The sequence below is a fragment of the Phaethon aethereus genome (assembly GCF_964289735.1).
Source record: "Phaethon aethereus genome assembly, chromosome: 5".
NCBI lineage: Eukaryota > Metazoa > Chordata > Aves > Phaethontiformes > Phaethontidae > Phaethon > Phaethon aethereus.
The window spans coordinates 29,023,706-29,095,794 of record NC_138579.1 but is presented as its reverse complement, the minus strand read 5'-3'; the positions used below and the strand labels follow the sequence as shown (position 1 = coordinate 29,095,794).

The 72,089-nt window shown below is 39.9% G+C and overlaps 1 protein-coding gene across 1 annotated transcript; it reads right to left on the bottom strand.

Moving 5' to 3' along the window:
- Window positions 1-32,292: 32,292 nt before the first annotated feature.
- MBIP (MAP3K12 binding inhibitory protein 1) lies at window positions 32,293-48,082 on the bottom strand (the record flags this gene model as incomplete). Its single annotated transcript, XM_081999827.1, has 9 exons — window positions 32,293-32,403; window positions 33,556-33,594; window positions 35,268-35,365; window positions 37,856-38,008; window positions 39,639-39,704; window positions 41,148-41,244; window positions 41,356-41,577; window positions 43,343-43,462; window positions 47,924-48,082. The coding sequence occupies 9 exons, from the start codon at window positions 48,080-48,082 to the stop codon at window positions 32,293-32,295; spliced, it is 1,065 nt and encodes a 354-aa protein (XP_081855953.1).
- Window positions 48,083-72,089: the final 24,007 nt, after the last annotated feature.

The window sequence follows — 72,089 nt, the reverse complement described above, 5'->3', positions numbered from 1 at the left end:
TGATACATGAACTGCACATTGTTATGGTAATGACTTTTTTTTTCTTCCCTTTGAAGTAGCAGTGTAAATACAAAGAATATCACATTGGTCTTGAAATTATATCTCCTTTGCCTCGACTCTATGTATTGTACGGTAACCAGAATTCTGTAAGAAAAAATTAAAACATATAGCTCGCTCAGTGTTCCTGCTACCTTAACAAAGGTAGCCAAAACATCTGTAAGCATTAACTTCAAAACAAGTGAAGGGAAATATAAATGATATTTATATCATGGCCATCAGCTGTGATGCCCAGGAAGCTGGTCTTCATGTTCAAGGATGGCCTTGGGGCAGGATCCAGATCTGCACAACTGCGCTCCGAAAGCATGATGGTGGTAAAAAACCAACATTGTTTCTTCATAGAGTCATCATAAAATATTACAGCTGACCAGATGGTGGAGCAATTACATTTCCATAGTTCTAAATGGCTATTTAGCTTATCCACTTGTGAACTGTTAATTAAAATTGGAAAAGATATCATTCGCGTTCAAAGGGAAGACATAACTGTATGGGACATGCTTAAACAAAGACTCAAAAATTTTATTAAACCGCAGATCCATTTCCTTCACCTTCCCACTCCCCCTAGGAAGAGACAAACAAACAAAAATTCTTTGACAATAGGGCTGTGGCGTAAACAGATGAAAGGCAGGAAACTCAGGGAGCTGCGCTGTCCTAAGAGCACGTGTGCGCAACACATCACGTTGTTTGCTGCAGACGAGCTGAACCCCTTCAGCTGCACTGGGTGAACGCACGCTGCGCCGAGGGTCACTCTCGCACACGGAGAGAGGGATGAGCCGCTGCGTGAACGTAACCCCCTCCCCGAGAACCAGTCAGCACTGACGCTAACAACGCCCTGTGCCATCAGGTCACGTTTGTGCGGGTATTCGTCTTAATTCAGTTGCAACGCAGATAGTTTGTGGGTTTGGCTTTATGCAGTAGTTAATCGATGTGCTATTACATTCTGCTGCAAACTAAGGATTCCTTTAGCCAAACAGATACACAGTTCAAAATACTTATCTATTAGGGTAATGATACATTCCTATATTGTTATAAAGTGAATTTTTGCATCATTGCCTTGATATGGGTACCCAAGAGCTAATTCATTAACAAACAAAGGAGTTTTAGTGCTGAAGTGAATAAGGCAGGGAAGGTTTTTAGGAAGAAGCAATATATTTTGTTGGTCAATCTAATTTAAATGGAAAAAGAACAGACAATACTTCTTTACAACTGAAACAGATGAGAGCAGAGAGGTGTTTAACGTAGCTTAAAGCATTTGCTTTAAACCGCTCTCTTTAGTTAATTCAAGTTATCTCTCCTGAGTGCCTCTACGTAGACCAACCTCAGGCTTCTGAAGACGGAGCTGCGACATGCTGGGAGCCCTCAGCTCCCACCCAGCCTCTGGACAAAGCTATTTGAGTCTCAGCCCTTCTGCGGTATCACCCCTTTGGAAGGGTAAGGCGCAGGTTCCCCACCGCTGCGGTGTGCCCTGGGGTAGCGGAGGGCAAGGAGGGTGTGCGTGCTCGCCGGCGTGGTCTGTGCTGTCCCCCGTCTCACTTTTCCCCTCACCTGGTGTATCACTATCCTGATTCTGCTGGAGGACTGCAACAGCCTCAAGCCTGTATGGGCTTCTCTCTCCCCATGGAGCAGGAAAGCACAGTCTGCTCCTATTGTCCATGAGGTTAATAATACCCAAAACAGCTCAAAGAAGAAAATATAAAGAAAAAAAATGAGGAAGTGAGACCTATATCTCATCCACCATACAATGACTTCACGCACCCACAGAGCTCTGTAATTAACATGACCGTGGTAACCTGGCTTCACTGGGAAAAAACAGACTTCAATAACTGAAGTGGAGTTTGATGTAATTTCAAAACAATTAGCATACTAAATGCTTTTATAGTTTACTGGGGGTGCTCAACAGACATTGCTGATCATTTCTGCCCGTTTGATTTGTCAGTAATTTTTAAGCCCTCCTCCTGTTAAATGCAAAATGCTTAAGAGAGCCATGGGAGAAGTGACCCGGACACGCGTACCAGAGTAGCCTGCACCATTGCTGTTTAGGAGGAAGCAGCCAAGTCTATAATTCACAATTTTTCTTTTTCAAAGGATTTTTGAAGTGTCTCTTGTTAGAGTACCCTACAGTGCCTTAAAATATATGGAATTATATGTTAGAAATAATGTTCCTCTCCATTATGAAAGACCTTTAATTTAAAACGCTCTCTCATAGAGACCACGTTTTAAGAATTGTCCCCGCTTTCTGATGGGAAGCTCACAGCTTTGTGCCTGCCCTTGCTCCCGACCCCCAGGCTCTGCTGCACCATCCCTCTCGCGGAGCAGCCCTCCGGTGCTTGGCCAAGGAGGAGATCGCAGCGAGGCTCTTCCCAGTCCACTGAGTAAGAGCACTGTTCTTTTAGAGGACAGGTACAATACTTGACTTTCTGGGCAATCTCCATGGCAGTAATTGGAGGTAAACAGAATGGCAAGCGATCAGCTAAGGCAACCTCGTTTTTTCCTTGCTGTGGGAATTTCTAAATGCAGAGCCAAAGCTAGAACTCCTTCTCGCAGCTCCTGGCTCCTCAGCTAGGAGCTCATTGAGCTTATTTCCTGGTGATTCCTTAGGCTTTGTCATTCCTGGACCCTGTATCCCTTCTTTTTAATGCTGTGGCTGTCCTATAAGAGTATCTCAGGTAGTTTAAAACTCTGCCCTAGATGGCACTACCAGCATGTAGTGAACCAGCACCTGAGTTCATATCCAAAGTCCTGGATAGTCTTGTACGACCTGCCTGCAAGCCTGTTTTTACCTCAGTGGCTTCACTCCCACACCAGTGAAAGCCAGCACATGACGTAAATATGAAGAACTGGATTTCTTAAAAGCATTAGAAGGCATGGGCTTTCAATGAAAAATAAGAGACAAAAGTAGAACTAGCTGCTGCCTCTTTTTTGAGCCATGTCCATAACACTCCATTAAAGGAAAGGAGAGCCTGAGCTCCAAGAGCAGAGCCAGCGGAGCCTTCACACCAGGGAAGGCCAAGCGGTTTCGTCTCTATTTTTAACACTTTCTTTAGAGTGAAAAGGAAGTGAGTTGGGTCTAGCTGTATTTTACAGAAAATGCATCTTTAAGCGGGAGCTATACAAAACATACTTGTACTCAAACCTCCCAAAGTTAAGAGAGCTATAATTAGTATCGGATGGAAATAGTAATGCAAATTGCAGGTGCTGTCTTCACTTTTCTTCATCCAGAGAATCCCAAGTTCCTTCACAGTGAGTTCCTGTAGGAAGATTTGGGTGGCCATTTCTTGTTCAGCAGTGTTTGCACTCATTCTGCATTTAGCGAAGCAGGGCATCCACATGACTGCATGTGCTTTGAAGAGAACAACTGAAACCACCGTACCGAGAGAGAGCCTATGGGTATGACCTTTAGCAATGTGTTAACAGTCCCGCTTGCAGACTGTTTGCAGGAATCAGTTTTCCTTTCCTTCACTTCAAAGTTGGATGCTGAATTATACAACTCTCCAATTCTTTTGACTGGTCTTTCTGTTCTCTGAAGATTGACTCATTTCCTGTATTTGAATAAGATAGTAAAAGTGGATATAAAATATTATTTTGCAATTGTAATCAGAATAGCTCTCAGTGCAGATATTAATAGTGAATTCTAAGACTCTGCCCGATAACAGCTGAGTTTATGGTTTCTTGGGCTAGATTCTGCTCCCATTTATTTCACTGTAAACCCAGAGTAACTCCCAGAAGTCAATGGACTTGCTCCAGATTTCTGCAAAGATAGCAGAGGTCTGCCTCTTGCTCTGTGTTTCTTCTGCGGTGGTGGGGGTAACGTCATCAATCTGGATATATGAATCAGGGCGCAGATGAATCAGTTCAGGCAAAATTAAAAGCAGCTCATTCTCTAAACTGAAACCTTTGCTTTTTTGGATTCATTTGCATAAAGAGATCCATTACGTCACTGCTCCTCTGACCCAGGTAGATCCTATTTAAACTCTATCATCTCTATCAGCTTTTACCTGTCGTTTTTTCACTGCAGTTCACACACTCCTATCCAAAACACTGAAGCATGAAAACTTGCAGAATTCAAAACAGAGGTACAGAAAAAACAGGCAGAAATGAGGTATCTTTTATCAGTCAGGCATGTGGCTCTGAGTACTTTTAAGGAGAGGCTGTTGAGCAAGAGCTCTTTTGGAATGCAGTTTGGCTGTTAATTCTCGATTTTGCCAGCTGCTATGCTGCTTCAGACTTTGCAGAAGTGTGTGCGTGTCCACGTGTGTGTGTTTGAAGCAGTGTGGGAGGATCTCGTGCTAAATCTCGTTCTGCTGGTTAGAGTTCAGAGGCTGAACTGCAGAGTGTAATTCTGAAATTCACCTCCCATTAATTCAGCTCAGAAGTGTTCCTTCAGCACATCTTCCCTAAGCATACGGAAGAAAAACATCAAAACCGATAACACGTTGGAACTTCATGATCATCCCACGCCAGTTGTTTCCTCTTTCGATGCAAACATGTATCGTGGCTTCTTTATTCAGCCTAAAGAAGGAAGAGAAAACACAAACCTGTCTTTGCTCAGACCAAGGCAAGTAGAGGAGAGTCTACTCTGCCTGCAGGCCAGGTCAACCACTGCAACGCACATTTTGAGTTACTCTCTGGTCTCAGAGAAGTTAGATGTTAAATACAGAGCTTCACATTTCTACATTACCCTTCAGTTCTGCGGTGTATCTTTTGTGGGCTACAGTGTGTGAAGTACATTGGTGCTCTGATTGTTTCCAACCTTATAGGAGAGCCAGGGGTGAAACAAACCACAGAAAAAAAACCTGCTCTCTTATGACTAGGTATATTAAAGCCAGCTCTTAAGTAACTTTTCTGAGCTCAGTATCTTATCCAGAAATGTCATCCCAGATGTACGTTAAGAGTACCGTTGGTCTTTTCTAAGGTTCCTAGAGATGCAAGAGCATTCTGCAAGCTTCTGGTGGGTTTCAGTTGTCCAAAGTAACTACAGAAGTCAGCTGCAGTTCAAGTTTCCAGTGTATTCCTGGACATTGCAAAACAGCAGATTTTGAAGCATGATTAACAGGCTGGTTGCTCAAGCTGGATTTTGAAGCAATGCTGTGAGAGGTCTGCACGTGTTAAACCTGGTTGTGTGCCCAGCTCCCATTCATATCAGTCCTGATTAAACCAACAGGACAGACCCAGTAATTTAGATACCAGTCACATGTCCAAGATTCTGCATATCCTACCCTCAGTGTCTGCATGCCCAATGGATTCAGGAATCTGCGCCTTCAGAGGGAACAAGTTTTAGGGAAAATGAGAAAATTTCCTTATCGTATGGGCCAAGATTTGCAAACATTACCTATGATTAAGTTTTGGAACAGACATGGATGTGGGATGGAGGAAATGGTGGGAAAGAGGTTCATGGGACTCTAGGGTTCACAAAAGCTCCCAACGAGGTGCCAGAGAGATAGGGCTGCCTGGGTATTCAAAGTAGAGCAATGCCATGCCACAGTCAACTGACACCTTCTAAGGGAAAGGAGAGGAAAGGCAGTCTGGTGTTGAGGTCCTCTTAGAGAGTCCGCAAAGGTCAGGGAAGTTCAAAGTTATCTCTTGACACACATCAGTCTGTGTGGATGACATACAATCTTCATGCCACCTCAGCTTCTCAGCTGGATGTCTGGCTCCTGGGCCTTCTAGATGATCCTGAGACCATTAGTGGCATGATCAATGCCAATGTGACTGTCTCAAATCCTTAGTCCAGTGCTAACCCCACTGCCTGCCTTTGCAGCCCTGACAGCCACCATTCATCTGGCTGAAGGCCCTGGTCCTCTTTGGGAGGAATTCTCCCTGGAACAATGAGTAGGCACGACGCACGCCAAATAAGAATGAACTACTTGATTACCTAAATGGGACTGTGAGAGGTAGGGCTGATGGACCTAGCTAAATGCCAGATCATTACTAAAGCTAGGTTTTAAAATTACACCATTTCAGTGTGTCATCTCTTGGCAGACTCTGCCTGTTCAGAGGACCCTTGCAAGGGATCTCACTGGGGGCTACTGGAGAGTGGAGAGATGTCAGCTCACGTGAGGAGGTCTACAGGCAGAAATATTTTATTAACGGAATGTTTGGCTCTTTTGGATGCTGTTGGGAGAGCAGGGAGGCTTTGCCAGTGCTCTTCTCACCTTGTGTGAGACAGGGCGACTGGAAATGGTCCAGCGCCTGCAGGAGGTTATAATCGTGGCAGAGAACAGTTAACGTGATGCTTTGCAACACAGCTCTAAGGGATGGGGAACCGTTCTTGTACAAAAAGAAAAGATTATTATCTGTTTCTTGGATGTTATATATGTATATCAAATAAAACTTAATTCGGGGGAATAATGTATGCTAAGATATGTTTGGGACAAACAACAAAATGCACCGATGGACGTAAGCTGACATGGAGTAAGTCAGGTGCAGCTACTTCTTAATGATATCTGTCTCCTTTGGTTTTGACTGTGAATGCAGTTATATTTCCAAATATGTACTTGCTGATGTTTTCATTTCTTCAGCACTGATGACATAAAAGATCTTTGCACTGGGTATGCTGTTTGCTGAGGAAAATTCCACTTGAACTCCAGAGCGATCTGAAGAATTCTGACAGAAAGTTTGAGGGGCAGGATTTTACTTTGCACTCTTTCTTGACTTAAGTCTGCTCCCTTTGAAGACAGCCGTAAAACTAACATTGATTTAAATGGAAGCATAAGTAAATCGATCCTGATTGCTTTTGGAAGCCCTGCCCTGAGAATTCTGAGTTCACAAAACTTCTGATTTTATTTCTACTGCTACTTTGTGCCTTACAGTTAAAAAGAAAGACCTGCCTACTTAGATTTTCATTAGTGTGAGTTAAACTCATTTATTATAATTTTTTTTAATGAGCAGTGTGGTTTCCCTTAGACTTATAAAGTCTGGAAAAAGTAATGCTTTCAAGAAATTGCACCTAGGAAAAATAAAGGAAACACTGCACCAGTGTTGAAACAATTTGTTTTAACATTTTGGAACATGTTTTGATAATTAATTTTTATGTGCATTTTAAGAAGCAATATGTAAATAGAAGCAATATTATTTTAAAATAAACATTTAAATGAAATGTTTAAATTATTTAAATAAATAATTTTTACCCAGCAAAATTTTTCTTCCTGAAACTTCATTTGCTGGCTAACTTAAAAAATATTTTTTATCTGTTTGAATTCCATTTTGGAATTTCCTCGAAAATAGAAAATGCAGTTCCTGACAGTTGTAATACGTGGGAGATGCTTCACTTAGCATTGCAGAGTAAACGGATTGTTATATTTGCAGAGCTGTACTCTTTCTAACAAGGTTTTTTATAACATGGTCGAATACAAGGTATTTTCATCTTCTAGAAGAAGAAATGTTACTCTTATTTTTAAGGAAGGGGCATGCATTTTGAAAAAAAGGTTGAAATAATTGGGGCTAAAAATTATTGAGCCCTTAGTGTGGGAGTTGGCAGCTAAGAAGTTTTTGGATGGGATCAATGGGGAAAAACTAAGTAGAAGCCACGGCCCTAATATTAAGCATTAGTGAGACTGCTGCTGGAAGAAGAGCTTGTGTTTTTCTATCTGCCCTTGAAAAGGACTCTGACAGAGTGAAATAGGCTCAGAAAAGAGTTACAAGAAAAAATCTGGGAAATCTGACTGCAGTAAGAAAGCCTGTCTGTAGTAAGAAAGTAAAGAAGTACAACCTTTTTCAGTTTATCTGTAAGACGATGAAGAGCGGGCTTTACCATGGTCTGTAATTTCTACAGAGAGATGATTTCTGATAGTCCAGGGCTCTTGAACTTTGCAGACCAAGACACAAGTAGGTAGAAAAAATTCAGACTAAAAATAAGGCAGTTTTATGGTGATGCTAATTAACTTTCAGAATAACTTGTCAAGCGATGGAGTGGATTTTCTGTCATTTGAAATCTCCAGATCAGAATTTTTTTTTTTTAACTATGTGTCTTCCAGCTCATCCCTGGGATATGGACAACACACAGGAATTACCAGCTGGAAACCTCTGTCCCGTGTCATGCAAGGGATTAGGATAGTCCCTTCTGGCTGTAAATCTGTGCATATACATTTTAGATAGAGCTGATAAAATACTAGAAAGAACAGGATAGAAAGGTGCAGAGGTTGACAGTAGAATTGTCTGGTTACTGCAGATATGCTTTAATACTCAATCTTTGATTCATTTCTTTCAGGCTCAATCTTGAAAGGCTCAGATCTTAAAAATTAAACTAAATAAGAAGAGAATGTAGCTGGAGGGATCTGCCATGGGATGGGTTTTGTATGTAAGGCACAGCCGGAGGGGCAGGGGGTGGGGAGGGAAGATGGAGAATTTGTGAGTTAAGAGCAGACAGCCAACCTGCTTATCTTTGCTGTTGTTTTTAAATCTATAGATTCCAAAGGGAGTGGATTATATTTATATAGACATATAGAATGAGGCTTTTGCTATGAACAGCTCCTAATGCAGGTGAAAACCATATATTGATTACTTAAAGAAAGTTAAAATAAAAGCAATTTTTTCCCCCGTTTCCACACATTGCAGCTTTTGGCCTATCCACTCACAGCTAAAAAAGCATTCTTTCCTGATAATCAAGCTTCAGCTGTCTGAATTTCAGGCCGAGCCTCTCATCTTGAGCTCTGCTGAAGAGCTTCTTTAATTAACCATTATACCACAGATGTTATTGATTTTTTTTTTTTTTCAAATCTGGTTGAAACATCATTGTGCTGGATCATCGCCAAGACGAAGGCCTGAATTTTTTGTGCACTGCTTTTACTCCTTCTGCATACCTTATTAGTCTCCATGTCTGTTAAGTGCAACCCTTAGTATTAACTCAGAAAATATAGCATTGATTTTTAGCCTTGCAGCCGTAAACTAAGGGCTCCTAATTTGGAATGTGGAAACCAGAGTTCTGCGAGAAGCTGTATTACTGTAACTTCCTACAAGTAAGATTTTTCACTCTCTTTACCTTTTTGCCAGACTTTTGGTGTGGTTTAAAGTTCTTGGAATAGTTTTGGTGCAAGAGGAACAGAGCAGCATGTCCAAAACATGTATGCTTACATGTGTGTAAATAAGCATATGTTTATATATATTTTAAAAATATATGAGTAAATACAAAATTTGACTCGCAAAGGTGCTGTTCACCACAGTTGCTAATGATTTCGGCCGCCTTGTGGCAGCTCAGTTTCTCTGCAAACCTGTTTTCTCACCTTTAGCTATGTAAGTGTAATTTGGGGAGATAAATTTTGCTGCCCAGGCTTCAATGTTTTGGCGGTGTTGTTTTAAATTTGACTGTATTTTTCTCTTTTAGCCTGTCATCGGAATACTCCGATGGGTCAGTTATTAGCATGGTGTAACATCTCTGGTAGAATTAATTCTTGAATTTAAGGACTCGGTTAAATCAAGTCTGCATTGTCAGGGGGGAGGTTTACGCTTTAGCCTGGGGGAGAAGCCGTGTCCAAGCCTTCAGTGAATCTCAGCCTTTCTAACAACAGCGCATTCCTTTCAAAATACGTCTTCCTCTGATGTTGAATTCAAGAACTAAAACAACGACAATAGGTTCTTAAATTCTGATAAGATTTCTCTGAGTTTAGCGATACGTTATTTAAACATAATTTGAAGCTTTTAAAATACTGTAATGGCACCTCTTGACCTTTCCGAAATCACATGGAGCAAGAGATGGTGAAAAATGTTTATTTACTCTGCATTAGAAGCTAAATCCCTGTTCCTTCTTAGAACCGGTAGTTCTTTTATGCTGGGGAACTCATGCATGGCACTTCCATTCTTCAAACAAGAGCTAGACAGTCCTACTTGAACTGCAGAAACAATGACCTGCAGTCTATCCTATGCCTGAGTGATAAACAACAATGCAGACCTCTTGACAAGCTCTGGCATCAAGCGTGGAGTCTTGCAGCTCAACATGTCTGCTGAACAGAAGTTAGAAAAAGAAAAGATCATCTTGTAAACAATTAATTAATGTTTGTCATGAATTATCATTTTTACTTCCTTCTCAAGAGGCTCAAAGGGAATAAAAAGGCATTTTTGCAGGTGGTGGCATTCAAAGTAAGGGCAATCAAATGTTTGAGAGCAGTGGCACAGCACTTTGAGTCTCTAAGGGTGAATGGTGCTAGGATTAGAGCACAGCAGGGGGTTGAGGGTTTCAGGTGTGAAGCTTAATGTTTGTGATCAGCAAAAAAAAGTCTTGAATTTATCTAAACTGCTCTTCTGCTAACAGTACTTCTAGCACATAAATGTTCTGAAAGTGACAAGTGTTCTCATTGCTCTTCTAATGCAAACATGATCTGCATTTGAAAGATGCATCCCTTTCGCCTAAATTAGAATGTGCATCACAAAGAGCGTAAGATGATGACCCAAAAACAGTTCTTTACTCTCTCTCTCTCTCACTCTCTCTCTCTCTCACACATACACACACACTTCAGTTCAAGATACAGCCACAAAAATGCAAACTTCCACTCCTTTTTACACAGCTACCAGAGCTGCCGCTCTGTCCATTATTCTGCCTGCACGGCAGGTTTGTAATTAGGATGCTTTACCACCGGTGCTTCAGTCTTATCTAGCATCATTCACACCGAGTTTCGTGTCTTTGCGGCACTGCGCACCAGTAGCTCTATTTTATTTCGGCCAAGCTGTTTTCAGGGATTTTATGCTGTGCCGTCCTAATGCATGCACACTCCTTACCTCCTCCCCCTGCTTGTATTGCTGAGCACCACAGAGAAGCTGGCATGATAGAGTCCTAACAATAAGTTTAAGCTATTCTAAGGAAATTAATGGGTTTAGGATTTGTGTAGAATGCTTGCTATCCCTGGGAAAGGAAAAAAAAAAAAGCTTGTAATAAATAAGACTAATAAGCAGATTGTATGAATTAATTTCCGCCTCTCCTGGGACCATCTATTTTGCCTTTTTGGAAAATAGTTTTCCTCTATTTACCATTAAATAAAATCTTAGTAAGCAGCAGGAAGAATCTGTCCCTAAGAGAAAAAGCATTGTGCCACACAGCTAAGAAAGGAAAGCAGCAGAGGAAAAAAAAAACCCTCAGATGTATGTACAAAAATAGGAAAACTTCCATGGATTCTCTGGTCTTGCTTTAAATGTTTTCATGATGCAATATGCTGCTACAATTTGGCATCCATAGGGAGCGTGCTGCATTCTAGAATTTGAGAACTATTGAGGCAGACAGCACAAGCTGCAGATAGTAATCATAAAGGTAACCATATATATATATTCCTACATCTTAATTGAACAGTCAGAAAAGGGAATGTTGTCTAATGATTTACTTCATGGGCCTGAGCTGGCCATGTAAGATTGAGTCAATAACTTCAGCTTTCAGTTCACAAGCTTGTTTATTTGTTAAATAAAATTTTTAGTTGGTATGGAAGCCAGTTATCTGGGAATTTTGACATTTGTCATTGTCATAAATGAATACATGAATTTCAAAAGATACTATGAGATAGGAAGAGTGGTAAAGTAAAATAACTTCATTTTTTCCAGGCTTTTTTACATAAATTGACATGAACTGATAATAATTGATTAGTATATATTTTCATCAGCTAACGACTGAAGTTCAAGGACTAGATTTCTATTCACCCTGAGGTCCTTTCACCTCTCTTTGGCAGAGTGTCAGGGACTCCAGGACGTAGCACTTTCTCATCAGAAAAATCTCTATTTGTCAAAACAAATTAGTTTTAATCCGCTCTGTGGAAATACCTGTTTCTAGGCAGTGGTGGCAGGAGAAAGCGTCTCAGCTCTAGTTCAGCCCAGGGGGATGCTCTGCGGGAGTAACCAATCTCTGGCTCAGAGCTCTGACTCCACTTGATTTAGGCAAGGGTCTGGATGGGGGCTTTCCTACTCCAGTGAGTCTCTAAACCCCTCTTTTGAGTGCCCATCAGCTGGGCTGCAGGAAGTCTCTTTCTGTCTCTCTGTTTTGCAGTCGCTCCTTTTTGGGTCATCCCTGAACCTCACTCGAGCAGGGGGGCTGTTCCCTGGGAGCCATCCGTGTATTCTCACCCTTCCTTGCTGATTCTTTCTTGTTTGCTTGCTTTTTGTAGAAATAACTAAATAAGAAAGAAAGGTCTTCCTGAATCCCAGTAAGTAATGGGGAAAGGTTTCCAGCTCAGGAAAAGTTTTCTGCCCAGCTTAGCGCAATTCCCACGCAAAGACAATTTTCAACAGAGAACCCACGACTTGTGCCCCCACTTTAAGGACCCTTTTACACCATCAAAGTGCCTCAAGGGGTCCCAGAAATGACAGGGAACTGGTCCAAAATGTTTCTGCCTGAATTGCTGTTGGTGGCCACTTGTTAAGGTGGAGGCAGGAAAAAAATAACATCAGAAAGTGCTGTGGGACTGCTTGTTTGTTTGCTTTTCCCCTCTCTCCCACTGCCCCTCCTCACCTGATTTCAGACGTTTCTGAAATAACTCACTCCCCCCACTCAGAGGGACCGATGTTTGGGGGGACTGAGCCGGGACCTTTCCTCTCCGTCGGTCAGGCCCAGTGTCAAAACATTCCTGACTCCCAGGAACTCGGCTCTGCCGAATCCTGAGGGTTGCCAGTGCCAGTCAGCTGCTGTTTGAACTAAGTCCTGACCGCAAAATCAAAAGTGGGTCCAAAGAAAGCTGTAAACAGTGTGCAATGAGCCATTTGAAGGCAGCTGATGCCTCATTTGGGGTGACATGTTGTGGCTGATGAGTGTGGATGATGTGGGGTTTTCGATAAGTGCCTCATCAGTATCCTCATCATGATCGTGTTGCTCAGCCACGGCGTGTGCCCTGACTTGATTGTAATTGCCTGAATCTGCTCCTGCTGCTCAGGAGCGCACAGTAATATGCAATAAAACAGCAAGAAGTGAATGTTAACCATCTGAGTTCTGACATGGCTGCTTGCAGTTCAAGTTTTCCATTAAGGAAAAAAAAAAAGTCTATATAGACACACAAATATGGATATATAATTGCATGTTTAGAATAATTATTGTTTGTATAGGTAATAAACTCGTTTTATAAATAATGCATGATGGTCATATACAGATACATAGATAGGTGTATCCATATACGTCTTTCTTCTGACACCTGTATATACCATATACAAACAAACATCACATGCTCATGGTGTGTAGGTAAATAGTAGAGGGATGATGAGCATCAGCACCATACTTTGATTTAAATTTTTAGGAACGTAAGCAGAACCTGTAGTTAAATCTATGCATAGTCTTCATAAATCTTAGTAACACGTGTGCATACAGATAAGTAATTGATTTTTAGATGCAGTTAAATCTCCTCATGTAAATGTGTGCGTGTGTGTACTTTTGCAGGTGCGTGGGGGGGGGTAAGGTACACAGGCATATGTGCTTCATACCACTAAATTAGTCTTTGGAGAGAACACAATTTATTTTCACGAGTTAGCCAGTTTGGATTAATTCCATAGCATCACTGGCTGGAAAAAAACCCAGACCCCAAACTTTCTGAACCCTGTGCCTTGTGAGTCTGATGATACAAAGTACTGAGAACTTCAGAGACTTTTTGTAAGGTGGGAGCTGTCGTTACCACGGTGGGGTCCCACTGCATGAGAGGGGTTCCTAGGCGTTGTGTTCATGCCCATCAGTGGCAACAGAAATGGCAGGTTTGCCAATGGCTTGTCAAAAAATATAATATAATCAGAATGTGGGCTATGCTCCTTTTCAATAAATGGCATGGATGGTGTTCCTGACTTTAAAACTATGTTCATCTTTGGTTATATGTCAGAGAGGTAATAAAACAAAGAGATGATGGTTGTATGATTGTACTCTGTGCCTCAGAGTCTAATACTACACCCTTGCATTCAACAGCTTTGGGGTTTCTGTATGCAGCTGGTTTTTTGGCATAGTTCGGGGGATATTTAAATAATAAAATTTACACAGGCAAACTCTGTTTGTATTCAGTTAATAATACTTGACGGAACGGACATGTGGGTTTTCTTCACCTCCACTGTATTATTTAAGCATTTCAGTAAAAGTGCACAAAAATGTTTCGGAAATGTTATTTGCAGCTGCTGTTGCTACTGTGCATCGTCCTGCGTGCTCTGTGCCAGCATATGGAGGCTGTAAGGTACGGGTCCTGCTACACCGAGACAGAAAGATCTATGTTAAAGTAAAGGTGGAGAAGAGAGAGATTGTTGTTTGCAGACCAAAATCACCATGGCATAAGATTTTTTAAACGCTTTAAAAATAATTCTCTTTCCCCAATTCAAGCGAATTTTGCACTGCCTTGGAAATGTCCTTAATATCTTCATTACAGAAAACAAATCTGCACAGATTAAACACTCTAAGTCTGACCATTTGAGAGGTAAGACAATCATTATAATTATAAATGCTTCTGTTGTCATGTGTGATCAAGTGGATTCACTGTTGTAGCTTAAATATATTAACTTTAACCCTTTCTAATTACGGATTTAGCACAATACTGACAGAGTCCCTCCTAGAATTCCGCATTCAGCCTGGGCCTCTCTTTATACTCAAAATATGTAGACAAATAGAGAAGAATTCCAAGGAGGATAGAAAACATGACTAAGAAGTTGGAAGGATTTGTTTATGAGGAAAGATTAGAAGAATGAAATGGGGAGCTTTAGTTAAATGGGATTAAAAGCAACTAATCTGCATAGCGTTTATAGTTTCAGCAGATGAAACTCATCATTCCTATTAAATTAACTATGCTTCGTTCTCCAAACTTGAATATCAGATATCTTATTACTGCTTTACTTATTAAAAAATAACTCTTTTTCAATATTAACGATTCTGATTTTTCATCATTTTAAGAAAAGAACCTGCATTTGTTCAGCAGAGCAAAGTGATAACAAAGGGATGGGGTATAGCTGGCTACAGGCATACGGAGTGTTCAGACACGGAATGGCATTTCTTGACTTGGTAAATATTGATTCTGACTATCAGCAGAGAGAATTTTTTTAAAGGGAACGATAGCTGGACAAAAGCCCAGATTTTCTCTCAGTAGCACCTACAGGTAGTAAACCAGTTTTTCAAAAGGGGGGTTAGGTTCTCCATTGCAAGAAACAGGCTACCAATTTGGATTAAGAATTGGGACAAAATTTAGCATTGAGAGCAACCTGACAGCCCTGAGTTACACAGTTTTACTCTCAAATTAAATCATTCTTGCACTTGGTATTTCACTTGGTATTTTTTCTTTTTTTTTTTTTTTAAATAAAGCACGCATTGCCTTCACATGCACACAAACACCTTTGGATGTGATTTATTATTATCATTAGAAACTATCTTGAGAAAAATGTCATTGTGAGTTTTGCAAGGGACTTTCTAGATATTCAGAAAAAAGCAGCGTGTGTCTTGAAAAGTTTTTATACTAATTTAAATTAACTCAAAGGTAACAGCTTTATGCAAGCGTAAACCAAAATTAATGCAGTGATAATTGGGCCCCACGTCTTGGACCTTTCTGAGATCTGAATAACAAATGACAGCACCTCAAGTACAAGGAAGATGCAGTCTGGTGTGAACTGGCCGATTTGTTAATTTTGCAGGATTAATGTATCTTCACAAGAAAAGTTTTCTTAAGAAATGGAGAAGAAATAATTCTTTCAGGTTGCAGTTTCTACTTAAAACCCATGACAAGATAAATGTCTCTTTTTATCCTTGAAGGTTCGTGTAGCATCAGGATTCCTTTGCATAAAAGAAATACTCCATAATAATAAGATATAAAGGAGAGTACAAACAAAAAAAAACAGGATGAGAACCTAAGACTCAGCACAAATCACTTATTAAAATGCTTTTTCTAGCCCTAGTGTTCATAAACAAATGCACTGGCCCAGATTTTTTGATCTGTATTATTTAAAAACCTTATGTAGTTCTGTCTGTGCCAGCTGGGATCACCCAATTCAGTACGTTCAGACACCACTTCTAATTCCACTGGTGCTCTGAGCCCATCCAGTATAGAAATGTTAATCATGATCAAATGATCAAAGAAATCCTGCCAGATCCAGGCTGGGCTGCAAATTCCTCCTTCCCTCCCCCCTGCAACCCTCCATTCTTGCCATACACACGCTATCACCCCCAATTTTGCTTTCCTCTGCCCAAGCAGTACTCCCAGGAGGGTGGAAGAAACTGTCCCATGGGCTAGATATGCTCACCAGTTTGCCATCCCTGAAACAAAAGAAATTTTCTGAGCTGTCGATGTTGCTCGAGCAGGAATAGCAATGACCGCATAAGGAGTTAATTGTCAGTAATAGGGAATTTAAGGCTGGGTAGGAAGAATGACATCAGATAAAAATACGATTGCCCAATAGTAATGTTAGAAGTCATTCACAGCTCCTGGCAAGTTGGAAAGGGTGTTTGGCTCATAAAGAACTTTTTATTTCTTTGACAAGCTGTAAATTCAGAATTAAACTCGGAATTAAATTCCTCGTTACTCAGAATTACACCTTTTGCACAGTAAGAAAGGGGCCCGTGCTGCACCGCAGGACACCCTTTGCACAGCTTTACCCCTCCTTTGGTGGGACAGCTCTGGCTAAAGCCAACGCGCGGGAGGATGACTTGTGACCCATCTCCTCTGGAGGAGTTTCAAGTTCTCCCTTCTTCCAGATCTTGCTTTCCTGTTCAGAGCATAAGCCTTCTGCACGCTGAACCCGACCCCTCGCCGCGATGCAAAGCATCTCTTAGAGCACCGGCGGGGCTGCGCGGGCCCTTTCCATCCCTCGTACATTTTCTGTACAGAGGCCCAAGCCTTGCGTCTACACAGGACATCCTCTGGCAACATCCAGCTCCTTCCCAGAGGGCTGCTGGCACGGTCCCCGGGCGGGGGGACTGTGAATTTTGCTCCTGCTGAACAACGGCGAGGGAAGGGATTCTTCTCGCTCCACCGCAGCAAGCGTTCTGCCTTCACCCTGAACGCGTGTCCCAAATAGTTCCGTGTTCTCAAGATAACTTCAGAGATAAGGGGTTGTTTAACTCTGGCAAATCGTGGCATTGGTTCTACACAACGTGTAACTGCCAAATATTTATGCGATTAACATCTGAATTCAAGCATACTTTAGTTGTACAGAGATGTGATTAGTCTCACCAGAATATGATTTTTTTAATGGACGTGGCTTCCACTTTCCAGCCAAGATTTAATAGCTGAGTCCTGCGGGGAAGTCTCCATTTACTGAACTTTTATAGCTTTAAAAATATCCTAGGGTACATTTCCTAGCATGCAGCATGGCACAACACAGAATTTAAATGAAATGCTGCGTTGAAAATGAACGAACGAAGTGCGTAGTATCAATCACTACCCCCGTGCTTTCCTCTTTTTTGGCCAAAAACATGTAAATGGCTGGTACCGACAACTAGCATGGTTCTGGTGTTTGGGAGCAGCATCCTTCCTCTTCATCCTGAGGACGTGGAACAGGGGCTAAGAGGCTCCGAGCACGCCTTGGGGGAGCTCCTCAGCCTTCTCCACTCCCCTGGAGACCTACCGGCATCTCCAGCACACAGGGGAGAGGCCCGGAGGCAGACAGGCTCCCACAGCCATTTTTTGAGCCTCCTCGATCCCAAGACACGTGGGGGGACAAGGGACAGTGGCAATGTCACAGGCCCTTCCCTTTCGCCCTGCCGTGTGCGTCTGCGGCTCCTGCCGAGGTCCAGCTCAGCGCGGGCAGCTCTCACCCCTACCAGGTGCCCAAGGGACCTGGGCTCCCGGTACACAAGCTCTGGTGAAAGCTCCTGGCTGCAGGAGCCAGCCATGGGGGCTTCCCCTTAACTTCTCCCCGTTTGTTTTTTAGCCAAATGTGCTTCTTCCCCATTTGCACCGTTGCCCTCAAGATCAGAAAGCGGCTCCCGAGCCACCCTGCAGAGGTCAGAGGCCAATCTGCACGTCAGTGTACTTCCAGGTGGAGAAACGTAAACGAAACAGCAGAATCGTCTCAAATTCCGAGCCCCATCACCTTCTGCGGTGTCTTCGCAAAGTGAACTACGAAAAATAAAGAAGTCGGTTGTTATTATGGGAAGAAAACCCAACCAAACCAGAACATAGGTAACATGTTTCGTCCCTAACGACGATGAGGACAGTCGGTGGGCAGCTGAATTGCCTTCCACGCATGACCGAGGGCTCGGGCTATGGTAGTTGGGTGTGCAATAACTGCAGAATCAGCATCTTGTTTTGAAAGGACTCCTGCAAATCCTGCAGGAACATTTCAGTACTAGATGGTGTTGCTATGGGCACCAGAAGGAAGCTTAATATAAGGGAAACTGTCTTAGGAATTCATGGGGGATGGGTGTAAACAGAATAAATACGTAGGAAGCGGAATGTCCCTGGCACTAAAAAGCAAATGGCATTTGGAGGGGGGGCCGGTTTAGAGTTCTGCTACTAACACTTTAGCATAGGTCTTTCCAGAGGGAAAATATAAGCTGGTACCTTTTTTTCAAGTTGCCTGAAGTGAAAGATAGGTAAATAGGCGGTCAAGTTCTGTAAGGTGCATCTGCATCCCATGTAGTGGAAGCATAGGGAAAACCGGATGCTCCGGGTAGATACAATTTCCCTGTTAAAAACAGGAAGGGAAAATGAGGTAAATAGAAGAACTGCAGTTCCCTCTAGTATTCAGGAAAAAGGATCCTGCTCTGCCTTTGAGTACAGTTCAAACTTTAGGCAAAAATCACATTGGCAGGGAACAGCCGGATGATTTAATTCATGGCTAGATTTCTCCCATCCTGGCTGACTCCCTGCCAGCGTAGACTACCTAAGTGGATGAAAAGAAAGAAAAAGTAACCAGTGCAGAATAACTGCAAGTATATCTCAAGACAGACAAAGAGAATGCAAAATTAAATTCTTGATGTGAAAAGGATGGGACAATGAGCCCCTCTCCCCAAGATACCTTCAGAGAAGATTCCATTTCAGCGCTTTCTTGCTTGCTTGCTTGCTTGCATTATTTTTCATTGATGCATCCCAAAGAAAGCCTGAAAGCCTTTTATTATTTCTTATTTTCTTCTTCTTTTTAGTATGTGGTATAAGTTCCTTTTTTTTAATATTATTTTCCTGCCAATGTTAAAGCAGTTCCCATTTTTCTAGTTTGTTTCTGACACCTAGCTGTGATCAACAATGCTTCCCACTGAATCACTTCTTTCATCTATTCAGCTTCTGTTATTTCCCTTATCTCCTCTCCCCCCTTCACCAGCTTACCTCTCATTAACCCTCAGGGTTCCAAACATATTGTATCTCTCCCAAAGATACATATTTTTATTCAGACACGAGTCATTTTTGCTCGCTAGCCTCAGTTTCCATAATTCCCTAATAGAATAGCTGTGTGTAGTACATACTCTTTACGGCACGGTGAACAAAAAACCCAGACATTAATTTATACTTGTGCATTGTATGCTGTTCCACTTCACCTTTTCCCCCCGCTCTGAACTGATAGTCACTCATTCTTCTCTAACATAGGAAATATCGTTCAATCCACATGTAAAAATCTGCTTGGCCAGCAATTTTGTTTGACCAACAAAAGTGTTATTTTCTAAGACTCACTTTAACCCATCGCGATACATTTAAAATCACGTTTCGACTTCTAAATATGGTGGTAGTGATACATTAAGCTACATTTCTGAGAGTATAAAATATACAGGGGGTTTCTAGGAAATAAGCTGCCTCTTATGTATGCCAATATATTTATGGCTCGTTTTCAGATGTACAACTGCCTTTACTTTTCTGAGGACGAAAAATATGCAGAACCTGAGAGATTGAACTCCTGAGTTTTAGCTATAACTTCTGTGATCGAAACTGGTGAAAGCAGCTGGAAATATACCCAGCTATTCATGTAGACGTCCCTTTCTGCTATCCCTCCATTTATCTATGTAACCCAGCTCCAACCCTGAAGTCATTTCCCAGCTAAAATTCACATAAAGTTTTTGGAAATGTGTGTTGTGTAGCCTGAAGTGAGAGCGTTAAGTTCAGATGCACGAAGAGAAGGCTCATTTGCTCATCCCGGTAAATAACATACCTGTGTCAATAAGCTTATGCGGGCATTTATATTTAAGAAAAATTAAGGTAATGCATGGGAGATTATGCAAATAACTTCAGAATTCACCATGGGTGTAAAAAGAAAACGTATTTTGGAAAACAAATTTGTTCCTTGCTACTTCAAGAGTTGTTAACATCGGCTCTAAGGAAAAGTTATTTAACACTCATGGGAAGATTCGCTTTGTTAATACATTAATGGGCACGTTCATTGGAATCAGTTGGAAATTTTCATCAATTATATTAAAGATACTAAACTGTGTGAATGGATTCATCTGTCTCAGCTTAAAAACTAACAGTTGGATGTTTTGATGTTTATAAAACACAAATTACTATTTCTTTTTTAATATGGGTAACATTTCTCCTGATTTTATTATGTAAATAATCATTATCACTTGACTGTATAAAGTATCTTTTAAAAAAAAAAAACACTTAGAAAAATGGTGGTTTTTAAATAAAATGTTTATCCCGGTCTATCTTAAACTTTCTCAAAATTCAGTAAGACTCTAGCACAATTCAACGCAGCCTTTTGAGCAAAAGCAAATTACACCCAAGAACATTCGTCGAGACATTAAAAATAATTGGCGTCACTAAAGATCTCAAGTTCATGCCAGGAGCAAAATAAATATTTAAGTTACATTTTGTGCAAGTAGTCCTTGCTAATTTAATCCTCAGAGATACTCGGTCCTTTATAACTTGATCTCTCCCTCATCTCGCGTTTGTTATTTCAAAAGGTTAGTTTTCTGTTACAGAGGAACTTATTGCTGCATCAAAGGTTTAATTGAGCTCCTTTTAAAGTGTCATGATTGTCGCTATAAAATCATGCATCCGCAGTAAGCGTGTTTATAGAGAACTTACAGCTTTAAATTTCACTTAGAAAAAAAGCCTTATACTTTCCTGCAGGTTCTGAATGCAGATTTACTATAAAATAAGTGAATAATAATACCAGGTTATTTTGGAAAGTGTCCTTTCATGCAATCACTGCATTTAGCACAATCCCAAAATGGCAGCCCAACAGGTGGCCCTTTCACGGCCTTCAGCCCAAACAATCGGGACAAAAAGGACACCAAGAACCGAATGTTCTTCGGGATTTAAAAAGCTGTTCACTTCCCTTTGTTCATTTTCAGATTTAGCCATGTTCATTATTGTCGAGCCACAAATGCAGGACATTCTTTTTTGACATTTTGCCATAAATAGACACTGACGAGGCTGACTAGCCAGCTAGCTGCTTTGTCACATGCAAGCGGAAACTACTTCTTCACAAAGCGAATGCATTCCTGGTGCCTCAATGGCCCCGGCAAGCACCGGTTGTGACACGCTGCAAATCTGGCGCAGTCTAGGTGAACAAAAGTCTGGGTGACAAAGGCTGAAGTTTCTCTTCCTATATTTTCCTCCGCAGTAAGTATTTAATTCTGGCCTAATGAATTTGCCTGGAAGACCGGGTGTCACGTTGACAGGCTCTTGAATGTCTGAAAATATACTCCTGCATTGTGGGCTCTCTTTGGAGGGAACCGTTAGTTAACCGGTAATGACGGACTTCGGGGGCGAAATCTAAGATGAAATACTTGTTTCTCGGTATTTTAAAAGTTGTGAAAGTTCCTCGTTACAGTGAGCTCAGTCTCAACATACCTAACAAAAGATGGGCCCAGTCCTACGAGTCTTTAATGATGCAAAGAGCCCTTGCAGCCGCCGTCACTGCGCTGCGAGGAATTGCTCACACAAGTCATGGGTGCAGAGGCACAGATCGAGCTGTTTTCCCTCACGTATATGAGTAAATGTGTAAAACACACGTTTTGTAGAAAAGGCAGAGCTATAGTGGTACCTAGCTGTTCAAGTATAGCAAGTGAATTTACCTTCAAAATTTTTAATTTACCGACTCAAATCCCCTTCTGCTACTGTATATTTTAAATGTAAACAGAGATTTTTCTTTTTTTCTTTTTTCTTTTTTCTTTTTTTTCTTTTTTTTCTTTTTTTTTTCTTTTTTTTTTGACAACTGAAGCCACATTCAAAGTTTCCAGGCTCTCCCACTGCTGTTACCTTGGGGATTTTCCAATGCCCACACGAGTCCAGGGCTTCCGATGCTCGCTGGGGTGTGGATGAGACCTGTGTTTGTAGGCAGTCCTGGTCTGCGGGATGAGGGTTTCAAACTAGACCCTTGCTAAGCTGTTAGATTGAAGTAAGAGCCTGTTAACCTTTTGCTTTCAGCATTCAGTTTTTGGTGGAAAACATGACTTGCTTCAAACTGTCTTAGCAAAAGATATGTTGCAGGTAGAAATGAAAGATTAATGCATTTTAATTTTAAAACATCTATGTTCACAAGTGCTTATAACAGTAAAAAAAATATTTGATCACTGCTGGTAACAATTCCAGGAAACGTGTGTCCCTGAAGTCCTGCTGCTGCCAAAGGCAAGAGCACGGTCTAGAAGAAAACAACCTTTAGGTACAGGCACAGTCTTGCCTATGTTAGTAAGGTAGCAGCCATGCCGAGCAGTGAATTTTTCCTCTTCAGTTCAAAAACTCAAAATCAGTGATGAGAAAAACTCGGTGTTGAATAGGTTCTTGAATGAACCTGATGTTCAGTGGTGTTTGCCACCCGGATGTTTGTTTCATGGTTTGCCTGAGCCCATTGTGTGTGGAGGAACCAGTTCATAAACGAACGAAAGGGCGAAAGCCAAGACCTGCTGTTGAGACCCTGAAGATACTTGGGCAAACTCCTTCACTGCAGGTCTCTCCTCCCAGGCTCCTGAACCCACTGGGGTGTTTTTCTCGCAAACCTTCATGGAGGGCTCTGAGTCCTCATGGTGTTCCTCCAAAGGAGGAGGCTCCTGCCTTTTTTTTTTTTTAGTAGCAAAAGTAAAATTGTTCAACTTTTTAATATATGCGTGTAAAATCCATAACTCTCAGAGATTTCAGGGGGAATCTGTTAGTAAAATGTTTAGGCAACCACCAGCCAAATTTATCATTGGGTCCTAAACAATGAATACGTGTTGTAAGAGGATTTTGGCTTAGTTCAACGACAGAATACACACAGGCCAGAAAAAGACAGCTTGTAAGAAAAAGAGTACAATGACACAAAAGTTGGACTTGATGCTTTTTCTAATCTTATCCTTATTTTTAGTTTTATTCTAGCCTTACTATCATTCCAAAATTCCCTAAGAACTGTTTTAAATCAAGATGTCTTTCATAAAGAAAAGTACTTATACAAAAGATCTGCATACATTTTTACAAGCGTAAGTCCAAATTTCACGTTAAAACTCTGGGAAGAAAACTAATTCTGTTTGTGTGGCAGTGTTGATTTAAGGGAAGAAAAGTAGGAGTCACAGGACACAGAGAAACTTCACTAGAATAAATCAAACGGCACTGAAAGTCAATTAATGCAGAGGTAGAAGCAGGGAAGCATCCAGCTTTACCTCTCTCCAGACAGCAATAAGTCTCTTGCAAATTTAGCTGTCAGAAATAATTGCTTTGTTTTCGACAAGAGGCATTACTTCCTCTTATACTGGAATTAAAATTGATTGAAATTGATTCATGACTTTTCAATATTTCCCGCACCCCTTCATCCCTTTCAATTTGAAAACGTTATTTCAGTGAAATAAACACAGATAGAAAGAGCATATATATATATATATAGTTTGGGGATTTGTTTTTTTTAATTTGAGACATCTAAGTATTAAGATGAGAGAATGTTATAACTGGTGTTTATTGACTGGGTAGTAATTTATTTTCCATTAAAGAAATGCTTTCAGAAATGATGTCTTCCTAAGGGAAGGAGGATTTTAACATTTTTTTTTACTGATTCTTCTGGGGGGGAAAAAAAGGAAAAAAAATAACTATAAATTCTTAAGCAGCCACAGAGAAAGGTTCAAATCAGAACACAAGTATTGCTGTGGTGCTTGGAAGGGTTTCCCGTTTGAAGTCTTGCTCCTGCTTTCGGACCAACCGGGATGAAGGGCAGCGAGCAGGCGGTGATGCCAAGCGCTGGGGCTGGCCCAGGAGTGGGGCCAAGGGGGACGAGGAACCCGGCAAAAGTGAGCTGGTGGTTCAAGGAGCTCATGATGACATTTCATGGCGAAACTGCCTGCAGCGTAGCTCTGCCTGAACTTCTTTGGCTTCAGCAGCTGTAAAAACTGTGTTCATTTGGATTTAGCTGCAGGCTAATTTCCCCCGTTTCCCCAAAGTCTCGCAGCAGCAGAATACAGTATAATTCAGGCATCTTTACTCTGTAGCATTATTAAAACAAGATCTTTTTAGAAAGTCTGCTTATTTTTGTCCCAGATATAATATATGATAGCACCATTTTAAGTGCAGGACTCAAATACACCCTGAACATTTCTTGATATATCATGACAGCAACCTTGTAAGACAGACAGTCCTCATGATCCCCCTTTACCTACAGAGAACTGAGGGATAAAGCATGGAAAGATCAAATGATTTGCCCGGAGCTCCACCAGTAATTTGTGGATGTGGCAGGCACTGGACCAGTCCCTGCTAAATCTCAACAGAGAACTGTAACCATGAGAACATCCTTTCCCTCAGAACATAGAAGTTTGTATTAAATCTAATTGAATTTTTTCTTTTTCAGTTTTTCTACTCCCTTGCATTTCACACCTTTGCTGACTTCTGGTCATCTGGAGAATGCCACATGAAGCCAGGGTGCCTTGCTTTAAAACAGAGCGCTGCATGTCACCCTTATATAAACACAGTGGCAGCAGTCCAAGGACTTCCCTTATCCCAGTGGGCTTTTTCACATGAAGATCAGCAAAAGCATGGCAGAAAAAGGGAGGATGAGGGCAATAATCTGAGCAAGGGAGAGCAGGTGGGAAAGGTAGCAGTGATTGCAGAGCTACATTTGTCAAGAATGGGAGTGACTAAAATAAATACAAAGCAGCTGGAGTCATAGGGAACGTGCTGGGATATGGTGCGGAGTGTTGGGTTGTGGAAGGATGGCAGAGTTTCCTCCTTGCCATGAAGGTATGCTATGTTCTAGGTGATTAGTATCTGGTAAACCTGTTTTTCTGATGGTTGCTGTAGTAAATCTATTCCCTGGGAAGGAGGCAAGCAGGCAAAATTCACTGTCATCACACAGCAGTCTCTGGGTGACTGACGAATTGAAAGGATATAACAAATATTTTGTAATTATTCAAATTTATGGAGTTATAAAAAAGACCATAACCTAAAAATCAGATTGCAAAGCCACTTCCTTCCTTAGCCAATCCTCCAAGAGCTGTGAACCCTGGTTATAAGCTGCAAAATTGATATTAACTGACAGAAATCAGGTTCCTGAAGCCTGTAGCCATTGCAGGCAGAATCACAGGGCTCTGCATCGCTAGGAGTCAGAAACACCTTTTGCGCTGAGATGTTCTGAGGGACTAATAGTCTGGTTTTCTTCTGCGTGGAAACAGCTCTCCTCTATGCAGCTAATGACCTGATACCCTTTAGACTGCTTGGTGTCTGGGTAACCTTCAGCAGCAGCCACAGCCTGTCAGAATCACGTAACCAGAATTGGTTCCTTCCTCTTCTGTCAAACTGCTTTTTTCTTTGTTTTCATCTCCTCTGTGCTAACAACCCTTCTGTGTAGCATCCTGCAAGGTCAATCTGTGACAGTCTCCTTTAGCCCATCTTGTATCACCCTAGTCTCTTCTCTACCTTCACAGCTATCTGTGCTGGGTAAGTGTCTTCTCTTCTGTAGTTCCACCACCTGGAACAACCTTATTTTGTCTCTTGTTGACTCTCTCTCTTGTTTCAAATTGTATTTGATATAGCTTTTCACCTTTGCTATACCTATTTTTCTCATTCTCCGCTGCTTGCTTGCCTTGTAATTGCATTAGATGCACTCAGTGAACCACTTTGGCACAGCTAAAAGACAAGTCCAGATACACAAATATTATTGTGCTATATTAAAGTGGAATTCACAGGCCAGAACAGTTTGTTGTTTGATATGTGTTACTACTGTAAAACCAAAGCAGAGATGAAACGCTCCCTGTAAGTGTGGGTTTTGAACTGATGCTTCCCTCAACCTGTGCTGGAGGGTGTATCAGTACTGTTCCTCCGTGGGAGAACTTTTAGCATACTATTTTTTAAATACTGCAGAACATCTCAATTTTGCAGTGTTTTTTCCCCCCTTTTGCTGTTTGGGACACGCAATAATGAAGAATTGTGAGTGCTCACTCTGATGGAGAATCTCTCTGATCCCCACAATGTAAGAAGTGGCAGATAAGCAGGTACAAGGCTTCTTGTTGCACCTGGTAACTGAAGTTACAGGCAGTAAAATCTGCTTAGTTGTGTCATCTGAACACGCTGCCTTCCCACAACACCTGTATTAAACAGAAGGCTCTTTCTGCTCTCCTCTCCCATTTCATGACGCTACTACCTAGTGACATCAAATTCTGAAAAATTAATGCATACATGAAGGCAACGATCCATACACATTCTTTCCTTCACAAGTTTTGTGCAAAGGCTGCAGTTCAGGATTTGAGCTGGTTTGATACTACATACCCTCTTGGCCAGAGAAGCACCTGGTTAGTAAAAGTCCCTGTGCTTTCTTGAGAGTTATTAGTGGTGGTGGTTGTGACCGATCACAAAATTAATTCCCTGCGTGGTGGTCAAGCCAAGCAGCTGGCACGCTTAAGCAAACATCTACAACATGTGTACAACAGTACTGAAATGAAGGTGTACCTCTCATTACTGTACTAACTCTGCATACGTCTTGCTTTCTTGCTATTATACATATAGGTCACATGCATGCACGTCCAATAGCCATCACAGAGGTGGGACTACTGCGTAATTAAGGGCACTTCAATCTGTGAATGGTTTGGATGATTCAGGGTCTGGAGTTGATAACAATTCTTCTGTCTAAAGACAACTACAGTGCAGCTTATTCAAACTACTCCCCATATACCCAGTAGATTCAGAAATGAAACGGAGCAGTTTCGTTTACAGTTTACAGCCCAGCGCTTGGCAAAGGCTTGCTCATGCTATGCGTTTTCAGAGCAAGAAAGGAGACATTTTGGTGGAAAACAACTCGCCAGCTTCTGTTTGTTTTGACAACTCAAAGGGAAGTGGGAGAGTCTCCACAAACGCAAAAATCTGTATGTATAAACTGCATAAATAATGTAGCATATGCATGTGCGGCTGTATGACATAATTCTAGTAAGTCTATATGTAGTCTATCCTAGAACAGGCTACAGAGGCATAGCTTTTATTCTCTCACAAGTGTTAGTTGGGGTATAATTCTAGTTTGAGCCAAATGAGTTTGTGACAATTGATTTAGCCTGGCTGTTGCTACAAAACTTCATAATAACAGAACTGGTAAAATAGGTCATAATTAAATAAGAACTCTTATTATATTTATGTATAAACAACTTATTTGTATTCATAGTGGATTGTCTCCACGAATCTATTCTTGTCTCAGAGCCAAATAGAAATTTAATGTCCTTGTTATGTTTAGGTGAACATCACACTCTTATATTGCCCTCTGTTTGGCCTTGAATAAAAATCAGAGCAACAATAATACAAATGGTATGAAAGTAGTCATGAACAGTAGCCCATCTGTACTGGACAGAATTCTACAAATCAAGTAGATGGTCATAAAAAGCTAAACAGATGTGGATGAATCAACTGTGGAAATAAAATGGATTGAACTCTTAGATTTATTGTTCATGTATAACCCTTTTTAATAACCAAGATGGGTAAATTACACTAATTAACCTTTAAGAATTTAGATTATTTCTAAATAATAGCTTCAAACAATGCCTATTCTTTTCATTGTTACTTCTAAGTGTTTTGACCATGACAAGGTAGTTTCATTAGAAGATCTACAGAGGTAGTTGTTTAAATGTGCTTTTTCTTTTTTCTTATTTCTCTATCGTTAGACTTTCTACAGCACACACTCTCCCCCATCAGGTAGCCCTTGGAGTCAGAATATATCCCAGGAAGCAATGACAAGAAAACTCATCTGCTGGAGACCACTTGAGTTGGGTCTCCCTGCTCTTGGGTGGGATAGATTACCCGCCAGGACAGCAAATCCTATTCCTAGCCATAAGAATGCATTACCTGGGCTAGAGCAATGCTGGCAGCAAAGGCAATGTGTAGCCCAACGCTTTTGGACAGGTTGCCTGGATCCTCAGCAACTGGCAGGGTTGCAGGCTGTTTTCAGCCACTTCCTGCCATGCTTTGAGATACAAGCAACTGTGCGACGATTATCCAGGTTCATGTTATGGCACAGCTGAAATCAGGGTAGGGAGATTCTTACAGCTACAGAAGCCTGAAGAACTCGGCAAGTCTTCAGCAGGAAGGGTTATGAGAAACACTTGCATTTATGGGGGAAGGGAAAAGCTATCTCTCAGTGAAACTTTCTGGAGACTTTTTTTCCTCTTCAAAGCCCCCTCCCCATGTCTTTATTCAGGGGAGGATGGTTCACTTTGTGTTACTGCAGAAAATGTTTTGGTTGTTGTCACTGGTGTAAATGATTTGTAATTTTATCAAGCAAAAATATGTTTTTATTCAGTATTTTGACTACTACTTCAAATAATGGATCTTTGGCATTCTGGGGTTAAAATTCTCAGTGGTGTTGTAAGGTATTAATTAAAACAAAAGAGATAACTTATGATGTATTTTTTTTTTAATAAAAAATCCAGCACTGATCACAATACCTTGGGTGGAATGGTGAATGGTTTGAGTTTCCTAAATTACTGATATTACCTGCTGATACGAGGGCTGTTCAAAAGGGCACTTCACTTTTGGGTTTATTTATTAAAATCCCGCACTCAACTGTAAGAAATTAGCCTCCTAGAGATGAATCGCTCCCTACTCAGGAGAGCTGGGAGCAAAGAAACCGATCATGCACACATCGCAGAACTGTACAGTAATACAAGCTCCAATGTTTTACCACATCTCTCGTGCAAGGTGCTAAACAGCAATGTGAAGCATTCCTGAGGGAGACAAATGTTCTTGGCTTGAAAGTGATGTTTTTAGACATCTTTCTCAGGCAATTAACGCCAAATTTACAGTCCTGTAGGATTTTTCTTATCTTGTAACTGGAAGCCCTTAATAACTGAGGTGAAGTGTGAAGCACAGGCTCTTGGACTCTGGCAAAATACTGAAAGATCTCTACATTAGCTCTCATAATTCCCTTTCATGTTTTAAGGACATGCTGTCACGTTACATTGGGTTAGGCAAAGTGTTTAACACAAAGCTGCCTCTTACAAAAGATTTTAGGTAACAGCACTGAGAACATGTAAGAGACATCAAAGACACGTGAGAGACATCAACGCTGGGAAATGGAGGCAGCCTTTCTGGATGCCAGGAGCAGCCTGAGAGGAAAACATTGTATGAGGGAAGGTATCTTGAGTGTTGTCTTGTACTGCTAGCTCTAGCTGGAAGCGGAGAAGGAAAAGATGATGTTTAACAAAGAAATAAAGTTCTGTTCTTAAGAACACTTCGGTAAGTCCTTTTGGAGGAAAGGGAAGGTAGGTGAGTCCATCAGTAAAAACATCTGGGTTGAGTGTTGAGACATGCCAAAAAGATTAAATGTATCCCCTGCTTTTGCTTCATTCATGGTTATCTTTTGGACTCCAGCTACTGCAGTCCCACCTACCAGCCTGTAGTGTTTCAGGCGCAGAGGAAAAAAAAAAAAACAGCTTAACTGGTAGTTCTGGAAAACGGGTAGTGTAAGAGGTCTATCCTGCTTCCCCTTTATTATGGGGGCGTGGTAGATTGGGGAGCACATCTTTCTGTACAAATAGTCATTATAGTAGAAGTTAGTTGTAGAAGGTAAAGCCCAAAGAGACAACAGGCAAGGAAGGATAAACTGGTAAGACCAGTAGTGTTGAATACCAGAACAATGTCCTGTTCCCCCAGGGATCCCGCTATGCATAAAAATCATATCGCAGAAACTTGGCAGTGGACTGAAATCTGCAACTGCTTTTTATGTGCAACTCACAGTGGAGAGTATCTTTCCAATGAATTTTTATAGGACATGCACATTGGCATTAAGTGTACAAGAAATTAACAACTTGAAACCAAAGAATGGCAAAGGTCTAATAACAAAGCAAGTTGAATTCCTTGACATTTTTCAAGTGTATCATCTGTAGCATTTATTTGATAAAGTATATAAGGCTAATAAATTACCATCCAGAGTACTTCTGCTGTTGTCTCCTTAGCTATTGCCTTGTTACAATGCATCTTCATTATGCTTTCAACCCTTAACTGCTATGTTGCTGCCATCTTGAGAAAGAGGAGGAGGAGAATCCCATGGCAAGAGATCTTTCAAGTAGCAGGCAATTCACTACAGAAAAAGCCACTTTGAAACTGCTAATGCAGTCTTTTTGTAACCAGTGTCCTTTGAGGAAATAGCAGTGTTTGCAATTTATTCCAGAAAAATGGGCCCAGATGAAGATTGATGGGGTTTTTTCTGTATATGCGTATATATATGTATGCACTTGTTTTAATGTAAACTAACAACAAATAATGTAATATTAGGGAAATCTTTCAGGCTTAGGTATGTGCCACAGGTTAATCTCTTCTAGGGCTTCACTCCAGAATTTTCCAGAGAAAAACTGCAGAGTGCAAATGCAGTGGACTTAGCATGTCCCACCAGTACTTCAGTTATGATGCACAGGAGTGGAGGCTACTGCCTTACAAAAGCTAAATCCCTGTGGTGATCCTTCCTGTCCCCAGTTGTAACAGCCACCTCCCACCACTCTTTCAAGTACTACTGCATGTAAGGGTGTGTTACTAGGCCCAATTATATCTACATTGTACTCTCTTGAGCTATGGCTCTTGGGACACAGTACAAAAAAATGTTTTGTAGACAGCAAGTAAAGCTTATACACTTGAGTGAAAAGTTGCAGCTTGACTAAAATACCCCTCATAATATGAGGCTGTTAGGATTTTCAACAATAGCACCACTTCATGTAACCAAAGTAGTCCCTGTATGATACTGGACTGATATGTAGCATACAATCTGAGTAACAGTCCTACACACAGGCAGGTCAGAGTCTTCAAACTGCAAAAGTACCTCTTTGTACCTGATGTTGTATTTGAGGCTCTCATGACTGCTTAGGTTAATCGCTTCCTGGGTGGACACTAACCATCTGAATGGGTAACTATCATACTGCCACCCTTCCTGGAGTTAGGACCAGACGTCAAGCAGCTTTGTCTCCCACCTCTGCTGGTTCACCTTCAAAGAAGCATTAGGTGCAGTTGCTACAGGTGTTAAATCTAGATAAGAACATGGAATCACCAAAAATGCCTACTATTTGTCAAAATGCAAGACCGCCCAGTCAGTACTGTTCATAACACCTGTAACAGGGACATCAATGGTACGACTGTGGTAATCAGAGCAGTCAACATAAAAGACTCCCTCTGTAACAGCTACTTTTCTTCTAGACTGGAATAAAGACAGAGACAGCAAAGAAACTAAAGAGCTGGTATAAATAGAAAATGGTTTATTTAAAACAAACAAACAAAATCACACTTCATTGCATGGCCAAAGGTCTGACTTCGATTTAAACTACACACCCTGAATCCATGCTTCAGAAGTCATGTAAGTATGCATATGGAAGGAAAGGAAGCTGGTGCCTACTGGCATGCTCCTCACAAAACCTCCCCCAGAGTGGTCTTTAGGATATGTCAAGTTTGTTAACAGGGTATGAAGTTTGAATTCCTACAGGCACTGAGAAAGTAAAAAAACAGGTTTCTCTACACATATAGGATTTCCATAAGCAACTTTCAAACAGAAATGCAATTTGCAGCTGTGAAAACAGTGACAAATATGGCAAAAATGCAGGTAAGCATGCATACTGCAAGTTTTTTTGCAATTCTTTTCTTTTTAAGACAGTTTACTTATGAGGAAGTATTTAATTTTATTTCACAAGTCTATGCAAACTACTTTTGAATACTCAATCATCAAGGATTACATGTGAAATGTAGCTTTTGTATGCGAGTTAAGACTTTCCACATACAAACAATGCTGCAGTCCTCCTTTACAACAGAAGGGAATGGATTATTAGAATGCTATTCCTAAAACATTCTTCATTTTAAAGTAACTATTTCATTAAATAAGATTGTTTTTAAATAAGTTCTTCTGAAAGCAAGCTTTCAAGATTATCCAAAAGGAGCTTATATGCATGCTTCGTTTTCATTGCTAAAGTCATGCCCGATGAACACTACTCAGGTCTATGGTTTAGGTACGTGTAAAGCGTGATGAGGATTCTGAAAAGATTTTTTTTTTTTATCGAAGAAGCACCTCAGCCTCCTTGGACTTGCTTTCTTTTGTTTTCCTCAGTAATGCCTGTTTTATAGCATTGATCTTTTCATCAAGTTCAGCCAATGAATAGTTCTGCTAAAAGAACAAAATAAAAACCACAATCATTTACATCTTGTAATTGCTAGAGAAGTGGCCTAGCACTTGATACTTGAGGTCACTGCGTATTGCACTAAATGATAGAAATACTTTTGCAGAATTGTCTGAATCTAGTCTATGGCTATTTAAACTTGAAAGAAAAAGAACATAAACTTAGAACAAACTGACAGTCCTAATCATGGATCAATATATCCATGCTGCTTCCATTAGATACTTGTTTAACCTGTTCATAAAAAAACAAAAATCCTTTGATAGTAAAACACCGGATGATACTATCTAGATCTTATAGAATCTGGCTTTACAACTGAAGGGCTTTTTTCCTATTGCCCAACATCAATCTCCCCTGTGCTCACTTAACCTGACAATTTTTTTTCTCTCTTCTTACACAAAGAACTGGTCATCATCCTTTTCATAAAAATATTTCACCCTATGGAGGATTTTTTTCTCACGTAAGCAAGCATACTTCCTCAAGCCTCAGATGGCCCACATCCCATTCTAAGCATTCTCCCCAGTCTGTCTGTCTCCAAGTGTGATGGCTAGCAGAAGACACTGTTCCAGCTACGGTCTCACTTGCACTGATGAGGAATTCTCTCCTGTGGCCTAAGGTACACTGGTAATGCATTCCCTTATGTGATGGTGGTGTAAAAATAGCAAGTCATACCAACTTTGATTGATATCTGCTATAATGTCAGTTCTTTCTGCAACACTTTTGCTGAGCGAGCCATTTCTACTTTTATTGTCTCTTCATATTAAAAAAAAAAAAAACAAAAAACCTACAACCCAACAAAAAACACCAAACCACAAAACAAACCCAGAAGCAATTATTAGGAGGTTGGTCAGAATTCACAAATTGCTTGTTACCCCTAGCTTAACATCATTACAGATTTATTTATTCTATCATCCTCCTAATTAGTGAAAACACTAGCTAACCTACCCTAGTACAGAACCTGAGAAGACTCATTTCATTGTGACACCCATTAACTTTCTTCCTCCTTCCCTCCCTTTCTTTGACAGCTATCAATATTGACGCATCTATTTCTGAGAACTTAGATATTTGCTCTGTAGAACTTCTGATTACTTTTCACTGAAAACATCCTAAACTTAAGGTAAACAAAAGTTAACGGCACTTACGTGGGGAGGTTGAACCTTTCTCCTCTTGCCAGAGCAGCTCTAAAGAAAAGACATAACCAAAACAGACTTAATGTTGCACTGACAGAGACCACAAATAATTTTCTAACAACACTGACAAGAGTCTTTAAAGTACAGAAAGCACAGTGACAGCCATTCCATAGATTAAAGAAATCTTTTTATAATTAAGTGTACTTTGGATCACGAGAAATACTACTGGAGAGCAGTCAGAAGCTGTTGAAACTTCTCCATGCTTAGCAGCCAACTATCAACTTAGCTGAAGCTTCCTTCAGACAAAACCAAGATCAGTATCGAGCTTTTGAAACTGTCAATATTTTTCTCCCTAAAATTTTCCTGTATCCACACCAATATTTATGCAAAACTTTGGACAAAAAAAATGCTAATTCATGCACAACACTACTATTGCCACCATCACAAATTTTAGATCCCCATTCTTGCAAGCATCCTAAAGCACCTTCCATGGAAATTTCAGCTTATGAAAGTATATGTTTTAACTTCTAGTTTCCAACAATTTGAAGAAATAGCTTCACAAATAAATGACTTTATCAGTCTCCAACACAAAAAAAAAAAGAGAAGAAACAAAAAATTGTAATATCAGTATTGATTTTTAAATGCTGACTCTTTGGCTGGTCTCAAGGGAGAAGATATAAATTAAAATATGATTAAAAGAGGCATTCTTACTGTTACATGGGGAAAGCAGGAAGAGCAAGATAACAGACAAGAAACTTCTACAGCCAAGCAAAGCCTGATGCAGTAACAACTATGCACTCTTTGTCCTAATCTCCTTTGGTAAATGAAGGATAAGGTTTACTATTCAGAAAGAGACAGAACTTTGCCTGAAAACTAGAAACAGAGAAATCTGAGTCATAGACTCACATGAAACAATTTTTTAAGGGTTTATTCTCTCATCTTACTAGAACAGTGATTTCACATAGCTGATGTTTAGTAATCAGATCATATACAGAAGCCCAAAGTATTTCAGCTGATTTAAGCTATCAATGATTTGTATCGAGATCAAAACTTTAGACAATTTTCTTATCAGGTTAGTGTTAGAAACACTTCAGGTTTTAAGGCAGGGGCAAGGGGAGAGAAATCATAGAATCTTTGGGTTGGAAGGGACCTTTAAAGGTCATCTAGTACAACCCCCCTGCAGTGAGCAGGGACATCTTCAACTAGATCAGGCTGCTCAGAGCCCCGTCCAACCTGACCTTGAATGTTTCCAGGGATGGGGCATCTACCACCTCTCTGGGCATCCTGTGCCAGGGTTTCACCACCCTCATTGTGAAAAATTTCTTCCTTGTATCTCGTTGAAATCTGCCGTCTTTTAGTTTAAAAGCATCACCCCTTGTCCGATCACAACAGGCCCTGCTAAAAGTCTGTCCCCATCTTTTTTATAGGCCCTTTAAGTACCTCCAACCTCTATAATACATTTCTTACAAATTAGTTAAGCTCGGGTGGCTGCAGTTTGCTCTCCCCACCCCCCCATACTATTTTCTTTCAAATGAGAAATTAGGTAGACATATGAACATATATAGATGGTCCACATGAAATGTAATCATTGTACCAAGCCAGAGCTGTCTATCAAAAGTGTATGCCCTCTAACTCTTCAGGTTTTTGCCTCTACGTCAAAGGTTTAAGCACAAAAGTCCCAAATGCATTTAGGTACACTAAAAGAAATTGAGGGAATTTCTTACTACAGATTGAAAATATTCAGGAGACAGTCCTTCCAGCTCAAGGATTTTATCTTCAAGCTTCTTAATTCTCTGATAAATGTCTCTTGGTACAGGACCACCTAAATACATCAGTACAAACAGAAAGAAATCAGGAAAAGCGCTTGAGTAACTTCTGCAAGTTTTACAGCTGAATTCTTGGAGTCCAGCTATCAACCAGTAGCTGAAACGAGTAGATGGGATAATAAAAAGGAAGGGTAATTAATATGATTCAGGGTAAAATATGATTGATAAGCCAGTGCAGTCAGTGAAGGCAACAGACAGCTTTATGCAGGTGGCTGAAATATGCCTGACAAGGTCGCTGGAACAACTAATGATCACTCTTACAAAACTCTGGTCACACACCATATGTCACCATTTCAAAACTGACAGCAGCATCAGGAGAGAGCTGATGGGATGGCAGACCACACATGAATTCAGCATTGATATCTAAGACTTTTCTGAAGGAAACCTATCTCCACTGAGCATCAGAGGTTAGAGGACAGGTATGAGTTGCACCTGAGAAAGAACAGTGTTTGCCTGGCCATAAATGGGAGAAGCAGGGGTGAGGAATGTGTGTGGGTGGAATGGAATAACAGAGCTCTGGAAAAAAAACCCAACCAACCAAAAAAAAACCAGCAACAAAACCCACAAACGCCACAAAAAACAACAGCAACAAAAATCCCCACCTCAACCCATTTGCTGTTTGCAGCTATACTACAGCAGCTTGGGCTTGCTTCCCCATGTAAGAAGAGAACTGATCAAAAGTAAGCATCAATGAGATGCTTAGAAAGTACCTTATTTATGCTACATAGTATTCTATAAACTGAAATCACTGTTTACCACAACTAATTACTGGCTGGCTATCCCAATTAAAATGATAGTCTGGTTCTGAACAGTGGTGACAACCAAGGCCTTGGCAAGCTTTTACTTCTTCTCTTGCCACCCATTTCCATTTATTTTTAGGTCTGTTAGGTAAGACAATTCTATTCCACAAACTACTGAAATAAGCACTAATTTTTTTTTTTTTTGCCATTCATCTGTTCCTCATTTCAGACAGACAATTTAGCAGGTAGCTTCCCTCCTTCAGTTCTGCTCTCTACTCATCACTCAGCAGCTACGAATGAAATCAGCTAACCTCTCACTCTTCTTAATATTGCTGTCTCTTAATGTAAAGGGAAAAGAGCAATACTAACATTAGAAGAAGCTGTTCTGAAAAACAGCAGGTGAGTCAAGAACAACTCTTTCAGTTACCAGAAACAAAAACTGGGAAGCAGGTAACTGAGGCAGGTTACCTGCTCAAATGAATCCTTTTTGCATAGCTGCTGGGGTAAGTGACAAATGATCCTGAGACCTTCCCCAGGAACGCTGATTTGGACAGGAGTTGAGCCGAAACTGCAGACTTTCATCCTGTTCCCCTATACTGTAGTTTAGCTGACCTGTTCCTTCAAACAAAATTGTGTCACCTATTACAGGCACAACCTGGATGCAAGGGCCCCTTCTCAGCTACCCCAGTCATTATCCTTGATATGCATAAACTCCAAAGCTACTACCTGTTGTAACCTTAATGCCACTTGCAAATTCTATTTCCATGCACAAAAACCACCTTATTTTTAAGACAGTTACATAGCTAAGCATCAAGCTCTAACTGGTGCGTCAACAGTATCTAGAAGTATTCTACTCTCCCCGCCACCAGAGGACCTTGATCCAGTATGCATTCACAGGAATCTAGTAATCTACTCAGTGTTCACCATATTCTTAGAGAATGGATTGGCATCTATTTAGTATTCAGAAGACAAAAAAAGTCAGCATGTGTCTGCAGTGTGATGTGTAGAACATTCACTTAATTAGGCGAAGATCTGGGCTTTTGTTCTGTTTTGAAAACATTTTTCAGGAAAAATACAGATGCCTTCTTGGTAAGTGCCTCATTGATTTCTCTTCTAGAAAACTGAGGTTGGGGTGAGGAAAGCAACTACTTTTTAAAAGTTAGTGGCCTGGTGGCTATGTCATTTATTTTAGTGAAAGGTGTGGACTCATGTTTGCATGGCTAAAGGAAAGTACTGACAACAAGCTTCCCACATTCTGGGAAATAAGATTCTCACCTAACTATATTTGAAGAATCATCCACCTTTAGGAAAAGGTTTCAGGTTGTCTTTTGGGTTCATTCTATCCCCAGCCCATAAGGTGTCCATGAAGCAAGACTGAGTCCTAACTTCAGCTTTTCCTGTTCAGTGGGTCAAGGCAGAAGGACTCCACCGGCTATGGAGAACCCCTACCTCCAAATATTCCACATTGTTTTAAATCCCATTCTGATAGTGCCTTTCTCTCATTTGCCACCATATCAAGTGTAGATTTACTAACTCAGCATCCTAATTTGGGCTTAAATCTGGGTTCCATTTTGGGCATAGGAACCAAAACACCAGACTGTAGTACTTGGGGTGACTAAACCATTCAGTGGATCTATCCGCTGGTTTTACAGTCACAGTTTTACAGACTTGCCCAGTTTTACTACAGTAATGATAACTGTAGTACAAACTGGCACACCAATGTCAAAATTAAAACATGATACAAACCTGTTTGTAACCGTAAGTGTGCTTCAATGTTTTGCAATCTCTCCTCAACAGCTTGGTTTCCACAATCATGAATGGGTACATTGGCTTTGTGACTGGACCCATGTGCTCCTTCAGATCTAGTCTGAGGTCCATATGTATTTACTACCCTAGAAACTAGGTAAAGAGAACACAAATTTAACATATATGTACATGAAACATAAATTACATCAAAACATTAAAATATGAAAACCTGTGTTAAATCAATTTCACACCAGTCTCTCACATGAAGGGTCCCACACACATTAAGACCAGAGGTTCAGTAAAAGTATTTTCTTATTTTTGCATGAGTAACTAAACTAAACAAAAACCTGGGACTTTACATATGCAAAGTAAAAGAATTACTCATACATTCATATAGAACGGCAGTATCAAGAATTTGTCATCAGCTGCTGATAAATAGCAGAAAACCCGGTATCTATGTCAGCAGTTGCACATGTGAGCTGTTGTGAATGCAAGAAGAGGCCAGACCTAATATTACAGGAAGCATCATAAATACATGAAGATGAGGGGAGGCATACAGCTACAAGAACTGCTACAAATCTCAGCAAGGAAGTTCTCCTTTAATTTTTGTTATTTGGGTAACAGCTTTACTGACTCTTCAGCTGCTTCTGGGTCTATCTTTTCCAGTGCTGAATCATGTCTTCATCAGAAGATTTTGGTCACTTCTCTTTACATCAGGGTAATTTCTCAAGTTCTTCCCAATAGGACTACTGCAGGGTACTGCAGACAAAGATTACGTTGGCAACTCCAGACACTGAAGCACACACCTTCTCACGCAGTACTTCATGAAGGCCACACGTTACATTCTTGCTTCAGTTTATGCTGGTTTTACTTCCAATTCCTTTCTAAGTGTTATTCATGTTTCAGTTGTGAACTGTTCAGGTTTTAGTTATCTGAAGTGCAATCTTTTCTTTTGTCATGTAATACTCTACCATCCAACGTACAAACTAGCACTCAGTTTAAAAACAGTGATTACTGAAAGGCGTTCTTAGTGAAAGACTCTAAACTCAAACTCACTTCTGCATCTCCCTCTCAGCTCACCGGACCTTTTAATGCTTATACCTATCATCATGCTCCACAGTAGTATTCTAAGTTTTTCAGTTTTCTGAAGGAATTAATTTAAGTGGACATCTGAATAATGCCACTCCCAAAAATGGAAGAGAGGGTTACTTTCATTCCCATTTTGGAGATTTTGTCTGATGGACAAGCAATCTTTTATCCCTAAGTTCTGTTGGATAATCATTTCTAGACTATTTACTCCCTTCCAAAAGGTAGTGCAGTGGCAAGCTTGTTCCCCAACTTGCCACTTCCCATAAATCTATGCCTCAGAAGTTGCACTGTGTCCCAAATTTTCTAATTCAATATATTTACAATGACTATCAAAAAAATAGAAGATAATTTTATTTTATCTCAATTCCTTAACTGAACTACAGGCTTCAGCTTAGTAGACAAGCTAAGAATTGTCAGCAACTCTGCCCTGTTTTATCTTTTGCATCTATCCTTTCAGACAACAAAAATAGGCTACTTTGTTTTGGTCATTAGTGCATAACCATCAGCTTAATGAAGCAGTTATGGGATTGAAAACCTTGGAGAAGTAAGGGAATGTGTAAAAGTATTCACTAAAGTAAAAAATCAATATATTAAGTTTCCTTTTTTTGAGCATTAAACAGATTTTAAGCAAAAAATTCATCAGTGCTGTTCTATCTGGACACTTATAAAAAGGGGTATTAAATTAGTTGCTTACCCTTTATATGGCTTTTAAATCCAGGATAGGGTGTGAAAATTGCATCTGTTCTGGCACAGCTATTTTCTAAATAAATAATAATAATAATAAAAAAATGAGGTCCTAATTATGTATTTACAATTTAAAATATTCTAACCATCATCAGCTTTGAGGCTTTTAACAAATCTAATTAAAATTTTCATACAACAAAAACATCAGAAATACTTCATTCATTCTATAAACCCTTGCTCATGAATAGTTTCACACACTTGCATGGACCTACTGGTTTTAATCGGATAAGTCACTTGATAAATGTATGCACATGTCTATATAAAAGTTTACTGGATCAGGACCAAATTTCTTCCAATTTCCATTTTATTTGGTTCTTACTTTTCATTGCATTTCTCAGTAACTTGTTTCTTTCTTCCTGCACAGAAGTCTTTTCCCTGCGTTCTATGTCCTTTTTTGAAACTGTTCTCCTTCTATTTTTAGACTGACTGGTCTAGTTTACTCATCAGCATTCTTTTCTCACTTTCCTGCATTTATTTTGTTGCCTGCAACTTCTTTAATTTGTTTAACCATAAAAACCTATAGTACAGACCACCTCAGTTTATTCCAATATTTATATTTTCATCTCTGTTCATTAGACATACTTTATTGTGACTGAACATACAAAGGAAATAATAATTTTTTCTGTACTTCATTAACAATTTTAGGAAGCGGTATTTTACTATCTAGCATATTCTGCTAGACTTCAGATGTCATTTTCATTCCAACTACTATTCAAGGAGTTAAACTCTCTTCCTATAAAGCTTATGGAACAATAAGCTTTGATCTCTAAAAGCGTAAGTACATCACAGAGACAATGCACATCTGGGTTCACAAGTACTTAGAAAATGTCTCGGTACTACTTTACGTATATAAAAGTGTCTTCGCTTTTAAGACACATTCGGTTACAGAGTCACTGATCATGCTAATGGGATCCAGCCTACCAGATGGATTTAAGACTGCTTGGTTATAGATACGGCCAATTGTGTCAGCTGGTGCATTAGAAACTCTAATAGCGTGAGTAATGTTGAAAGAAAGAAGTTATTCTAAGCAGCTAGTAATTCAAATTTATTTCAAAAAATACTTCTTTGTAATTTAACTAACATTAAATTAACTTCAATTTGAATATGCAATTCACAAGACATTTCTGAATTGTAATTCTATTGACTTTGGAAGGAAAATCTAGCTAAAATATTGGGAAGAATAGCTACAAAACCATCTGATTTAAGATCACAGTTCTTAAAATGAACACAATAATAGCTATAATCTTTCTGTATGGGATGCATTAAACATTGTCACCCAGTGACTACTTTCTTTTTTGTCTGACAACATCTGCAGTGCACATGCAAGTTCTTAACTTTCAAACAAAGTTACTCTTAAAATAAAGTTCTGTTTTAAATATAGAATAGTGCTTTTGAAAATAAAAAAATTTAAAAAACAACTTAAATTGCTATGAAGATTAAAGTCTGGCTAGCCAGTTACCTTGATTACAATCAATAACATTGCAAAATTCCCTGACATTATTTTCATTGATCTCAGCTTGTTTCCTCTCGATGAAGGCTGATATCCGCCTGTCAATCTGCAGGTAATAAACATGATGGCATATATCTATTTCATTCTTTAAATTTAAAATTTAGAAAGGTCTTTTTCTTTTTTCTTTTTTTTTCTTTATTTTAGGTAAATCACTTACTTCTGCTTTTCCAGCTTTTATTTGGACCACCTCTGGATCAAAATTAATATGAGCATCCTTTAGATCTCCCAAGTCATAACTTGCGTACTTTTCTTCAGTCTGACAGTTACCATCATAAACATCTAAACTTGTTTCACAAGTTTGGCCTTCTGTTTTACCTGCAGGTTCAACATGGCCTATATTTTCCTCTTTAATCAATGACTGGAGTTTTTCTAAAAGGGGCTGAACAAAGAAAACAGTATGTTAGGGTTAAAAAAAAGAAAAGGCCAAAAAAGCCCAAAAACAAAAAGCAAAAAGCCAAGTACTATTACAATTTCTAAAACAGACCAACTGAAATAATTTTAGGAATTACAAGATCTGCCTCTGATGCAACACAGTAATAAAATAAAAGAAATTTTTTCAAAAAGTTCCAAATACTGTGCACACCATGATTCTGGCCTATCTGACCTGTGCCTTTTTTGTATACGAGGTTTGTATACGAAAACTCCCAAATTTTTACAAAAATTTGCCTGGTACGTATCTATTACTAGCTAAATCAAAGCTTCAGTCATTGGCACCAATGCCACTTAATTAACATGTCATTCAAATGCCTACTCAGAACAGTAAGGCTTAGTATTTTTCCCCCTTAACATAAAAGCCAATGCTTTCACACTGTAAAGCCTTTACTTTATCACCACAGCACTACATTCTCCACTTGAAACTGCAGTTGTCCAAGTGAATGAGAGAACACAGACATGAGATATATAGGTGTTATCCTGAACACATGCTTTTCTTGACACGGTTGATTATCTGCTTAGGTCATGAAATTAAATGAGAGAATGCACTGACATTTGTAGCAGCAAAAATAAATGCTTATCATTCTAGTGCAATAACTCTTACACAAGATGTAATAACAAAAACTCAGTATTTTTATACATAGATATAGATATATAGATATAGATGTGTCACACCCCCTTTTTTAATTTTTACCAGTTTCATCTAGTCTGAATTTCACTGTTGATTTTCCCTCTAGAAATTTGTTGGGTTTTTTTTCCAAGACAACATGATTTTTACCAGTCACGTTTCCTGAAATGGAATCTAATTCCTACTTGCAGTGTTACATTTGGATGTAATTTTTACTTGCTTTTATCTTGCATGTTTTCTCTTTTTGTTTATCACACCAAAGATTTGATGGGTGTCTGGAAAACATAAAATATCTTTTTTTACCTACAGACAAGCAAATACAGGAACTTCCTTTTTCACCCTCTCAGTACTACATACTTGAAATAATTCATTGACTATCTGAAGCAAAAAATGGGTATTCAAATCACCATCTTCTACAGATGAACTATGAAGGTCAAAAAACAGTTCAGTTACCAACTGACAAACTGCTCATCCTCCCTGCCATGCAACTAAATTACACATACTTTTGGCAGGGTTGGAAAGTTTCAAATAGTTAAAAGAAATAACAGTAATGGTGACTGGCTACTTGGCAAGATGAGACATTAATGTCAAAGAAATTACTCTTTAAAAAAAAAGCCTACGCTGAAAATATATTTAATTGCAGTAAGACACTCCAGGATGTGTCATGCTGGGATAATGCCACTTCTTGAACCACTGAAAGCACTCCATGAGCCTCAAAACTCACCCGACGCATGGAATCATTATCATAGCATGACACACACCTGCCGTGTCTTATTGCTTAATTATAACCCACCATAGATGGAAATGTATCACGTTTACAATGCAAGTCTAGAAATCAATGAGGCTGCATTTATTCAGCCTGCTCACCTACAGTGGCTATTCCCACCACTAATCTGAAAAATCCATAACTGTGAGTACCTATAAAGCATAGTGGAATCCCAAGTGTATAATACTTTTGCATTCTTTTTTGTTGGACATAGCAATATAAGATTCAAACTACTGAAATTTTACAGTTTAGATAATATAACGACATTCAGTTGTTGATCACTTTTGTCAAGTCAAATGTGTCCAATTAAATATTTACCTGCAAACATAAAATATGCTGCTGAAGTGCACTAAAGAGCAATGTCGGCTGAAGTGCTGATGTGCTTTGAAGCTTGCTCCAATCGATTACAACTTTCACGATATCGTCTCCAAGGTTAAGCTTGATTCAAGAGGGCAAAACAAACATCACAAGAAATTATGTTGTATTAATGTCACAAAAGTATACAAGACTTCTACAGAACAACAATTATGCTCAATCTCATACAAACTCCATTTTTATATGAGGACATTGGAGAGGTTTGACATTAATTATAATTCAAGCAGCTGTCATTTTCAAAGTAAGCTAGTGTTTGTAGAGTATATTAAAAAATTAAAATTCCTTACTACGTCATCACACTTCCATTGTATTAATTTGATCTTTAACTTTAGTAAATTTTCAATTTCATTAACTATCATACAAAAACATACCATCTGAGTTAAGCGCTCAAATCTTTTAACAGATGATAGAACCACCAGCAGGAACAAACATGTACCCAGGACAACAGTCTCCTGTAAGTTCACGTGTTTTATTCTGAGATTTGCAAGGCTATCTATGCCTGAATGTCCAAGCTCTTGATACTGCACCATGCCACATTCTTGAAATTTTTACTTGCTGCTAATCCAAAGGAGTCTTTATATTAAAAAGAAGTGCTTAGAAAAATAAATCTTTACCAAAATCTCAAGATTAAACAAACTCTAGACTACACAGCACCACTATCAAACCCAACTCCAAATCACACTATTTCCCTCTATATGCATTCAGATCAAAATAAGAATTGGCATAGTCTATTCTCTTTGATAAGGAATTGCAATATTTAACTCCAAAAGCAATAAAGAGAAACACACATAGTGAATCTGAAGTTTTATTTAAAGGAACTATGTATCTTCCATAAACTAAAAATAAACTTTCACTTTCTAGTACAAAGCTGATTGTTAATAATCACCAATTAACTACACACTTTCACACCCACCCTTGCCATTTTTGTTCCACTAAAGCTCTTCTCAAGGTCTTGAAGTAACAACCGTTTTCATTTCACAAAGCCAAGCAGGTTGTTCTCCAACCAAACAACCTGTAAGTGACCCCCCCAAATTCTAAATACAGATAAAACCCTTGTTTAAAATCAAGAGGACCTAAAGGTACTCAGACACAGAATTCCCAAGTCATATGCATATTTGTACGTCTACATCACACTCATTCCATTTTTATTTTTAAAAAAAGTAAGAGAGACGTCAGGCAAATGACAAAAGTGACCCTTAACATATGTTCTAAAGATATTCAACTTCTAACGGCATCAAATATTATGGACAAGAACACAATGCATATGCACTTGTTTCCTGAATCCACTGCACAGTGTATGAGGAAACAATGAGAAGTAAACACAAGAATGCCTCCATCAGTCTGAGGGCAAAGTAGTGGATACTAAGTTGTTCTATGTCAGTTTTAAATCCCAGCATTATCACAATTTTGTATGCAAAGAACTATAAGTCTGAGCCTTCCTTCTCTAGTCAAAGAATGGCCTTGTTAAATCCAGTGTTAGATTCCAAATTACATAGCAAAGGAGATGGTCTGACTAGATATGCAATGTATTTTAGGTAATTTTCACACAAACAGTTATTCCTGTTTAGTACTTAAACTACACAGGATGTAGAAAAAATAGTGTTTTAGGAAACACCAGCATTGAACACCTTACAAATTCAAGGACATATTTAGAATTTAGCAAGAATAAAACTTTAAGAATTATGCCACTGTGCGTATGTGATCACCTGAAGCATGTACTTCTTCCCAAAGTTTCTAGACGAACATCTGCTATACGCTACATTACAGGCCACTGACAGGGTAAAAAAGGCATAGATGTAGAGTCATTGTAATGAAACAAAATAGGAGTCCTACTGCAATTTCCTAATAAGCCTCCTTTTTCAAAAAGAATCAGCTGATGTGTGCCTTCATGCCTGGCATGTGACTCCTGTACAGGTGGTTCAATGTACAAAACCAGTAGAGCTTCTGATTTAGAGGCCAGTGATGTTTTAAACTCTTAGACACTGTTTTTAAATAGAAGTAAAGAATAAACCCCTCCTGCATCCAAACATGTGTCTAGTACAACAGAAATAGTTTTCTCAGCATTTCACATCCTTCTACCCGTAAGAACTGTGACAAACATGTTTATCAATTCTGTGATTTGGTAACTTCAAAGCTTTTGTATATTTACAAGTCCACAGCCTATTCTGTAGCAATTTACAGAATCATAAGTCATTTCAGCCCTTTGAAACTCTTTTATGAAAGACACTGTCACTTGGGGCTTAAAGAATTTTTCATGATCAGTCAGGTTTTAAGAGTTGTTATCCCCAGATGTCCTCCTAGTCACAGTGCTGCAAGTGATTGCTCTAGTAAAAAAAATTCCTGCGCCAGAAATATTCCTGTTTACAGTCCAACCCAACAGCATAAATCCAACTTCAACTACTACAACAGATCACAAACTGTGACAGCTAACAATCTGGCACGTGTTCAATCATCTCTATAAAAAGATAAATCGGGAATCAGTAGTTTCAGTCAAAAATGCAAGATGGATTGCTAGAGTCAGCAAACTGGTAAAACATTACCCATAACTCAAGTGCTGGCAGACAAGAGTGTAACTCAACAACTGAAAACAATCATGACTGAGCAATTAATAGAGCCTTCTCAGCTAAGATGGAGCAACCAGACCCCTGTTCATAGTTCAGTACAGTGCACAGTAAAAGGGGTTTATTGTCATGGAAAGAATACACTCCAAACACCAATTAAGACAATTTTACTCTCCACCATAACTACTGTAACTCTACTGAGGGGATGTAGCAACTCTAAACTGGTCTCCTGCAATTGTCTGTGCGCACCCAAATACTGTTAAAGATCACTAAGCTCTCTCCAGTGACATACTAGACATACAGCAAACTTTGGAGAACAAGTGAGATACTGAAGAAGAGAGAGAAACTAGAGTGTTTAATGTAGTTTTGAAAACAATTAATTAAACTGTGAGGAGTACGCTAGTTAAGAGCTTAAAACACTTCCTCTTTATTCTGCTTTGTGTTTTTCATAAATACAAGAGTTCAACTTTTTGCTCATGGTATTGCATCTGAATAAAATTACAGTCACTAGTTCTTCATTGTTTACATTTAGAATTTTCACCAGGAAGAATTATGGGATATATCATCCTCAATACACAGATAGTTTTCCTGTCTCAGTAATCCTATGAATCAGCATTGTATGATCATCAAGTTGCGTAGCAATGCAGTCCTGTTCAAAAGCTAGCATAGTTTTTCACCACTTCAGGGATAGGAAAACTAAGACTCTTTATTAGTCAGCACCTGAGTTCTCAAGCCCTTAAATGTGGATGACTGTTGTTGGAAAATGGAGACAATTACCAGCAGACTTTCAGGTGAGAAGCAAATATAATACAGAATTCTACTCAGATGAGAGGTGAAATGCTCTAAAAAATAATTTCAGATCAGTTGGCAGCTACTACTAAAGTGCCTCTGTATATAACAGAGGCCACTTCTGAATATTTTTGTAACATAAACATATCATAGAATCATAGAATCTTTGAGTTGGAAGGGACCTTTCAAGGTCATCTAGTCCAACGCCTCTGCAAGGATCAGGGACATCTTCAACTAGAGCAGGTTGCTCAGAGCCCCATCCAACCTGACCTGGAATGTTTCCAGGGATGGGTCATCTACATCTCCCGCAGATATCGCTCATCATCTGGCCCCAAATCTTCAAACTGCTGTCTAATTTCAGATGCAAGAGTGTGCTTCTACCGCCTTCACAGAACTACACATATGCTTCCAGAGTGGAAAAGGAATTAATCCGTTAATTATTTATGGTAATAATTAAGTTGTTACTAAAACCTTCTCCTCATAAGGGCCTCCCACCACTACCGTAACATCTGTTAAATAATTCATAGCCATCAATAAACCTAAAGTAGGTGTTTCAACTTAAGTACCACAGAGCAAAACTGCTTTAAAAATTCTAACCCACTGAGATGCACTGTGTGTTTCATAGTATGTTATTACCACAGCAAGGCTAACTTGAAGCTCCTGATCATTTATTTTGATTTAATGCACAGTAAGCTTTTAGTAGCTTTTCAATTCAGAATCATTAATTGGTAAGACACAGCAATTAGGCAGACTGCAGTTTCTCATGACAGAGATCATGTCTCAAACTATACAGTGACATGAGACGTCCCGTCACTAAGAGGCAAAGGCACGGCCACGACTAGGAGACGCAGCAGCAGGCCACGCACCTTGGGGCTGCCCATGCCAGGAGAGACGCAGCCGGCACCGCCATCCGCCAGCCCCAACAGGAGTTCCACCGCTCCCGCAGACGGGCGTGAGGAACCTCCAGAAGCGAGGCCCCTCCCTTGCCTGCAGTACGTTTCTTTTCCCTCCGGCACCGTACTTTATTCCTGGCGCCCAGAAGCGCCCCGCAGGCCAGGAAGAAGCAGGAGCACGCCCTGCCCGGGCCCCCAAGGCAGGGCGAGCCCGGCACGGTGCGGGGCCTGCGGCGCCCTGGCCAGCACTGCCCCGGACCTCCCCCTCCGCCCGCACTCACCTGCCCCGCCAGCCCAGCCAGAGAGCGCAGGGCGCTGCTCGCCACCTCCGAGGTCGCCGGGTCGGCGCCGATCTCCGGAGTACGGTCCCCAGCGTGGAGCGGACTGGGCGCCGACTCCGCCGCCATGACACCGGGCCGAGCCGCGACCGCCAACAACATCCCCGCCGTCGCTCCGCGATGACGAACCCCTCCAGCGGGCGCTCCCGCCGGGCCCGCCTCCGCGGGCTGATGAACAGACACGGCAGCCAATCGCGGGGTGAGCCCTCGAGGCTGGCGCTGCGCGGCAGCCAGCTTTCGTTGCCGGTCCGAGGAGGTGGTCGGTACCCACAGCGCTGGGAGGAGAGGCCTCCCTGTGGGCTCTGCTCTGCTCATGGCCGGGGCACTGCTCTGCCCCTACACTTAGGAGCGGCGGCTCGGGGCAGCTTCTCGGCTGTGGCGGCAGGGCCTGGGATGGGGAGGCAGTCTCAGACCTAGCTGTCCTGGCCAGCTCTGCCTGTCACAGAACCACAGAATCATTAAGGTTGGAAAAGACCTTTAAGGTCACCAAGTCCAACCATCAACCCAACACCACCACGCCCACTAAACCATATCCGCCACATCTACATGTTTTTTTAATACTTCCAGTGATGGTGACTCCGCCACCTCCCTGGGCAGCCTGTTCCAATGTTTGGCCACTCTCTCCATAAAGAAATTTTTCCTACAATCTAATCTAAACCTCCCTTGGCGCAACTTGAGGCCATTTCCTCTCGCCCTATCGCTAGTTACTTGGGAGAAAAGACAAACACCCACCTCACCACAACCCCCTTTCAGGTAGTTGTAGAGAGCGATAAGGTCTCCCTTCAGCCTCCTCTTCTCCAAACTAAACAACCCCAGTTCCCTCAGCTGCTCCTCATAACACTTGTTCTACAGACCCCTCACCAGCTTCGTTGCCCTTCTCTGGACACACTCCAGCAACAAAATGTCCGTCTTGTAGTGAGGGGCCCAAAACTGAACACAGGATTCAAGGTGCAGCCTCACCAGTGCCAAGTACAGGGACACGATCACTTCCCTACTCCCGCTGGCTACACTATTTCCGATACAGGCCAGGATGCTGTTGGTCACCTTGGCCACCTGGGCACACTGCTGGCTCATGTTCAGCCGGCTGTCAACCAGCTCTCCCAGGTCCCTTTCCGCCGGGCAGCTCTCCAGCCACTCCTCCCCAAGCCTGTAGCGTTGCATGGGGTTGTTGTGACCCAAGTGCAGGACCCCGCACGTGGCCTTATTAAACCTCATACAGGTGACCTCAGCCCATCGATCCAGCCTGTCCAGATCCCTCTGCAGAGCCCTCCTACCTTCCAGCAGATCAACACTCCCACCCAACTTGGTGTCATCTGCAAATTTACTGAGGGAGCACTCGATCCCCTCATCCAGACCATCAATAAAGATATTGAGCAAGACCGGCCCCAAAACTGAGGCCTGGGGAACACCGCTCGTGGCCAGCCACCAACTGGCTGCATAGCAGGTCGTTAACTGTTTCCTCCTGGATTATGGGGAGTTTATTCTGCTCTTCGTCATCTGTCCTCCCCTGGCCCTGTGGGTTTCCATGCTGTTGTGTGGAGGACCCGCTCCTGCAGTACCCAGCTCTCCAGTGTGGCAAGCAGCCCCGTTTCCCAAGCCTGAGGAAACATCTTAGATTTTGCTGCTTTCTCAGACCTCTCTGGGACCCTGAAGCTTTTCTCATCTCAGGTCCTTTGCAGCTGTTGGGTGAAAGACCACCCCAGTGGTCACTGAGTCACAGTGGATTGGCTCGGGGGCGTAGGCCCACCTCAGTGTGCTGATTTGGCACCTTTGCCACCACCAGCTTTGAACTCTGGACTGCAGCAGCTCCTGTGGCGTGTCCTCTCCCTGCTAGGTCATCTTGCTCCCTCATCCATTTCTTTGCCTCCTGGCTCCTTCCTGTCCTTCAGCAGCCTCCATGGAGCTGTCAGGATGGGCACACGGCAGGCATGGTTATAGAAGTGCCTCCACTGAGTGCTCATTCATGGAGGGAAGAACAACATATATTAATATTTAAGTATATCAGGCTCCTGGACTTGTTTCAGATGTGCTTCTCTGGTTATACCTTCACTTTTTTTACACTCATATGTCCTTCTTTTCAAAGCCTTGGCTCCTCAGGTTACAGCAAGATTGTTTTTTCATCAGACCACAAGGAGCAAGTTAGTCAGAGTACCCTGATTATGAGGCTCACAAGACTGTATTCCCTCTAAGACTGTCTACTTGATTTCTTTCCTACAACAGTAAGAATGCTGACAAAGATTTTCTACCTGATGTTTCCTTTGATATGCTAATTTGGATCCTGCTCCACCCCCAATATTTTTTATTCCATTGGGAGATGGTGAGTGCTGTTGTATATATAAATGGTAAAGGATTCTTAAACAAAAGTGTTAGAAAGGCAAATTAATTTATTTGACTGATATTTTGGAGGGCATTTCTCTCTAAAGTATCCAGATAAAATTTACCTTAATTTAGTGAAAATAAATCCCAGTAAAGTGAAGACATAGTATTCTGTGTCTCCATTCAGCAACAAATTTAAATATTTGAGAATACTCAAGTAGAGAAAGTCCTGCTCTGTTCCAGAGGAAAATTAGTTCCAAGGAAGACTTCAGCACTAATGATTGCAAATATATTTAATGGAAAGCTGTGTTTTGCAAGAATGTCTTATCTAAGGTGAGCCAGATGGTACTCGCTGGATTCAGATGATGAGAACGACCCTTTTGATTCAGAAATGCTTACTGCAAAATGTGTTCCTGATTTGGAAGCTCTGAAATGTAGATAAATTTACCTCATTCCTGCAAAGATACTGGTTTTGTCAAATGACAACATCTTGAACACATACACAGAAGAGAGCAGTCAGTTATGAATCATAAGAACGATTGTGAAATTTTGTTTTGCAGTACTGTCCAACAATGCTAATTCCAGCTCATGGTCAAGGATGGTCAATGGCCAAGTAACTAGCAATAGGACGAGAAGAAATGGCCTCAAGCTGCACCAAAGGAGATTTAGATTAGATATTAGGAAAAATTTCTTTACGGAGAGAGTGGTCAAGCATTGGAACAGGCTGTGCAGGGAGGTGGTAGAGCCACCATCTCTGGAAGTGTTCAAAAAACTTGTGGACTTGGCACTTGGGACATGGTTTAGTGGGCATGGTGGTGTTGGATTAATGGTTGGACTTGATGATCTTGAAGGTCTTTTACGACCTTAATGATTCTGTGATTCTGTGTGACTCACGGCTTTGGCCTGCCCTGCCTCTTGCAGCTTAATCTCTGGACAGGCAGCTGAAGCAACTCTGCAAACGTTTGGATCAAACCATGATGCTTTCAAGAATAAAGGAAAATCTCCTTTCCCTTTCCCGCACCAGCACTACAACACTGAATAATCATGGAAGTAATTTGCTGGCCAGAACAGAATATGGAGCACAGATGTAACACCCTGGCATTGATTCTTGCTTCTTGGTGTCAGAGGAGAAAATTTGCCCTGACTGAATCTCCAGTGACCCGCAATGAGAGATCAAGTCCAGACATTTGAACCAAGTTTTAACTTCAAGTGATGAATGCTCAGCTACCTGATAAATTTCACTTCCAAAAAATGCAGCCTTCCTGGAATGATGGAGCAGGTATATGCCTACTTTAGCAATAGGTAGCAGTAGCTTTATTAGTTGAGAAACCTGAGATCTTTAATATACTCTTTAATATCTTCATCAATGACATAGACAGTGGGATCGAGTGCACCCTCAGCAAGTTTGCAGACAACACCAAGCTGAGTGGTGTGGTTGACACGCCTGAGGGACAGGATGCCATGCCATTCCATGGACAAGCTCAAGGAATGGGCCTGTGTGAACTTCATGAGGTTCAACAAGGCCAAGTGCAGGGTCCTGCACTTGGGTCAGGGCAACCCACAGTATCAATACAGGCTGGGGGATGAAGAGATTGAGAGCAGCCCTGCCAAGAAGGACTTGGGGGTACTGGTGGATGAAAAGCTGGACATGAGCCGGCAATGTGTGCTCACAGCCCAGAAGGCCAACCGTATCCTGGGCTGCATCCAAAGCAGCGAGGTCAGCAGGTCAAGGGAGGTGATTCTTCCCCTATACTGGTCTCTGGTGAGATCCCACCTGCAGTACTGCATCCAGCTCTGGAGCCCTCAGCACAGGAAAGACATGGACCTATTGGAGAGGGTCCAGAGGAAGGCCACAAAAATGACCAGAGGGATGGAACACCTCTCCTCTGAGGACAGGCTGAGAGAGTTGGGGTTGTTCAGCCTGGAGAAGAAAAGGCTCCAGGGATACCTTATTGCAGCCTTCCAGTACTTAAAGGGAGCTTATAAGAAAGATGGGGACAGACTTTTTAGCAGGGCCTGTAGCGATAGGACAAAGGGTAATAGTTTTAAACTAAAAGATGGCAGATTTTGACTAGGTAGTATGAAGAAATTTTTCACAAGGAGGGTGGTGAAACCCTGGCACAGGATGCCCAGAGAGGTGGTAGATGCCCCATCCCTGGAAACATTCAAGGTCAGATTGGAGAGGGCTCTGAGCAACCTGATCTAGTTGAAGATGTCCCTGCTCACTGCAGGGGGGTTGTACTAGATGACCTTTAAAGGTCCCTTCCAACCCAAAGTTTCTATGATTCTATGTTTTTTCCTTTGGTTTGGGGCATGTTATCTTTACCTCTAGCAAGAGGCTGTTTTGAGGTACAATATGTTTCAAATGAAAAACGAAGAGATAAGCACATAGATGTCAGAAAGATACTGGAGATTATGCTGTCATATACATGGAAATACAAGGGACAATGAGTGAATATGGAGGATATCAAGAGTGGGCGGATGTGATGTACCATTATTTATTCAGTGATCATTACAATAAAAGTAGGCAAAAGATCCCAAAGTAGTCTGTAGAGTTGGTGATGTGCACCCATTATTTACCAAGAGTAGACTGAATCTTGGCCTTCATTGGCAAATGTCTTCTCTTAGAGAAACAGTAACTATTCCTATTGGTAAAGAGGGCACAGATTTTCTTCCTACTTTTCACGCTCAGAAGGCCTTGATCCATGTTGCAGCTGCTATCTGAATAAATTTGGTATCATCTGAAATTTCACAGATTAAATTTTGTAATGCATTATGCAAACACAAATAGACCAGAAATAATCCAAAGTGATTTAAGAGCTTAGAAAAATGAGAGCATGTAAGAAAATGAGAATAGGGAAAAAAACATGTGCAAATACAGCTAAGATAAACTGTGTTAAACATTCATATTTAATGTAAGAGACAGACCATAGCAGAATGGTTCCCAAAGGTTATTATGTGCTCACTGCATATTGTGCACAGTACAAATTCATACACTTGCAATCACCTCTGGCAGTAAAGCTGGCCACAGTAAATCCAGGCCTCCCGTAAAAACAGAGGAAATTACATGGCATGTTCACTAAAGCTGGTGAAACAATAAAATATTGGAAGCTCTCATTGCTGGAAAGATACTGGTAATTTGGAGGGAATTTGTAGAGAACTAGCAAGTGGATTTCCGGAGATAGACACACGAGTTTAGAAAGAGGGATCAGAAGATTTAAATATGTGTAACTTGGCAGTAATGGCCATTTTCAGATATTTTAATGATGTGACTCACAAGGGAGGAAATAATTTGGAACTGCTTTCAACATTCAGGGGTAGAGTTACCATAAGAAAATTGAATCTTCTGCATCTTTTTTTCCTGAAATGGATCTCTGAGGTGTAAAAAAATCTCTCCCACCAAAACCACCTTGAAAAATATAAACACAAAACCACTAAGTTTTTCAATAGCAAATACAGTTGTTTGAGTAAAAATGATTTTGAAATGAAAAGGATTATCCTTTGGGTTTGGACTATTGCTCCTTTTCATTTAGTTCGTAAAATGATAATGATACGCACCTCTTTCTAACTCCAGGTGCCTTTAAGCATTTTGAAATCAGAGCAAACTTGAATAAATTGACACAACTTATGTTTGCTGGTCACTGCTGTCATTCTTATTAGCACTATTTCTTCTGCTGAATATTACATTAACGTAAGTTCTGAACCTGCACTTTAATTTTGTCCCTAACACCCAGAGAAAGGTGGGTGCTTTGCAGAATGGACCAGTGGACGAGGTTTGTTGTGCTGGAGAGTGAAGTGCTGAGCTAAGGAGCCTGTGTAACGTATAAGCAGATTTTTCTCCTGAATTGAAAAGCTCATGCTGTGTACTTCTGCTTATGTCAGTGCATGGAGAGGCAAAAGAGACAACACTTCAGAAGAAGTTTAAACTGAAATAATTTGGAGCTTCAAAGATAAAAACAATACCCTGAATTCTGCCCAGAGCCCAGGGAATTGGTGCAGCTTGGCACTGACTGGTGTAAATGTAGTTTTCCTTAATATTCAGATTATCAATGCTGATCTAAATTATCTCAGGTTTTAAATAGAAAATTCATAGTATCCTACCCATTGGATTAAAATAACAAAGACATAACAAAGTTTCCTCCAGAATAAAGTTTTTATTTCTTCTTCCAAGCATTAATTTCAGAAGAAGAGCACTTCACTTATGTCACTACCTGGTTACCCAGGAAAAGGCATCACTCCAACCAGGGTTATGGGTCCTGGTTCAACAAGGTGCTTAAACTGGTGCCTAATTTTAAGGACTATCCCAGCTGAAAAAACTCAGCCTGCTTCTCTAAAATGTAGCCATGTGCTTATTAACTTCATCAAATAAAGGCTCTAAATTGCAAATGTAATTATCCAATTCCAGCAGCATTCCTCAAAGCAAATGGCTTTGTTGACCTTTTGGTGTTTCTATCACTCTACCAAAATAGCCCCATTCAGACAGAATTGGAATGGGATTTGTATGAAATGTCCGGTGGAAAATACAGTTGTGATGTATTTACATTTAAAGAAGAAACCCCAATATATTAATATCTTGCAGTAATTTTATCTTTCCTTAGAAAATGGAAAATATCCATGAGGCTGTTACCCACTTTCTGTTTAGTGTCCTTACCCTGACATGCACAAAGACCCATGGCCCTTCCTGTCTGAATCCAGCATTTTTTTACCCTTGAGATTGTCTAATACTGCTCTATGTTTTGCTTTACTTTGGTCATTATTGATCATGTCTTTGCTTAGCAATTTTTACACAATATTTAAGTTTTACCTCCCTCCCTGGCCTTTCTTTCTTGTTGCCATTTGCAGATAAGGTTATCATCCTCTGCACAAAATTCTTCAGTTCAGCTATATAATTTGGGATCAAGAACAGACCTTTGCAAGGCCCAGCGCAACAGCTCTTCTCAGAAGTCAGTGAACTATTATTGTAATTATTCTGTGTTCACAAGTTTTAGACTTCCATAGTTACTTTGAAAGGTTTGATTATAAACCTTTCTACAATTTCCTCTTGAGACTATCACATGAAAATGTAGAAGATGTCTTGCAGAGTAGGTGTCTGTGCTCACAGTGTTTCCCTTGTCTGTAAACTGTCAGTAAATTGACACAAGCATCGTGAAATTAAGCACTCATACCTGAAGATAATCTAAAAATTAATAATTTTCCACTGCATTAATATGTACATGCTGCACATATTATATATTTAGCTCAGGTTTAATGGGATACTCGAAAATCTATATTTAGCAGGGAGACGGGAATATAGCACATTTACTTCAGAGAAACTTTAACTTTTGGGATTCCTTGATTGCTGAGTGCTTGATTTTAAAAGCTGTAGCTTGCATCTTTATTAGTATAATTTGACTATTATTTTAAAAGAAATAATAGTGATGGATGCTTAGGAATATTTAAAATAGGGTTCTTCAGATGTGCAAGCTTTTCACAGAGCTTAGCTGGGAGCCAAGTCCTTTTGTAAACATACAGGCTTCCTAGCCTTTTCTGTGGAACTGTTGAGTTCCTCAAATTTAAATTTACCTCCTGCTTCATCAGTTTAGCTTATGAATTTCAATATTCCCATAGCTGGACAGTTATTGTCTAATAGACCCCATCTTGCCATTATTGGTCCAATGAATCATTCAATATCCTAGCAGGCTCCTCCATCAACTTCAGGAACCAGATCCAGATCTGCTTTAGGTATGAGATTTATGGACTGATAGTTGAAATTGGGGACTTACGTAGTTGAGTTGAGCCTCTCAAAATAGCCTTCAAAGGGTTAATATATCCATATTACAGTGTAAGATAGGCACCTAAATCCTTTAAGCTCCTCTGGATATATCACTCTGTGTTCATACCACCTGCAGTAATCTTCTATTTCTACATCTGTACGAGTAAATACATAATGCCCTTTTTCAATATAAAGTTACTATGAAGTTATTTGAATGATCCCCATTGTATTATAGTAAACTGACAAAACAAAAGATCACACTCATCTTTACACTGTCAGTATTTTTCTAATGCAGAAGAGGCATTTGTTAATAGGGAATATGGAGTCTTTGGCATTTTGGGTCCCAATCCTTCAGTGAAGCTAGTCATGCACCTGCCTACTTTGTGCACAAATCATTCTAATGAATTCTAAAGGACTATTCATGTGCATAAAGCTAAGCCTGTGTGTAAAAGCCTTTGCAAGACTGGGCCTAGGTTGTAAGTTTGATAATGACCTGAGGCTGATTCAAGAGAGAACAAGCAGTCCTTTTTAAATGCTGAGAAGTGTAACTCCAGGTCAGCTGCACAGGTATGGGCAGTGCTAAGAAACCTCGTAGTACATGGAACTCTCAAAACTGACCAGGAAAAAATGACAATGGGGATCATAGATATTTCTTCATTTACACTTTATGATACTGCGTTTTACTTAAATATTTTTAATTCTTCACTTCAGCTTAATTTCATTATGGCTATGAATTCTATTTGAATAACTTTATTGTAAAAGCTCAGAAACGTTCCTGTTTTAAATTAATATACATATGTATAGCCTGTGTTAAAGAGTAGATCTAGCTAGAGAATGATAATTATGAGAAATCATAACTGTGCTCTTTGGAATATTTTTGCTTGAGGAGAAGGCAAGACATCAGCAGTTTCATAAAGTGCACAGCAGAGCTTTCCATACTTACTTGTTCTTACCATGCCATATTCTGGCTTCTGCTGTAAGTGCTTTCTGCTGCACTGCAGCAGTTTATGTTCTCAGAGACAGCGTATCACCTGCAGGAGCTTCCCAACAACATCAGGGAAATTCCAGTGGTTGTGATCCATCTCCTGAAGCCTTGTTCTCAATGTTGCTTCCACCAGATGCTTCCATCAGGAACTTCCGTAGAATTTGATAAAGTTTTTTTTCATGTGTTTAACATTACACACAGGCAGTGCTACTAAAATCACCAGGAAAAATCAATTACATTACTTAAGTATAAACTGAGTTCCTGCTTGGGGCTATAGATTTTGGCATTTAATATGCTGAGTATATGAAATAGGCATGTTTATGCACCATCACAAAAGAGAAATGTTTTCCTTTGCATAAAGCTAACTGTTGCCTTACCATGATCTATTCACTGCTAAAATGATCGCTCTATTTAGTGGCCTTTAGGTATCATTGACTATGAAACATCACTTGTTTATTAGGCTCACTAAGATAAAGTTGGTAAAAAACAGGGGAAAAGTCTTTGTCCTGCAGCCTAATCAACTTTTAGTCATACTAGGCTGGTCCATCAGAAATTCCAGTTTCTTCAGTTAAAGGATTAATTAAAATAATCTCAGTTGGGTGAATAAGGGAGCAGATTAGGCATGGAAAAAAACATACCAAAGATGCAGTGGGTGAAGGTGATAGTCCTGGGACCACCACTGCTGGCTTTGTTCTAGTTGGCCTTGGGGATCTGACAGATCTTTTGCTCGGTTTGATGCAGGAAAAAGAATGAAGAAGGTACCTTTTATAAGGCATGGTGCTCCTTTGCCACTCTTTTTTAATTACTCTTATTATTTAAACAAGGATTAAAGTTATGGAGTTTGAGAGTATTTTGCTGTTTTATAATTTAGCAGTTCAGGCTGAAGTTTCCTTTATGTTCTCTCTGTTTTTATGCAGGCAGCCTAGAAGATGGACATTTGACAGGCCACAATAGACTGCTCCTTTCCCAGGTATCTCCTGCTTGTTTCCTTTATCTGTGAATAGGAAATGGCTTAAAGGCACCTGTGTTATGAAGGTCCCAGGGGCAGCTGCCTGACTAGTGAATGCCTGATTATGTGTTAACATGCTTTGTCAGATATTGGCAGAATCTGTTCTCTTCTTTTGCCTTTTCAGCAAGGGTACCATTGACAGACTGGCTACCCATTTATAGAAATGTTGTCCATCAAACTGTGAGGAAGGACAATGGTGTTTTTCTGTGGCCAGTGACTGTGGGAAACTTTTCTTTGGCTATTCAGGCAATTTTTGTAGCTTGCTCTGAAGAGGAGAGACTGATGAGTGCAAAAAGTACAATTAAGCAAAGCCAGACTTCAATTGAAGGCTGTAGTGTAGTCTGCTGTTCTCATTTTTTTATTTGGAAAAAAATCTATGGGTTTTCACGTTGCTGTGTGGCATTCAGCGGGGGGCTATTACAATCCTAAATTTTTTTTCTAGACCACCTAATTCTAAGTAAAAATTAAATGTAATGAGAGCCACTTGGAGTTCTGAATATTTTAAAGCATAATTCCCACAGAAGGGATTCGACCTAAACTGCGGAGAGCATCAGTTGGCTAATTATAGCTGCATTTTATATTACAGCAGGTGTCAGATGCAGTCATCTCAATAAAGTCCACATAATACTCTGGAAAATAACAAAAGCTTTTCTTTGAATGTGGGTACTAGTTTCTGCTAGGTGTCATATGAGCTCTGATACTTCTTATTGGCATTAACAAGAGCACTGCAGCACTCAAACATGCTTTTTGCTTAGGATGAATTGATACTGTAAAGCACTTACTAGTCAGCCTTGGCAGATGTCAGTAGTTAATACTAGTGTTGCAGAGGTTGGTATATAATGCAAAGAGTCTTATGTAAATACTTTCAGATGATGGGCTGGTTTTGAGAATGAGAGCCATGCACCAACTTACTTAATGAAAATGATATAGACAACAGCAGGATAACGGCATTTCCTTCAGCTTCTATCTTAAGTCCGCCGCAAGTAAAGGGCAGGCGGGAAGGCAGTAAACCAGGTGAAGAAAAACATTAAACTTAATTCATACCATTTTCCCAATTCCATGGAAGCAGCAAGTTTGAGTTACTGAAGCGATGGGTGAGAAAGGTCTTTCCTAAGCCTTGAAACTGAGATTCCCTAAAGCTTGTGCCTTCAGAACAGCCTGCATGTGATGAAACTACAATCTATAGGCATTTGATGGTCACCTGACTTTTTAATTAAAAGATGGGATCCTATGATTCCAAGAGAACTGTGTTTTAAAATATTCATGAATCAGTAAAATAAATACTGAAGTGGGTAGCTTGCACAGAAGCCCTTGAATACAAGGAATTGTGATGACATTGAAATGGAATTGCAAGCACAATGGGCAGGGTGAAAAGCACAGGCAGCAAAGCCTGCCCAGCTGATTGTGCTTGGCCTAACATGCGGCAGAGGCATTTCCCAAGCTTGCCAGGTACCCTGAGAAGCAGTAAAACAGGAGAAGCCTCAGTACAGAACAGCACGGTCAGATCATGGGAGGCTTGCTCCTTCTCCTGAAGGGGATAGGACATGCCTGGTCCAAGCATGGATGAGGAGAAGGGCTTCAACAAAGAATAATGCCAAATGTTAGGCTAATCATGCAGGAGGAACAAGCGTCTACCATGTACTAGCAAAACAAAGAAAATTCGATGCATGATGAAAATCCCAACATCTCAGTCTTCCATAAGAGCAACAAGCCACTTAATGATCTGCTATCTCTGCTATCTAGTGCTATATAGCTCTCCCTCACATTGTCTCCTCTGAGAAAAGGTACTCCCAAACACCAGGCTGGCTTTGTTTCTGTCATAGAAACCCATGGAGAATAGCAGAGGATATAGAAATAATAAATACATCTTAATATAATATATCTTTTATTTTTAAAACATAATAAATGGTCAGCTGAACCACAAGTTCCAGCATGTTACCTTAGCAACTCTGTAAGAAAAAAAAATCACAGGTTATGAAATATCATTTAATATTTTGTAGAACTGCAGAATAGTTTAAATTACAATCTTATGAAATTACATACCGAATATATGTAGGAAGAACCTGGTTTTGGCCTGAAGACTAGATGCAATAAGCAATTTGTTAAAAAACAAGTGAAAGTAAAATATATTCATATTAAGAATACATATATTTCTGGACTAACATACACATATTGTTCAAAAAATTTTCTAAATACAATAATGAACATGTATAATCCGTATAGCCACTAAACCTGGCCAAAACCAGCTACAGAAACCAAACACAGAGGTGCAGAGAAGAAAATGAGGGGTGAAATAATTCCTTGGCTAATCTGTGCCTAGCATCTGGGAGCAGAGGGCTGTCTACAAGAGATCTGCTTTAGCTCTGACACGAGGTTACCTCTAAGGAAAAGACATGTGACAAGGCTGGAGAACAAAAGCCCAATTATAAAAGCTGAAGGCATGATTGCCATTGTACAAATGAATTTACTAATTTACCCCATTTATTCCACATAGCCCCTTTCTGAAAACTTTTAATATTGACAGCAGCCCAGCTTAACTTGGAAAGCCCGGACGAGTTCTGTGAAAGGTTGGGAAGGTAAACAAGAGGTAGGAACTGCAGGAACTCTCAACCTAGTCATCCTTTGGTTATCTCCCTTTTAACCCAAAAGGCATGAGGAGGACATCACTGTACTACATTGCTTTTGCACAGTTGCTTTCTTAAATTTCTGGTGTTGGGATGTGCTCCTGTATATGTGATACACAGAGTTGGGTATTAAAGAATAAAACCTCTTCCTGCCAGTAGACGCCCTAATTTTTTTTCATACCAGGGGGAGAAGTTAAGGGGTAGTTATCAGCAAGTAGAGATGCTGTTGTAAAAACTACCAGTAGTGCCACTCAGAATTTATGACCCTGTGCAGATTGCAAAAACCTAATGACTTCTCCTTGTAATGTCTCTAAAGGATTCTTTGGAAGCAGGCATCTGACAGACAGTTCCTATGGTAATGACTGTTACTGGCCTATATATAACATGAGTTTTATGTGTGTGTAATTCTCCTCGATTATTCTAAAAAACTGAATGAGTCTAGGATAATTTTGTATATCACCTACTGTGAAAATTGCTTTGGTGGCAAGCAAAATCAACTACTCCATGACCTACACTTCTTGATATTAGAGGTTATATGAAACTTACTGCACTCTCCTTTCTCCACAGTTACTGCTACTTCTTTCCCTCCATTTTTACTCTAAGATTACAGGGAAGTGATTGCACAATACAGGCAGCACAGATGGCAGCTGAAGGTCTGTATCTGCCAGGTGTCTTCCTAACAGCTGAGTCAGTGTATGCAGCTGAGCACATTCCACTTTCTGACATAGATATTCAGCACCGTTTATCTGAATCATGGCCTTGCATAACCTTGGGAAGTACCTCTAGTAAATTTTAGACTATATTTAAGTACACAGTACTTTGGCAGGCAGAGGTCAGAGGAAGTTTTGCTCTGAATTCATTGTAAATGCTCAGAAGAAGAAATACTTCCTGCATTTGCTACTGTGGATGCAAAGGATGGACTTAATGATGTAAAACACTGGGGAAGTGTAGGACCTATGCAAATATATCACCTATAAATATAAACGGTATGTAAATAATCACCTGTAGTCAAATCAAGTTTGCAGGAGATCTGCTCAGGTTTGCTGACAGACTCCAGCACAGAGAGGAAAATGAATCTTTAGAGCCGAGGAGGAAGTCATGTAGTCCTACAATAGCTAGGAGAGAAGAACTGGTTCTTGTAGTTTGGGAGGGCAGGATGATGTCATTCCAAGCTCTGTGGAACTGCTTTCCTCTTGATAGGACTCAGATACATCCAACAGCTCCTCACTGATAGCTGAGCTTCACAAATCAGGTGTCATGGGAAGAGAAGTGATGTGATGAAATATATGCACCATCCTGTGATGGTACCACAGTGAGATATCTTTTTCTGTAGATACTGCAGTTATATGCCAGTAGACAGTGTGGATATAAGCTCTTCCAGCCTAATGCTGCTGGTCTCTGTGTGCAAACAGATGCAAGAGGTGGGAGACTGGGAACCTTGACTGAAGCGGGGAAAGAAATCTGAGGAAGAAAGAAACCAGGTGCTGGCTTACATAAGAAGCAGTTTGGGAAAGAAGAGGAGGTTTGCACCTTATGAGCCCAAGAAATTCCAATAACTTAGGGAACAAGGGGAGGTAGGAAATGCTAGAGGGACTTCTGGGCATGGTGCCTACTGTGACTGATACATTAAGGGACCAGAAATGGAGGCAAAGCTTTATGTCTGAGAAGACTTTGTGCTTCTCCAGTAGTTATGTAGGTAAGATTTTTGGTTGTCTGCATGAAACATTAGAGCTGATTACAATGCTGTAGATCCAAACAAACTGGGGAGGTTTGGGGAAGAATGTTGTTCCCTTGAGTAGCTTCACAAGATCAGCTAACAGAAGGGTGAGTGGTGGAGAGTGTGAAAAAAAAAAAACACATGGGAAAGAACTGAAAATTTCTAGAGAGTTCCACTGACCATCATAGCTGTCAGGATAGTGGTTTGTGCATAAAAGAGTCCCAAGAGTGCCAGCAGTGCTGTACACTATTTGTAATGATTTTGTAGTGAGATAGAGGGGTGAGTTCATCCATTACCAGTGCTGCAAAGAACTGAGCTATGGAGTCTAGTGGTGGACAATTTCATTCCTAGATCCAAGCCTATGAGAGAGAAACAACGGTGCTTGCCGCTCCATTTGAAAGATATATCTTCCTTGGGACCACACTTCTTTTCTTTTGTTAAAGGAGAAAATAAAACATTTTTGTAAAAATAAAGAATAAAATAAACACATAATCATATGTCCATGGACATAGTTTCATTTTACTTTATCTGTGGCATGAAAGACCATAAAATGTCTTCATCCAGCCTTTCATTAAACCACACTATCTTTAAACATTTCAAGGAAAGTAAAGAGTTTGGAGTGTTAAAAATGTATACAAAGATTTTGTGGGTAATGTGTATGTGAAGGTTCAAGCAATCATCCAAGGCCAGAGTACCTGAAGAAGTGAGGGACTGTTAAATCACTATGATCTTAAAAATAATTACTGTAATACTTTAGAGAATACATTTGCCATAACAAATATAGAACATATTTTCTAATTTCTATTATGGTTGTCAAGGTCATTCAGTGACAGAATGCAAAATCTTTTCTTTTTCTCATTCAGATACTGTCAGGTGCATAAATTCTATAGCTAATGTAGAAATGCATTTAAAAATTGGAATTCATTAATGAAGAAATTATGTCTTTACCCAATATCACACAATAATTTTTATCTTGTGAACAGAGTTTAACAATATGCAGGTTCAGGCTGGCTTTATTCCACTAGCACATGCCATTTCTGAAAGTGTGTTGCCTATATATTAAACACAGTGCACATACAAGTACCCTAGCATTCCTTGAAAATGAATTTCAAATCCACATTTATTGTAAGTGCTTTGGGGCAAGAACCATCTTTTGTTACTAAACAATGCAAATAGGATCTTGGCCCATAATTGGGGCTCCTAAGCACTGTGAATTCTTTCACCAGTGTCTCACATTCTCTTTTTCCCTCTCTTTGTCCCTCTGCAGATTATGCCAGTGTTTACAAAGGTTGGGATCCCTTGCATCCTCATCAGTTTTTACATTTGCCCAAGAATCAGATTCAGTTAGCCTAGCATTCTTCACAAAGATAAAAGGGTGACAGATCCTGACACATTTGTGCTTTTGAAAAGTGGAAAAGCTGATTTCATGCATAAACCCTATCCTAAAGCTGTCTCCAAGGTGAAATTGTACCAGTCTTGGTATAAAAAGTGTAAGGAGACAGATATTTAAACTGCATACCGTGATGTGCTTGAGCACTCTTTCTTGTACTGTAACCAGAAAATGCTGTAATAGCCTTATTTTTCCAGTTTTTAACTACTGAAACTTTGCTTTAAATCTCATTTCTTTGTGATCAAAAGACATCTAACACACCTCATTTGTGTCTTAGGTGATAGCAAATCTTCTTCACACGTATGGGTTTCTATCGGTATTATTTAAAACATAATACTGGGCATGATGTTATATTATTGAATGCTTATTTTACAGTTGCATTACCTGGACAGACATATACATGTGAGTAATGCATTAATCACTGTACTAGACTTTAATGGTCAATTTATACATGGCAGATCAGTATGTTCTATCATAAATAAATGAGTGAATTTACTAAAGTATTGATAATTCTTTGTGATTTTATTCAGTGACAGTGATTTAGTAAAACTAGAAAGAAATGTGAAATTTATTAAAGACATACAAAGAGACAGAATGGGTGATACTGCCAAATTATAAGTCTCTTTCTAGGGTCTGATACTTTAGCCTGTAGTTAAAATGAACTTTACCACTGAAAGAGCATTGTGACCATAATGCTTGTTCCCCAAACAGGAGTGGTGTAGCAACAACTATTCAGTCACAGGTTCTTAGGTTGTTTGTATAGTATAAAGCCAGTAGAAGCCATTGCAATTCTCTAGCTGGACCTCCCACATAACATAGGTGTAAGAATTTCCTGGAATTAATTCCTTCTGGAATTAGAGTGTATGTTTCAGAAAACATGCTATTCTTGATTATAACATTTCCAGAGATAAAAAATCTACCAAAACTCTGACTATGATGATTCAATGATTATCATAACAATGAAGAAAATGGGACCCTTAGTCTAAATTTATGTAGCCTTTAATTTCAGCCATTGAGACTTGTTCCACATTGATTTGCCCAGACTGAAGACATTGATCAAAATTAATCTTTATTTAGTAAAAACCTTATAGAAATTGGACAAATCTCTCTTTAACTTACTTTCTGGGCTTCTCTACAGACAGAACTTAGTGTGCAGAAAGCATATGAATTCACAGCGCTTGAGCTAGTCAGCTCTAGTTTGCCAGGCACACCCATCTGATGGATGCTAAGACACAAACTACCTTACCTTAAAGACAATTTTAATCTAATATACATGAGATTTTTTATTTCACTTTGAAATTAAACAGACTGCCTCTAAAAAAGATTGAACAAGCAGCAAGGAAAAAATGTGAGTACACCCTCTCCCTTTACTTAATACTCTTGTACTTGTGCGTGCAGATCACATGAGGCCATAGTTATCATTGGCATATATGCATTGGGCCAGGCTAAACCTTATATTCTCAGGAGTATTCAGTATGTTTATACTTCCATTTGGTCTAGTCAGGGAGCAAAACTTATCATTTGAGTTATAGTTTGTGTTGCACATAGGCTATAGCTGTAGTTAGGACTGTTCCTAAAGCTCATGTGTTGGCTTTAAATTATTAGGGGGAATAAAACAGTGTCAGAAAAGGAAAACAGTTGATGACAAAATCTTTTCCAACAAGAAGTTCATTATTAATATCAAGACATCAGTGGAAGCCTCACCTTCAAGGAAATCACAGTTAGAGGCTGGAGAAGGGTTAAAGAGATATAGGTACAGCAGAATGTCAAGGGAATCTTGCTATTATTTTATCTCGTGGGACGTGTTACACAGTATTAGTATCCTGGCTATGGATTTGCACAGTAGAACCGCTGACAGGCATGTGACTATCCATGGAATTGCAAGACGATGAGCACAGCTCATAGTCCCACATTGAAACCCAATATTCTGCTGCTAAAGAGCAGACAGAGATGATAAGGAACCCCCACAAAGAAGTAGACCTCTAGAAAGATCCAACAAGACAATTTTTTTTAAATATTGATTTGGACAGTTGGTGTTACCAGCATGATTGTTCTATTTCAGAAATCTATCCAAAGCAACACTGAAAGGGACCAGATGTGGGCGGTGTGTCATTGAGTCCCTACTAGATATGCAGTTCCTGAGAAAGGCATTCTTAAGGTAGAAAATAGATGACCATGATTTTGAAGCATTTAGCACAAATATCAATTATGTCAGTAGCTTGATGTAACTGCCTGATCCGAATTGAAGGCATCCTTCTTAGAAAAGACCTGAAATAGAGAGTTCAAAGAGCTCTTAGTACTACAGGTTGAGCTTGAGCACAGTGTTGCAGGGAGAAATCTCATCTGCATTTCTGCCATATCCTCTAAGTTATTAACAACATCACAGATTTCTGAGTCAGGGCCTCCCATTGAGAGAATTCCTGTCAGCTTCCTTGTTTCTATAACAAAGCCAGGCCCTATAAAACTGTGTGTTGTTTGCTTGAACCCCATTACCAAACAATGCAGATGACTTGTTATCTAGTTTCTTCTCAGGCATTTCTGCCTGAGACACCTTTAGGATGGCTCAGGCGCAGGACTATACTCGCAGCTGTAGGGCAGTTCTGAGCAGAAATGTCCTCCCCTTTTGTAGAAGCAGGGTCAGTGCACGTATGCAAGGAGCGTGGGTCAGAAATGTAAATGTGCGCACACGTATTGGGGAGCAGGGTCAAGAAACCAAAGCTCATCCTCCCATCTGGGTCCTCTAATTACATTAGCTGAAGTTAGACTCGGTCGTGCTTTGTCTCTACCTGAGCCTATGACTTTTATATTCCTCGCTGTTTTAACAAGAGATGGAAGAGGTCTCCCAGTCAGAAAAGCCAGGGCCTTGTGATAAGATCTGGTCATACTGAGCCCTTGTAGCTATGCTGCTTGTTTGAGAGGCAGGACCTTTGAGTGAAGAGGTCTAAGCCAAAATTTTTGTAATTACTGTTGGAATTAATATCACTGTCAGATGATAATATGAATATATCATCTTGCTTTTCCAAATATGGAGTCTAAATATTGATATAGAGCTTCTGTTTAATGATAACTAGTTCTGCCATTTCAATCTAATAAAGTCCCAATAGTTCTATTTGGATTTCTTTTGTTCAAAATTTTTTTAAACTTATTTTTTAAATTTAACTCTGTGTAGTTTTAATTCTTGTTAGTTTGCTCTAATTTCTCTTCTTTGATCTGTATCCATGACCCTGAACTTTTCTGTTCTTTCATTTGTTTTATATGAAGTGTGAATTCACTTATCAATTATTTTTACAGCTGCTTTCACTTGGCTGTAGGCTATGTTTTCTTCATAATTAGCCTGCCCTTCTTTCCTTCTTATGCTAATGTTTTTGGAGATATCTGTTAACATCTTCTTAAGCAGCTCACAATTACTGGTCACATTTTTTCATTCATGTTCTTCTCATATTTTATTTGATTGATTTTTTTCCAGATGATTGGATTTTATTCTGTTCAGCCATCAAATTTCCTCAACGATCCTTTGCACCCAGGCAACCACTAATGCCTACTTCTGCAAATTCCCCTTTACCTCCTCACTGTGAGGTCCAAGATGGAAATCTACATGGTAGAGGCACCAGCATGAATAAAGACATCATCATCTAGGATTTCCAGGCAATCCACTGATGTTTTGATATTAGAAACATGAGAGCTCTTGTAGGGGAGTCTTCTGAGGGGGAGCAGAGGTCAGCCAGTCCCAGCCTTATGCCAGACTACCACTTCTTCTCCTTCAGTCTTTAAATAAGCAATAACTGTTGATTTTAACATCCCAGTCATGTGAGTTTCCTTTCAGGTCTCAGTAATACCAATGAGATTGATTTTAGGCTCATAATTGACCTATTCCAGTTCACCCCCATCTCTTTTTTTTTTTCAGCTCAGCTTCTAGCAATGGTGCCTTGGCAATTCCATAATTTCTTCTCTTCGGTGCTCTTTGATGTCTTGATTAAGTCTGTTCTCACCATTTCAATTTTTTGCGCTGTATAAGTGCTCATTTGTTTCCTCTTCCACTCTGTCCTGTAAGTGCAACACCTCCTCTGACTCCTGTGACTGGTCCGTCTGCTTAAAAACCGGTTCTTCCTCCACACCAGAAGCCACGCGAACTGTGCAGCCTCCATCCATCCGTGAGATAAACTGGTACTCCATGCGCCTTCCATCATTTACCTAATAAATCACTTTTCGCTGTATATTTTCTACTGCCTTAGAGTAGGCTTGCAGTATTCTGTGATAAAGTGTAGTATTGCGTGAAGTTAATTACCATCTTGTGAGGACCGTGTTGTACTAGTACTCACAGAATACATTTCCATTAACTTCATCATCTCAGGATATATTTAAAATGGGGGTATATATAAGCAGGGCTTAGAAAAGTGAGTAGTTATATGATTTATCCTGCACATAGCTTTTAGCTTAATTTTCCTCTATTTAAACATCCTCTGTCTTCACTGCCTTCAGCTGGAAACAGTAGTGCTGTTGTAGCAGTGGTGATCTAAGAAAGGGCAGAGATACAGGACATGGAGAAAGAGGTGGATAGATCAGCTGGTGTAGTTGCAAAAGAGAGGCAAGCTTTTGGGAGCAGTCTCCTCACTCTTACCCCCACAGAGCTGCCATCAGGGACTGCCTGAAAGCTTGTCCCCCTTTCCCACCTTCACTGCCTTGTCTTACAGAAGGTATTCTCCCTCTGTACAAACAGTGTATCCTAAACCACAGTGAGATGATGTTGTTTGCTTTAATTAATTGATGAGTTTTGTCTTGACTTCTTTATTCAGAACCTGAGTGAACACTTTTGGATGTCCAAGATCTCCTTGAGAGAGTGGTCTATCTTGTATTCTTCTCGTGCTTTGTTTTTGGAGCACTGTCTTTATCAAATGATTTGGAGAATGTTTGAATTCCCAGATTAAGGCTATATCAAGGGTAACTGTTAAAAATCTTCACACATATTGTCATTCTTTTAATCCTGTCAGTCTCTGCCATGTTTTTCCTGGTTAGGATTTCTCTTACCAGATAATCAAAAAAAGTAAGAGGTTGAAGGGTAATGTGATGTTAACATGTTTATAATATATTAACTATAGCATTTGTGTCTCAATCAGATGTCTGCATAGGTCTTGGAAGAAATGGAAAGAAAAATGCTGCTGTGCAAACTAATTCACTGATTTGTCATAATATTTCCAGAATTGCAGTCAGCTATAAATTAGCTTCAAGGATTTTTTTCTGTAATAACAATTTCCAGCATGAAGCTTGACATTCAAGTTGAAATCTCAAACTGCTGCTGATATTGGAGAAGAAACAGAAAAGGATTGGACGGAAAAATAGAGAATTTTTTAGCTAAATCTCTTCTGGTTTATATTATGTATTATGTATTATGTAATTATGTACTTGGGTCTTGTGGTAGTGATATGTTTAATGTAAATTGATACAATAACAAACTTTTCTGAACAGATTTTATAGTACTCTAAATTTGTTTAGTATCTATATATCTCTATCTCTACCTCAATTCCACCTCATAAAAATATATTTATATTGAGTGGGCTGCATGATTAATCTTAGATACTTTAATAACAGTTTGTCTTAGTTAAGAATTTCAAGAATTTTGAGATACTCAAAAATCCTCATCATACCATATTTTCATATTTTAAAGTACACTAAATTTTCTGAGCCGAGGCACAACAAATTGCAGAGGATGGCATCATGGACTTGGATGTATCAGAAACTGTTAAGTGAAATCTCAGGTTTTGGAAGCATTGAGAGGGAGACGTTAAAAAAATGTGTCCTGTAATTATCAGATTAGCTTCCTGGTGAACATGTTGCAGAAATTGCTTATTTTTTTTTCATATGAATGACTTTTTTTAAATCTGAATTCTGTGAGCTTATATTAGAAGGGGCTGAGGATCCACCTGAGTAATTCCACTTAGTTTAACAATACTGTTTCATCATCTGTTTAGAGCTATACTCATGCTTAAGTACTCTGTTAGGACTTAAATGATGTGGGCTTTGGATAGCCTGATATTGTTATTACTGTTGCCACTAAATATATATAAAATTAAAGTACAAACCCCTATCATTAATACTCGTGTTGCTCTACTCCTATTTGTTTCAGAATAATAAAGTTTTCCTCTTAGAAAAATTATTTACTTCATTCCTTTGCCAACATCGCAGTACTATATTAGTCCTTGATTTAAAATTTTCCTGAATACTCTCTGACAATGAAAACCAAATGCATGCTATCTATTTGTTCCCTTGATTATGTACAGCCCAAAAGAAATTCAGAAGGTACTGAAGCATGACCTTTCATGCCTGAGGCAATATTGGTTATCCTTCATCAAGCTGTGCTTTTCTAAATGGTGCCCATCTAATGTCCGAAAACGCTTTTAAAGATTCCCTCCACCCAAAAGGCATCCAAACTAAATGGTCTATAATTTCCTGAAGTGTTCCCAGAGTCTTTCTTCAATAATGACATTATGTTGGCCATTTTCCAGCCATCAGGTCTTTTTCTGAATAGAATAACTTCGTAAACTGCCTGCAAAACTTGCAATAATAACACCTCTGCTTTTTAAAATAAATATTGAATATTGGTACCTATTTATTAGTGGAATGCTGTTATTAAATGTCAATATATTATTATACCATATTACAGATTAATTATTAGTTTCCCCTTCCAAAGCCAAATCCACTGTCTATGTTTCATTTAGGAAGTACTCACTTGAGGCATTTACTATAACGCATATTTGAATTCTGTACCTGGTTGGATATAGTTATTTGTAGTAAATGTCCTTGAAACAATGTGTTGTGTTACAAATAGGAAAAGAGCTCACTTTGGTTAATACATTGTCTCATAAACTGAAATACAGTCTTCATAGTACAGATTTAAAAAGGAAACTAGCAGAAAGTTAGAGAGATATTCTTGCTATTTAAGATATAATTTCATTTAAAGTGCTTCAAAAATAAAAGAAAAAATAAACAGAAAAAAGTAGATGTAGGTCATTTACAACAATATTGCATAAAAAGATGGGTATTAGGCATTCTTCTAGTACACTTGTAGGTGTTGTGGCCTATACGCTCTAGCTACAAGCCAATAGCTTGCTAACACAGACCCTGAAGTGTCATATTCCTTTCTAAACACATTAAGTTTAGTAGTAGTAGTAGCACTATCACTGATATTTCTCTGTACTGGATCGTATGTCAGTACAGGAGTTTAAGCCTAATGGTTCTACATTATGTCTACGTAATAAAACAGTGGTTCCTGCCCCACAGAACCTGCATTTGAAATATTGGAAGAGAAAAATATCTGGCTACTGCAAAAAGAGGCTAACAGTTAGGTGTCAGTCGCTAGCAGTCGCTGTGAAACTACTGCTGAGGGCTCCTCATTAAGTCAATGTTAACTGCCTGACCATATGCATCCTCCTGTCTGCACCAAATGCAAAGTGAAATATGTCACATGAAACGGCTTTCTGAAAGTAAGGCCACGTGCCCATACGGTCAGTTACTACTGCTCACTTGATGCTCAATACTTTGCTAAGAGGTGGTACTGCAAGATGTTTAAGCCTTGTGTTTTGGTTAGTAATTTTTGTGAGGTTTTTTGGTGGTTTGTTCAATATATTGCTCCAGCACTTCATTTGCAATACAAATTTTTCATTTTAAATAATTCATCCTTAATTACAGTAGTTGTCAGTTTATGTGGTCCTTTTCATTCTTGAAATGCTTTAGAAGCATTAATTCCCACGAAGTTTTGAGAAGCAATTAAGTATTAATGTTCCATTTTTACAAACAAAAACCAGAAAATACAGAGGTTGGGCAAACATTTCTGAATATCAACTGTAAAATTAGGCACTGACTAGATAGATACATGATCTAATTTTCAGAGGCACTGAAGAAGACATTTGCATATTCAGAATGGAAACTTTTCTCCTAGTAGTTAAATTCATAAAGAATCCTTGATACCATAATACTGAGCATTACAAGTTTTTAACTATCCAGGAACAAGACATGGGAGGAGTTTATTAACTCAGAATAATGTTTACAGCAGGTGAGCATAAAGCTGCCTAAACTAACACAAAGGAAAGACTGATTTCCAGATTCCAGCTGTATAAATAACCCTTTATAATCTTCCCTCCACGTGGGCTGAAGAACTCTGCACCCTTTCCTGGCACGAACTGCTGTGCTGGTTTTGGCTGGGATAGAGCTAATTGTCTTCACAGTGGCTAGTACAGGGCTACATTTTGGATTTGTGCTGAAAGCAGTGTTGATAATACGGGGATGGTTTTGTTACTGCTGAGCAGTGCTTACACAGAGCCA